Here is a 72,089-nt window from a genome sequence, read left to right on the forward strand (position 1 = left end):
TTCAGAAGATGGTCTAGGTGGACAGCTTTACCCCGGATGCCTGCATACTTAGATAAGCCTCTTTAATCATCAACCATGTGAGTTGCTAAATGTTGAACCTTCATTAAATGTCCCCATACTGCTACACTTAGAGGCGCCTCTCTTCTCTTTTATACTCTGTAGCTCCTGCTGGATTTTGCTTCTCATCCCCTTGTGGAGGCACCATTTGTGGATGGACATTTTATGATGACACAACCTATCACATTGCTATAATCTTTGTATATAGACTATAAACTGAAAGACTTATGAATAAATGCTTGAGGAACGAATCATCTGAGTTTCCATTATTTCTTATGGGAAAATGCGCTTTGATATAAGAGTGCTTTGGATTACAAGCATGTTTCCGGAACGAATTATGCTCGCAATCCAAGGCTTTACTGTATATGTATCTATTCTCAGAGGGCTCCGGTCACAGGATGCCTCCAGTGGCTGGCGTCAGAGGAGAGGAAAGAGTGCTGACAACGGCTGGAATGCCTGGGTGGTGACGTCACCCATATGCTTTTTATGGGGCATTCGTTGTTGCCCCTCCTCTCCCTTGAAAAAGATCGCTGGGTAACAATCACATGACCACACCTGAGCGCCCTGAAGGTAAGGTAAGTATATGCAATGTAGCACCCTCCTAGAGTAGTACAGGCTGTTAGGTACATTTAGTTAGTTCCTCTGTAATCAGGTGGTTGTTTAGGGCTGCTCAGTGTCTCACAGATTGCTGCTCTGAATACTTCCCTCTTTATGCTATAAGAGGATTCTAGAAGTACAGTGGGGATCGAAAGTTTGGGCACCCCAGGTAAAAATTTGTATTAATGTGCATAAAGAAGCCAAGGAAAGATGGAAAAATCTCCAAAAGGCATCAAATTACAGATCAGACATTCTTATAATATGTCAACAAAAGTTAGAATTTATTTCCATCATTGACACTTTCAAAATTACAGAAAACAAAAAAATGGCGTCTGCAAAAGTTTGGGCACCCTGCAGAATTTATAGCATGGACTGCCCCCTTTGCAAGGCTGAGACCTGCCAGTGTCATGGATTGTTCTCAATCAGCGTCTGGGAGACCAGTTGATGTCAATATCAAAGGTTTTAAATGCACAGACTCATCTGATCTTGCCCCAACAATCAGCACCATGGGATTTTCTAAGCAGTTGTCTAGAAAACTGAAACTGAAAATAGTTGACGCTCACAAAGCTGGAGAAGGCTATAAGAAGATAGCAAAGCGTTTTTAGATGTCAATATCCTCTGTTCGGAATGTAATTAAGAAATGGCAGTTATCAGGAACAGTGGAAGTTAAAGCAAGATCTGGAAGACCAAGAAAAATATCAGACAGAACAGCTTGCAGGATTGTGAGAAAAACAATTCAAAACCCACGTTTGACTGCACGATCCCTCCAGAAAGATCTGGCAGACACTGGAGTTGTGGTACACTATTCCACTATAAAGAGATACTTGTACAAATATGGTCTTCATGGAAGAGTCATCAGAAGAAAACCTCTTCTACGTCCTCACCACAAAAATCAGCGTTTGAACTTTGCAAATGAACATATAGACAAGCCTGATGCATTTTGGAAACAAGTTCTGTGGACCGATGAGGTTAAAATTTAACTTTTTGGCCGGAATGAGCAAAGGTAAGTTTGGAGAAGAAGGGACACAGAATTTATTGAAAAGAACCCCTGTCCAACTGTTAAGCATGGGGGTGGATCAATAATGCTTTGGGGTTGTATTGCAGCCAGTGGCACAGGGAACATCTCACGAGTAGAAGGAAAAATGGATTCAATAAAATTTCAGCAAATTTTGGATGGTAACTTGATGCCATCTGTGAAAAATCTGAAGTTAAAAAGAGGATGGCTTCTACAAATGGATAATGATCTTAAACACACCTCGAAATCCACGGGGGATTACATCAAGAGGCGTAAACTGAAGGCCTTCACAATCTCCTGACCTCAACATAATTGAAAATCTATGGCTAGACCTTAAAAGAGCAGCGCGTGACAGACAGCCCAGAAGTCTCAAAGAACTGGAAGACTTTTTTAAGGAAGAATGGGCAAAGATACCTTGGACTCTTGGCTGGCTACAAAAAGCATTTACAAGCTGTGATACTTGCAAAGGGGGCAGTACAAGATATTAACTCTGCAGGGTGCCCAAACTTTGGCAGACGCCATTTTTTTGGTTTTCTGTCATTTTGAAAGTGTAAATGATGGAAATAAAATTAAACTTTTGTTGACATATTATAAGAATGTCAAATCTGTAATTTGATGCCTTTTGGAGATTTTTCCATCTTTCCTTGGCTTCTTTATGCACATTAATACAAATGTTTACCTGGGGTGCCCAAACTTTCGATCCCCGCTGTATATTGGGAGGGAGAACTCCAGCCTATACCTGGAGAGGTTTGCCCGGAAGGTGGTGAAATAATTTAAAAATAGTCTGGGTCCTGAGGCCAGGAGGTGCAGTGTTTCTAAGTCCAGTCCTGCTGGAGAAGACCCCTGTGTAGGGGCTCTGCCCCCGGGGGCAGGATTTCTTAAGGTGCCATCTAGAAGACATTGAGGTCCCAGCTGACTCTTTAGTTTAGTTGTTTCGGTCTGGAGAAACTCACTGGAGAATAACTGGAGAAAGTTGGGGGAAAGTGTCCAGCTGTCCTATGGTGGTGTGAGTTTGTGTCTCCCTCACTGGAGAGTTCCTGGTGGAGATCAGAAGTAGGCAGCCAATGATCATGTGGCAGTGTGAGTAAATGACCCGATGCTGGAAGTTAGTGACTGTGTGCAGTTTCTGGTCTATTGGGAAAAGTTATAGTCAAATGTCAGCATTAAAGTGGAAGTAAACCTTTTCTGTAAACTTGTACCTACAGGTAAGTACTTTGAATATCTCCTAAAATTTCATTGTTTAGGAGATATTCATACTGCATTCAGCCGGTGATGTCACCAGCGCATGCACTCTGAAGGGACGGTATACACGTGCAGTCCCTTCAGTGCCACAGTCTGTGACTCCCCCACACATACACGGGAGTGACATCATTACGACACAGCCAATCAGGTGATCAGAGGGTGCAAACCTGGAAGAAAGACCACGTGAAGATGGAAGCGCCTTCAGCAGTGACAGCGTGCCCCTGGAAGGCTTTGTTCTAAGGTAAGTATTTCATAACATGCTAGTATGCGATGCATTTTAGCACATTATGGAATTGTCTTACAGGGTTTGAAAAAAAATGGTTTACTACCACTTTAAGGACATTTTTGCATAGCTTAGCCTCAAAATGTGTTCAGTTCTACAGTCCATGCTCCCTCACCCCATCTAAGTTCCCAATGTCCCAATAAAACCCTAAAAATATACCCATGGACTGTGTCTTTGAGCCAATGAAAGAGCAGAGAAAATGCTATGTACCTGGTTGTATGTGTCCAAACTGGGAGAATAAAGGCAATTTCACCAGTGGGTTTTCGTGGGTTTGCTAAAGCATCTACCTTCTACAGGGCAGTTGTAATAGGAGTTAGTGAGGGTTGGGAACAGGTTTAAACGTTATTAGTAATAGCCTGCACTTCTTCTTTACCATCTCCCTAAGGGCTCATGCACACTGCAATTAAAAAAAATCAGTTTTTACAGGTATTTGAGCTTTTATTTCTCAGCTTAATGAAGCTTGTGTTTTTTTGTGCTCTTTTGCGCATTTTTATTGAGCCTCTTTTTTGAGTATAAGCGTCTTTTTTCACAAACCCTCCCCTCAGCTCATTTTATCTTTTTTTTTGTGCATTTTTGAGCTTCTTTGAACTTTGTTTCATGCTTTTTCACACTTTCTCCGCTTTTTGGGCATGTAGCGTCTTTTCTGCTCGAAAGCTCTTCTCAAAAACACAAGTTTGGTGGGGTTTTTTTTCTGCCTGTAAGAGCATATGCCTGTAAAATCGTGAAAAAGCGTGTGCATAGCCACATTGGCTAATATGGAGGGCATCCAGGGAATCCAGGCAAAAAAAAAAAAATGAGAGCTCAAAAGCCTGTAGGCTTCTTTGAGCTGCAGTGTACATGAGCCCTAACCCCCTTTAACTGTAAAGCGAACCTCTAAAGGTTTACCTCACAGAATTCAATTACAACTCCTATTCCACTTAATTATTCCATGGTAGTAACTCTGAAAGTTATCATGGGTTAGTATGACAGCAGGGAATAGTATTCTTAGGAACAGAAGAGGGGAAGAAACAGGGAGGGCAAAATTTGTACTGGAGGCCTTCCGGCTATAGCTACTCTACAATCGGTCTCGGACCCTGCTGACAAGATTTCCCTATACTCTGTCACAATGACCACACAAGAAGGGGAATCTCTACAATGAGAACATAGACAGCAGTACAACTCTATCAGAATTTCTAACTCTTTCCTACTTTCCATAACGCCCACATCTAGGTTGGGTACAAGACTCTCCAATTAGTGAGGTGAACTTTACCTACACTGTACAGCACTGGGCCTTATGGTGCTTTTCCACTGCATGGAACCGAACGGTTCGGCTCGCTTTTGTGCTTTTCCACTGCTGGTACCGCATGGTATGGTGTAGAAATGGTTCGGTACGGTATGGTACGGCAGCGCTTTTCCACTACATGGAACCAAACGGTACGGCTCTCTAAACAGTACCATAAACAGTACCACCTCAGTTGTGATTCCAAGAGGGCCGTACCGGTACCATATCCCACAATCCTTTGCATGCAGCCTTGACTGTTTGTCACTACTTGCTCCTGATTGGTCAGAGAATCATTGTTATCCCACCCACTTACTTTAGTACTACTTTAGTGGAAAAGCAAACTGTACCAAACCGTACCGAACTGTTCCAACACCGTACCATGCGGTACCATGCAGTGGAAAACCAAACCGGGCCAAGCAGGGCCAAGCAGGGCCAAGTGGAGCCGAGCCGGTACTTGCAGTGGAAAAGCTTTTCCACTGCATGGAACCAAACGGTTTGGCTCGCTTTTGTGCTTTTCCACTGCTGGTACTGCATGGTATGGTGTAGGAACGGTTCGGTACGGTACGGCGGCGCTTTTCCACTGCATGGAACCGAACGGTACGGCTCTCAAAGTACCTACTTGATTGTGGTTCCAAGAGGTACCATATCCGGTACCATATCCCACAATCCTTTGCATGCAGTCACTACTAGCCACTGATTGGTCAGAGAATCCCACCCACCCCGTTGTTATCCCACCCACTTAACTTTAGTACTACTTTAGTGGAAAAGCAAAACATACCGTACCGTACCGTTCAACACCGTACCATGCGGTACCAGCAGTGGAAAAGCAAACCGGGCCAAGCAGGGCCGAGTAGAGCCGAGCCAGTACTTGCAGTGGAAAAGTGCCATTAGAGTCCTAACAAGGAGATTTTATTTGAGGAGTTTATGGCAGAATGATGAAGTGGTAGTTCTCTTAATCCCTGAGATGCATTGGATGTTTTGTTCCATATCATTTTGTTTATGAAATTAGGGACTTTATTTTGGGCTCTAAAGACTAGTTGTTTGGCTTTATCAATACTTTCTTTAACTTAGCAATAAAGTTTTGGCAGAGGTTCTAACCTTTCTTTAGTAAAAAAAAGTTTTGACTGGGGTTTAGAATTTACTGTATTTACATCAACAAAAAACAAAGTATGATCTCTTGTTATATCCAATTGAACTTTACTGTTTTAACAAGCCTCTTTAGAAAAAATAAAAATGTGTATTTTCTACCTAGCATAACCAGCCAGCCTTCAATTATTTTGCTAGGTAGCAAATGAAAACCAACATTTCCCTGGGTGCTAAGGTCAGCAGTATTTTTCCCTGTTGCATTTTTTATAAATGGATTCCAAGCTGACACATTTATAGAATGAAGAGTATCAGACATTTCTGACAATTACTCTGTAAAATTACTCTCTAAATTGTAGCTATATTATGGGTCATAATGAGATTTTATTTTCTCCTTCCAGGCAGCCAGTTCTTTCTCATTAAGCAGAAACCTGTTAAAAGCCAAGCTGCCTGGGTACAGATCACCAGCGACCCGTGACAAAAGATTCCCATATAAACTTTTTCCTTGTTTTAATAAACAATAATAGAAGAATTTCTCATTGGCCCCAATCTGCACTCATCCTCTTCATCTTTCTGTCTTCAGAGATTCATAAAACTCAAGAAAAGAAAATTTGAATAAAAACTTCTTGATATTTGCAGACTATAAAAATCCTTATACAATTGTTTGGAAAATGAGAGGGGAAATGTGATTAGTTGCCATGGCCTGTAACCCCATGTTTACATTTTGTTTCTCAAAAATTCCCTTTCCTTTTCCTTTCCCTTTTCTTTCTCCTTTTATTTTCCCTTTCAGTACTTCATATTCAACTGTGGTGGTGTGGCTTTAAAGCCTCAAGGTTTTTTACCTTATTGCATTCTATGCATTAACCACTTGACGCCCGCCCTTCAAATGCCAGGAGGGTGTACATGGACGTCCTCCAGTTCTTGCGCCACAAGCGCACCCCCTGGCGCACCCTGTGATCGCCAAGTCCATGGGACTCAGCTGATCACAGAGCTGGGTAAAGGGCAAATCACAAGGGTCCTTTACCATGCTGTTAGCTGTCAGCCAATGACAGCTGATCACGAAAATAAACAGAAGCTGGGTACCAGCTTTTTTTTTACGCTTTTAGCGTGAAGAATAGAGGAAAGCCGTTAACTGGCTTCTGTTAAAGGGACATCGGTCCCTTAAGTCCCCTCCAGTGCTGCTAATCAGTGCCCACCAGTGCCATCTATTAGTGCCAATCAGTACTGCTAATCAGTGCCCACCAGTGCCACCTATAAGTGCCACTTATAAGTGCCCATCAGTGTCACCTACAAGTGTCCATCAGTTCAGTCTTATCAGGGCTTCCTGTTCCCACCAGTACCGCCTCATCAGTGCCCATTAGTACCACCTATCAGTGCCCATCAGTGCTGTCTATCAGTGCCCATCAGTACCATCCCATCAGTGTAGCCTATCAGTGCCGCCTCATCAGTGCCCATTGGTGAAGTAGAAAACTTACCTGTTTGCAAAATTTTATAACAAAATATGAAAAACTATTTTTTTGTTTGTTTAGCAAAAAATAGAAAACCCAGTGGTGATTAAATACCACCAAAAGAAATCTCTATTTGTGTGAAAAAAAAATTATATAAATTTCATATGGGTACAACGTTTTTGACCACACAATTGTCATTCAAAGTGTGAGAGTGATGAAAGCTGAAAATTGGCCTAGGCAGAAAGGGGGTAAAAGTGCCCAGTAAGCAAGTGGTTAAGGTAAAAACCTTCTCTGCCGCAGAATCCCCCCCCAGGCTCTCCATGGGGACACTTGCCGAAAAGGAGGAGCTTAGAGCGCCTGTGGGGGACCCCCAAAAAGGAGAATCGGGGCTGCTCTGTGCAAAATGATTACACAAAGCAGGTGTATACAACATGTTTGTTATTTTTAATTTAACAACTTAGCGACTGCCCCACGTACATTTATTGTGGCAGGGCAGCCGCTCTGTGCCAGATCACATACCTAGTATGTGATCTGACACTTCCGGGTCTGGGGTGTGCCCACGCCGCCGGTGACCCGTTACCACTTTGATTATACACAGCCGAAGCCAAGCAGTGGGTACCGTGGACTTGATGTCCTCCAGTGCCTGCTGATTAGACAGTACATAGGCAGAATGACAATCTGCCTATGTAAATGTAGCACCCTCCTAGGTAGGTGCTAGTGAGAGAGTATTTTAGTTTTTGGCTCTGTCTGCCTATCAGAGGAGCAGCAGGCAAATCTATATTGCTTTCTGCCTACCAGAGAGCAGGATCTGTGAGTTAGGTCTGCTCATAATGCTCAGTGTGTGATTCATTGGGTCTAGATAGTGTTTCACACTGGTCCAATAGGGAGGCATGTTGGACAGTGAGAAGAAACCTGACCAATGGGTACACAGGCTTTGATACAGTCCCAGTGATTTGTGGAGACCGGCTGTCTCAGTGCATTATGGGATACTGTATAAAAGCCAGGAGCACATGTGCTGCGGGGGCTTTGGCTGGTGAGCAGAGTCCCGGAGGGAGGCTGACGGCTGCCTCCTCCTCTGTAGTGATGGCACATGGTCGCAGCCGGTTAGCCTGGAGACGGAAAGGAATGGAACTGAACCCAGAGGTCCAGGAGAACTGACTGGACGGGGAGAGACACTGGAGACCCTCGAAAAACAGTATCGTGAGTACAGGGGATCGTGTCAAGGGGCCTGAGGGGGGTCACGCCGGAGTAGGATAGACAGAGGACGGTTTTCAGTGTGTCAAGTGAAAGGAGATACTCTCCTAGTATCCTGAAGAAAATTAGTTAATCAAGTTTTCTGGATAAAGACTTAATCCAAATTCACCTAATGGCAGGGTGAATCAGCAGCCTGGCTGCATAGTCAGAAGTTGGAGTCCTCCGCATTGTGAATAAGTAATTTGGAGTATCCCATATTCCCTTCTCCCATCCCTAATTTATAATAAAACACCAAAAACAACTACATACCCCTGGACTGATCTTTGACTGAGCCAAGAAGTAAAGTGTTAATCTGTGCATGCTGAAATTGCTAATGGTAACCCGGGGGGACCCGAAAGGTGTGGAATCCAGCAGTCCTCAAGGGGGGCAGTGCTACATAAACAAGGCAGATTATCGTTCTGTCAGAGGGTAAGGTACTGATCCTGTGTTTCTCCTAAGCAGGAACACGGAGCTTTGCCTTCCCCCAGTCAAAGCACCTCCCCCACAGTTAGTAAGCACAACTTAGGCATACATTTAACCCTTTTAGTACAGTGACAGTGCATATTTTTAGCACTGATTACTGTATTAGTGTCACTGGTCCCCAAAAAGTGTCAAAAGTGTCAGTTAGGTGTCCGATTTGTCTGCTGCAACATCGCAGTCCCGCCATTACTAGTAAAAAAAATAAATAAAAATAAATAAATAAAAATATCACATAGTTTGTAGGTGCTGTAACTTTTGCGCAAACCAATCAACATTCTTATTGAGATTTTTTTCCCAAAAATCTGTAGCAGAATACATATTGGCCTAAATTGATGAAGAAATTTGATTGTTTACATTTTCTTTATTGGATATGTTTTATAGCAGAAAGTAAAAGAAAAATTATATTGTATTTTTTATTTTTTTTATCTTTTTTAAAGTTTTTTTGTTTATAGCGCAGAAAAAAAAAAAAAAACGGCAGAGGTGATCAAATGCCATCAAAAGAAAGCTCTATTTGCAGAGAAAAAAGGATAAAAATGTTATTTGGTTACAGTGTCACACGACCGCGCAGTTCTTAGTTAAAATACCACAGTGCCATATTGCAAAAAATGGCCTGGTCGTGACTAACTACTACTAGTAAGGTAGGGGAGAGCAAGGGAACCAGGGAGAACTTGAAATGTTAACTATATAGCCTTATGTGATGCTTTTTTTACAATAATAAAAAATTAAATAATTAGTAGATAAAGAAACAGAAATATCCACAAAACACCTATGAACATACATAATCTGCATATAATGTACACACACATAATACACATATACACACATCGCACTTAAGGCCCTTTCACATTTGTCCATTTTCCTGAGATAAAATGCTTACATTTTACTACATAAAAATGCATTTTAACTAGAATTACCATTCATTCTTAAGTGACCAGTCGATATCACTTCAGTTAAGTATTTGTGTGCATTGACGTGTGTTAAGTAGGCCCATTGAAATGAATGACAATAACAAAAACGTATATGCTGTAGTGTTGAGCATTTTGAATACATAATCACCAAGGAATGTTTTTCCCTCACTTAAACATGATGTAAAAAATGCAAATAAAATGCATAGAAATAAAAATAAGCCAATGTACTTTAAAAAAATAACACACGTTACTGCATCAACATAAATTTAAAAGAGCTCCCATGTACTGTACTCAGAGCTCTAAATAATCTGCTCATTTTGTCCGCTTGTACCATGTAAAAGTTATAGAATAAATTTGGACACTTAATTTATTTTAAAGAGACCCTGCCACTTTGACCACTTAAGTCAAAGTGAACAATTGTCTTGAAAGAACCCCTTACCTTCACATTGTTCCTGTCATGCCGTGGGTAAAAGGAGGAGAGGCTCAAACTGAGCAAACTGGAAACAGCAGAGGAAGACTCTAGAGAAAATGTAATGGCTGTCTAATCTCAACTGGAAAAAGATAAGGTTTATTGGCCTGGTGGCTGGACCTTTTGAGTTATTTTTGATGTTCCTAGAAAATGTAAGTTTCTTTATTAAGAAATGTATTTTTTTTTTTATGTTGGGGGGAGAGTAAGTATCTTTTTTTGCTAGTCTCAGCCTCCACTTCCTTGATCCTTGCCTAGGCGAGGACAATATCCCTTTGGCCTGCACTGGAAACCCCTCTGTCCACAGTCTCCTAGAGTAACATCTCACATCCTAGTAGGCTGCAGGACCAGTCTCACAGCAAGCCATATGCCGCACATGCACAGTAGGGTGCGGAATATGAATAACCAGGACGCTGTCTCCCGAAACCAAGAAACAGGAACCCTGAGAAGCATTGTTTTTGTAAAAGACAATGCTGGACTGCACATGTTGGTAAGTCTTTGTTTCTTAAAAGTCAGCAGCTATAGTACTTATATCTGCTAACATTTAATTTTCCCATTCCCTGGCTAAGTTTCGCTTTTAAATGAAATTCCAGGTATGGCTATTTTTGCATAGTTACATTGGTCCAAGAACGTACCCTATCTGGCTGATCCCCATGGAAACTGGAAACACTATAGTAGGCACTTCTGTTACAACAATTGACTTTGGGTCCCGTAAAATGCTTCTGCCCATTCAGAAAACATTTTGCATTCTCTCAAGAGATTTTGATAATACCACTTACCTCTCCTTCTCGTCCAATAAGAGAATGCAACAGTTGCGACAGTTGCTTGGCATGGAACTCAGAAGCCAGTGGCAACCACTGTGTTAGTGATGCCCACTATAGTGGTTCTCATTGGCCAAATTTTGCACATGCATACCAAGCTGGAATTTTTATGTAATTATAAAAAAAAAAAAAAGCCATACAAAGAATACTTCTTTAATGGTAATATTTTTAAGTGTAACACTGGGCAATGTTACTGAATTGCAGAACTTTATTTGTCCACAACATTACGTTGCCAATTAGTCTGCTTAACTGTCACTGGATTACAATTGCCAGGGAGATGTAGCCTTGAAGATGGATCCTATCTACAGCTGTTCGTGGGCTGCAACTACAAGGCCTAAACCCACCTTGGAGGAGGAGGAACCATAAAAGAGTAAAAGCCTGGGAAGGAGTCGGCAGTTTGGGGAAGACTGTCAACTGGGAAGAAGCGAGAGAGCTGTGCTGTGTCGAGCCAAGCTGAGCTGTACCAGGATGAACTGTGTTAAGCTTCAGTGCCAGAAGGAGAAATCAGATTGCTGTGCTGGATGCTGGGACCAAGAGGCTGATCTAAAGGTGGGTACCTGCCATCCTGAATCACTATCTAAGTCATTATCACATCTACTGCCGTCTGCTGTTCTGCTACTTATGGGGGCCCCCCAACATACAGACCACTTGCTGCCATTAGAGGACTAAAGGTAAGTAGGGGTTTGCGCTATGGACAAATGTGTGATAAGGTGCTAAATGTGCGTAGAGCTGCTGCCTCCCTAATGACTACTACCTGGGTAGTGTCTGCTATAATGCCTGTAAAGAAAATGGGTGTTGGCGCTGCTCTTTGTGCAATATGCTAATGCGATGTATCCAGGGCTGCTGTTAGAAATCGCGGGGCCCCGTACAGACTACCTGGCAGGGCCCCCCCAAGAAAATATTAAAGATAAATTTAGCTAAAATTACAACAAAATCACTATTAGCAGACACAAATATAACATAACTCACATAATTCCTGCTAAATCTAAAAAAAAAAGAAGATGAGAAGAGAAAAATATACAGGCTGGACAGTTGGAGCTCAGTGATCAGAGAGACAGAGAGAGAGAGAAACAAAGTTACAATTTACAAATAAACTCCTGAGCAGAGATAAGTGCTGGGAGAGGGGTGCACACGGGGGGGGGGGGGAATTAGTGAGGGACAACTGTCTCTTTCTCAACAGATAAAAGCTGATAGCAGGGAGAGGGACAGATCAGATTCAGGTGCTGGAGGAAGATTTCTGTATTTGTTGTCCATCACTAATCCCCCTCTCTGTGTGGGCCCCCCCCCCGTGTGTTCGGGGCCCCCTACAAGAGGGCTAGTGGTCCCCCCTATCAGCGGCCCTGGATGTATCATATTCCAAAAATGTGAAAACGATTGTACAATATATTTGCAAAAAGGTGCATGTGCTGAAAAATATATATAAAATGCAAGACAATATATATAAAACATATACAATAATTAGAGGACTGCAACAGAGTAATCCAGTGAGAGGGTCTCTGACCTGCATCATAGCTATAAATATCTGCTAACCCCCTAATTTAGTCTAGACTTGATAAAGAGCTTTTTCTCTCTATTGACACTTTGCTACTAGAGATCTGTCACACTTACTGCTGCATCCATCAGTAGACAGCAGCCATCAAAGCCAATTGCAGAGCCTAAGGCCATCAGTATCCTAGAACGCTGACTTTGGTTTGCTTTCCATCTCCCCCTTGCTACATAATATCTTAGTCCTTATACCTCCAACTACCCTTTGAGCTTGCCTCACCTTCTACGTTGTTGAACTAAGGGGTCTACATACCTCTAGAGCCTAACTTTACAATAGGCTGTTGTTGAGTGCCACCCCTTGAGTCATCTTCACCTTTCTGCATACCTATGTTAAAGGGCCCCACCAAAAGCTCATCATAAGACTGTCCAAATCACTACATTCCTGAGGGCAGAACTGGGTTACTGTTATTAAGGTCAAATTTAAAGGCATATGCCTAGCCCCTTTGTCTGAGAGCCCTCAAGTGACTTAATCTGTTGCACCCCTTTATAATCCCCCTTGGTTACTTGAGGTATAACCTCTCATTTATTGAGCTACTATTTTTGCTTCTAGTATTTCTGCAGAAGGCAGAAGCTGTGTTTGCTTATGCAAAACCCAATATATATGCAATACCCAATAGAGGTACCTCTCTTGGGTGTATTGTATTTGTTTTTGTTGTGCATTGATCTTGATGTACCAATCTGCTCCATTATATTTGTGATTTTACTCTGTCAATAGAGTTTGCTTATCTTTTTAAAGGACAGTGTGATGGTGTTCACTGTCACTGGAAGTGAAAAACAGATACTTAATGGTTTGAATTGCTTCAGATGGGACAGTGATATTTGTCAGCAATATCTTCATATACAGATATGAAGATTTATTCCCACTTTACACTGGGAGATTAAGACTGTTATAGACAATTGCCATGAAGTCTGCCTCCTAGATAATGTGTATTCCGTCTTGTCTGTGAGAGAGACACACAGACTGTCATTGACAGGCTTCCCTATTGTTTGTGTATTGAAATGGAATGTCTATTGTGTTAAAGTTTACCTGTCCCATTGTTAAATGTTAATGACCTCACATTGCTCTGTCTGCCTTAAGGTAAACTTATTATGGGATGTATATGTGAATGTGGATTAACTGCTAAGGGGGAGTTGTCACACAGTGTATATGTTTGTGTACACTGTATGGGAGTGTAAAATTCTGTTTTCATTGGATTGTGAACCTCAGGGCTTGTTCTCAACAAGGTCTACCTGGGCGGTAACCTTGTGGGGGAAAACTGTATAAAAGAGCAGCTGTACCATTACAGTTTTGAGCAATATTTCACCCTCAATTTAGAGTCCTGCCTCTCATTAGAGGGAATCGGCTACAAGGGGTTGCTATGTCCTCCATACTCCCTTGGATAATCACTAAGATCTTGTGTATGAGCTTGTGTAAGAGCTTGCTCTGCTGCACTCTGTGGGGAAAGAGAGGTTTTAGGTCCAGGGTGGGTAGGAGACAGCAAGACCCTAACCAAGCTGTGGCGGTTCGTGGGGTCTGAAGTGGTTACGGTGTCTGGTGGAGAGCTTGGAGCCCTTGGGAAGCACTAGGAGCATCCGTCAACGGAGGTACCCGGTCAGGGTGACGGTTGATCCGTTACAGACAGTGTGTGCAATCTTTGTATATCTGCTGGGGGTGTCCAGACAAGGTATTCTGGTGGTGTCAGCAGCACCCATGGGGGTGGCACTACATAAGTAGCTTAGCTAAAAAAAACAACTACTATATGTTGACCTACCTGTGTGTGTTACTGTCCTTAAAAGTGTGTTGAAAAGGTGTGTTTGGACAATTAGGCTGAGATTGCTGCCTTTTGTTTTTGCTTGCCATTAGATACTAAACTCTGACATAGTCAAAACACTAATATTTGTATTTTCAGTGTGTATTTAATGGTTGGCCTGGAATGTCACCTTAAGAAAAAAAAAAAAAAAGCACACACTTATTCACATTTCCCTTGAAGACACTTTGGAAGATGTGCGAGACCTTTAGGAATGCCAAATAGCTGGCACAGCTACATAGCCGGAGAGGTCACTGAAAAAGATCCGGTACTGCTGAGTTATGCAGTCTGTTTTAAAATAGTTGTGTGCTTAGTGATAAAAAATATGCTTTCCCCTTTACAAAAAAAAAAAATACATTATTTAACATACACTGCGTCCCTGATGGACATTTCTTACAGTACAGTGTAGATCCGTCTCTGACTCACAAAACTAGACATCTCAGCTTGATCTATAACTACTGCACTGCTGTCATTACTGAGTTGCATGTTATCCGGCCTGTTAATGGACCATTCAGTTAGCGTATCCCCAGCTCTCTCTTGGGTAATCATTGCTAGACCTTTGGTGTCTTGTCATCATTATGTAGTTGGTGCCTAAACTGACTTTCGACAAAGTTAGCGCTCAATCACTAATCCCTAAAGTCTAATTCTCTCCTTCTGAAAATTGCTGAAGAAATATTCTGCTGGACTGGAAAACGGGGGGAAAAAAAACAAACTGTTTTGTTGAACAGAAAATAACTGCAAAACGGAGCTGAGCAAAGCACATCTTTCCTGAAAACAGCAAATGACCAGGGAACCAACAGGACAAGTACTGCTAAAAATAAGATTAGAGGGATAATGACGGAACACAAGCACAAGTGTTTCAGGTGAAATGGTTACGTCCTTAGCAAAAATTAACATGCAGTTATGGAAATCCAACTTCCCCTTTGTGAATTAATTTATTCTAATTAAGTAAGCGAATTAGGAGGTAGAAATTATTACTTAGCCCAGGCCCCTTCCTTCAAGCATGCTGTTGAAGTATTATGGTTGAAGATGAGTGATTTATGTAAAATTTACTTACTGTGAAAATACAGATTTTTGTCATTGGAGAAATTTTAAATTTAAATTTGCAAATTAAAATCTTATTTTTTATTTTATTTTTAGAGGGTTTTTTTTTGAGAGAGGAGCAAGTTTGAGGATGGTGTATTTAATGTATTTTTTTTAGTTTATATGTGTGCTTTGTGTTTTTGTAATTGATCGTGTGTTTCTATACTGCTGCTTTCAATTTTTTATTTTACTTTCTTTCTTACTGTCATCATTGTCTTTCTGTAAAAGAAAAGGAAAATATATAAACTAATGAGAGGCACATTTTGTGGTACAAAAAACAAGTCCAGCATAGTTAAAAGCAACTTCTGGAGCCCTCAGGAGCCATTTAAAGACCATTGTTTCCTGGCTGATGGCACGTAAAGGAATTATTTGCATGACTCTGCACAATGTCCTTCCTATTATGTATGGGCATCACCACAGAGTGGCACTGTGGACACTAATGTGTAGATCTGTGCCTCATCCTAAATTGAATATTGTAGGGTTGCATGAGAAAATGGACTTTAGTGGCACAACAAAACCTTACTTTTTAGATAAATTTGTTGTAAGGTTATGTTGTGCCATTAAAGTCCATTTTCACATGCAACCCTACAATATTCAACGTCCTTCCTATTTTTAGGATATATGATGGAATGACACATGTAAATACATTCTGTTCAAAGAAGACTTTACTTCAATGCATGTGTAGCACCCTCCTAAGTAGGTAAGTTTTTGTATATACATTTTTGTAGGGGTGGCTGCCCAAAGCCACTGAGGACATGGCTTATTTTTGGTGGAGAGTGGATGTAACACCCTCCCAGGTGGGTGCTGCTCATGTTGTCTGCCTGTTTCACACTGGTCCAATAGGAAGTAGCATATTGAACAGTGGAGGAAAACCTGACAAATGGGAGCATAGGTGTATATACAGCCCTGGCCATTGGCCGAGGAAGGTTCCTCAAGGCATGCTGGGTGACTGTATATATACTAAGAGAGCACGTGTGCACAGAGTCTTCAGCTGGAGAGCAGGGTCCCGGAGGAAAGGGGGTCGCTGCCCCTCCTCTGTACAGGCTGCCATGCAGCCTTAGGTAGTCGACCTTAGGACCAGAGTCGCAGAAGCTGCAACCCAGATGTCCTGCAGAACTGACTGAGAGGGAGATACACCTAGAAGGATCTCTTCCTGGTTACTGTGAGTGAAGATCTACTTCTAGAGGCCTGTTCTGTGAAGGCCATCCATTCAAGCTAGTAAAGTCAGTGGACGGGTGCCAGCTAAAGGGGATACTAGTTAGTGTCCCGAAGAATCAGAGCTCAGTGAGTCTGCTGCCAGAGCAAGCAAAGGACTTATTCTTTCATACAAATGCTGTATGGTTTAGCAGAGGGTCTCCTATTTAGTTCAACCAAGTGAGGCCAAGTGAGAGTTGTCCCAATCTGTATAGTTAAAGTTGGAGTATCCCATTACACCCTTCTCCTATCCAAGTTCTACCAATAAATACAAAAAACAAATCCCCTAGACTGGTCATTGGATAACGAGTGGATGAGTGTGTACCTGGTCGAGTTAAAATACCCAGGCAACTGGCTGCAGGATAATCAGAGGAAGACCCAGGGAAATCTATACTCAGTGACCCCTACGGGGGGCAGTGCTACACATGGAATTGGTGAGAGGGCTTTGTGATTCTTTTAGTCCCTTCTTCCTGTCTCCTGTATGGTTAAACTCTCTTTTTGAATCCCAAGTCTTACTTCATAGAAGCCATGGTTCCCATACACTGCATTGATGATGACCAAAAATCCTGAAACAGCTGTACGTAGTCTAGAATAATTGGCTCTATGAAATTAGGCTACATTTTCACTGTACACCAGAAAATCTGTATGTGTATTTGGCTGATGGAATGTAAAAGAATGATTTACATGGCTCCATCCACTATCCTAAAACAAGTAATTATCCTTTGTTTTTTGGGATATGTGATGGAAAGACACATATCAATACTTTATGGTCTAAAATAGCTTTACTGTGCTACAAACTGATTAATTTGGTGTAAAGGGTCTGGTATGGATTTTAGGTGGGACCCCACGCCATTTTTAAAAAAAAAATTCTTAAATTTTGTTTCTTTGTTCTTCCAATAGCTGGGTGCCTGCAATTGTAACCGCAAGTAATTTTAAATTGGGTTTGACTCATTTTTTTTTTGTTCAGAAATGTAATTATTGCTGTAGCATGCTTTATGCATGCTACAGATGCGCCACTTTACAGGCGCTATATTAAAAGGAACGTTTCATTTTTATTGTTGCACTTTAAAGTGGAGTTCCACCCTAAATTTATACTTACCTCCATCTTCTCGCTCCGGGTCACCTGAAAACAAATGGATAATCGCATTTTTCTTTACCTCGTATAGAAGAAAATATACTTACCTTACAGTGGGTACGGAAAGTATTCAGACCCCCTTAAATGTTTCACTCTTTGTTATATTGCAGCCATTTGCTAAAATCATTTAAGTTCATTCTTCTTCCTCATGAATGTACACATAGCACCCCATACTGACAGAAAAACACAGAATTGTTGACAGTGTTGCAGATTTATTAAAAAAGAAAAACTGAAATATTACATGGTCCTAAGTATTCAGACCCTTTGCTGTGACTCTCATATATTTAACTCAGGTGCTTTCCATTTCTTCTGATCATCCTTGAGATGGTTCTACACCTTCATTTGAGTCCAGCTGTGTTTGATTATACTGATTGGACTTGATTAGGAAAGCCACACACCTGTCTATATAAGACCTTCCAGATCACAATGCATGTCAGAGCAAATGAAAATCATGAGGTCAAAGGAACTGCCTGAAGAGCTCAGAGACAGAATTGTGGCAAGGCACAGATCTGGCCAAGGTTACAAAAAGATTTCTGCTGCACTTAAGGTTCCTAAGAGCACAGTGGCCTCCATAATCCTCAAATGGAAGACGTTTGGGACGACCAGAACCCTTCCTAGAGCTGGCCGTCCGGCCAAACTGAGCTATCGGGGGAGAAGAGCCTTGGTGAGAGAGGTAAAGAAGAACCCAAAGATCACTGTGGCTGAGCTCCAGAGATGCAGTCAGGAGATGGGAGAAAGTTGTAGAAAGTCAACCATCACTGCAGCCCTCCACCAGTCGGGGCTTTATGGCAGAGTGGCCCGACGGAAGCCTCTCCTCAGTGTAAGACACATGAAAGCCCGCATGGAGCTTGCTAAAAAACACCTGAAGGACTCCAAGATGGTGAGAAATAAGATTCTCTGGTCTCATGAGACCAAAATAGAACTTTTTGGCCTTAATTCTAAGCGGTATGTGTGGAGAAAACCAGGCATTGCTCATCACCTGTCCAATACAGTCCCAACAGTGAAGCATGGTGGTGGCAGCATCATGCTGTGTTTTTCAGCTGCAGGGACAGGACGACTGGTTGCAATCGAGGGAAAGATGAATGCGGCCAAGTACAGGGATATCCTGGACAAAAACCTTCTCCAGAGTGCTCTGGACCTCAGACTGGGCCGAAGGTTTACCTTCCAACAAGACAATGACCCTAAGCACACAGCTAAAATAATGAAGGAGTGGCTTCACAACAACTCCGTGACTGTTCTTGAATGGCCCAGCCAGAGCCATGACTTAAACCCAATTGAGCATCTCTGGAGAGACCTAAAAATGGCTGTCCACCAACGTTTACCATCCAACCTGACAGAACTGGAGAGGATCTGCAAGGAGGAATGGCAGAGGATCCCCAAATCCAGGTGTGAAAGACTTGTTGCATCTTTACCAAAAAGACTCCTGGCTGTATTAGATCAAAAGGGGGCTTCTACTAAATACTGAGCAAAGGGTCTGAATACTTTGGACCATGTGATATTTCAGTTTTTCTTTTTTAATAAATCTGCAACAATGTCAACAATTCTGTGTTTTTCTGTCAGTATGGGGTGCTATGTGTACATTCATGAGGAAGAAGAATGAACTTAAATGATTTTAGCAAATGGCTGCAATATAACAAAGAGTGAAAAATTTAAGGGGGTCTGAATACTTTCTGTACCCACTGTACTTCCTTCTTCCTCCCCTAGGCGGCCACGGCCCGTCGTCACTTCCTGGCTTTGCAATGATTCCTGGGAGCTGAACGTCATCGCTCCCAGGAATCATTGCGCCTGCACCGGCCCCGACGTCAGTTCAGGGGCGCGCGCGTCATTCCCTTCTAAACGGCTTCACCGGAAGTGACGGCGGGGCCGGTGCAGTGCATCGTGGGACCGAAGAAGACGGAAGAGGACGCAGAAGAGGATCGCGCTGGCTTCAAGCTGCCCACACCTGAGATGGCAGCGCTGGACAATACTTTTTCAAGGTAAGTATTTCTCCTAAAAGGTAAGTGCAACCCGGGACAGATCAGAGGCTAGCCATTGTGGAATGTACTAGCCCTGACTGTCCCGGGGTATTTTTATTAAAAAAGTATTCCCAGGGTGGAACTGCGCTTTAAGCATAGTTAAAATCACTGCTCCTGAAAGGACCCAATTTTTTTTTTTTTTTTATTTAAAAAAATGACAGTTTTTTTAATTTTTTATTGCTTTTAAGTGTAGATGTGAGATTTGAGGTCTTTTTGACCCCAGATCTCACATTAAAGAGGACCTGTCCTGCTTATTTCTGTTATAAGGGATGTTTACGATCCTTGTAATAGGAATAAAAGTGATCAAAAAGTTTTTTTTTTTAAAGGGACAGTGTAAAAAAATAAAATAAAAGTAAAATAAATAAGAAAAAAATAAACAAATTTAAAGCGCCCCATCCCTCCGAGCTTGAGCAGAAGCGAACTCATACGCAAGTCGCGCCCACATATGTAAACAGTGTTCAAACCACGTATGTGAGGTATCACTGCAATCGATAGAGTGAGAGCAATAATTCTAGTACTAGATCTCCTCTGTAACTCTAAACAGGTAACCTGTAGAAATTTTTAAAGCATTCACTATGGAGATTTTTAAGTACCAAACTTTGTCGCCATTCCATGAGCACGCACAATTTTGAAACATGACATGTTAGATATTCATTTACTCAGCGACACATTATATTTCAAATTCTAGAAAAAATTTGGGCTAACTTTACTATTTTCTTATTTTTTAATTCAAAAAAGTGTATTTTTTCTAATAAAATTGCGTTTGTAAGACCGCTGTGCAAATACGGTGTGACATAAAGTATTGCAACAATCTCCATTTTATTCTCTAGGGCAGTGGTTCTCAAATACGGTCCTCGGGACCCACCAACAGGCCAGGTTTGCAAGATAACTAAATTACATCACAGGTGATCTCATTTGCTTCTCAGTGATTGCAGTATTCTAGTCTGCATCCCCCAAGGTAATACTTAAAATCTGGCCTGTTAGTGGGTCCCGAGGACCGGATTTGAGAACCACTGCTCTAGGGTCTCTGCTAAAAAAAAAAAAAATTCATAATGTTTGGGGGTTCTAAGTAATTTTCTAGCAAAGAATATTGATTTTAACTTGAAAAGAACACGTGTCAGAAATAGGCCTGGTCCTTATAGAAGTTGTAAAGTCAGGAAGGTTTTTTATCTTAATGCATTCTATGCATTAAGATAAAAAGCCTTCTGTGTGTAGCAGCCCCCAGCACCCCCTTTTACTTACCTGTGCCCCCTCTCTTTCCAGCAATGTCTACAAGTCCCTCAGCCGTCCTGGGACTCTCACTCCTGATTGGCTGAGATACAGCCGCGGCACTATGGGCTCCCGCGGCTGTCAATCAAAGTCAGGGAGCCAATCAGGAGAGAGAGAGAGAGAGAGAGGGGGCAGGGTTGAATAGCAGCTCTGTGTCTGAATGGACACACGGAGCTGCAGCTTGGCTTGGGTGCCCCTATAGCAAGCTGCTTGCTGTGGGGGCACTCAATAGGAGCCAGGAGCAGGAATGGGGGACCCGAGAAGAGGAGGATCTGGGCTGCTTTGTGTAAAACCACTGCACAGAGGAGGTAAGTATAACATGTTTGTTATTTTATTTTATTTTTTTAAACGAGACTTTACAATCACTTTGAGTGGTTAAGGGGGCATGACAGAGGATGTGTCCTATGCGTACATACTTTTACTAATAAGTGTTTCTCATTCCCATCTCAAAAAGTTGGTATGCATATACTAAACGTAGACAGCCCAGGGAAGGGGTGCTACATGTACATGGGAGCAACCACAATTGCAGTTTAGATCTGCAGGCTCTGCTTCCCCCTTTGCCGCACAAAGGTTATGCTTTACTGCTCCTTCTTACAATGCAAGTCAAGTCAATTCACTTGCTTTCTCAAAAGTGCTGTGTTTTGACTCAAAATACATCTGCACAGTAAGCTGTGATTGAATAAAGAAAAGATTCCATTTCCAAGCTAACAGCCTAGGTGGTGAGTGTTCTGTAGTGTGCTGCCAAACTCTTGCATACAGCAGTTTGAGTGTGCTTTTTATAGAGAGCAGTGATAGGTGTCTTACATGGCATTAAAACCACACAATGAAAACCAGTGGCCTTTTAATTAGTGATCTTCAGAGCACAAATCTGAGTAAAGCTGTAAAGTACAGAAAAGAATACTTGGAAATGGAGTGAATCTGTCTGATTTATATTTAAGTCCATATATCACACTGAGTGAATATTTCTTTTTTTAATCTGCTGTGGGAAAATGGCATTTTAGTTATGAAAAAGGCAGAACTATGCCTAATACAGTGGGTACAGAAAGTATTCAGACCCCCTTAAATTTTTCACTCTTTGTTATATTGCAGCCATTTGCTAAAATCATTTAAGTTCATTCTTCTTCCTCATGAATGTACACATAGCACCCCATACTGACAGAAAAACACAGAATTGTTGACATTGTTGCAGATTTATTAAAAAAGAAAAACTGAAATATCACATGGTCCAAAGTATTCAGACCCTTTGCTCAGTATTTAGTAGAAGCCCCCTTTTGATCTAATACAGCCAGGAGTCTTTTTGGGAAAGATGCAACAAGTCTTTCACACCTGGATTTGGGGATCCTCTGCCATTCCTCCTTGCAGATCCTCTCCAGTTCTGTCAGGTTGGATGGTAAACGTTGGTGGACAGCCATTTTTAGGTCTCTCCAGAGATGCTCAATTGGGTTTAAGTCATGGCTCTGGCTGGGCCATTCAAGAACAGTCACGGAGTTGTTGTGAAGCCACTCCTTCATTATTTTAGCTGTGTGCTTAGGGTCATTGTCTTGTTGGAAGGTAAACCTTCGGCCCAGTCTGAGGTCCAGAGCACTCTGGAGAAGGTTTTTGTCCAGGATATCCCTGTACTTGGCCGCATTCATCTTTCCCTCGATTGCAACCAGTCGTCCTGTCCCTGCAGCTGAAAAACACAGCATGATGCTGCCACCACCATGCTTCACTGTTGGGACTGTATTGGACAGGTGATGAGCAATGCCTGGTTTTCTCCACACATACCGCTTAGAATTAAGGCCAAAAAGTTCTATTTTGGTCTCATGAGACCAGAGAATCTTATTTCTCACCATCTTGGAGTCCTTCAGGTGTTTTTTAGCAAGCTCCATGCGGGCTTTCATGTGTCTTACACTGAGGAGAGGCTTCCGTCGGGCCACTCTGCCATAAAGCCCCGACTGGTGGAGGGCTGCAGTGATGGTTGACTTTCTACAACTTTCTCCCATCTCCTGACTGCATCTCTGGAGCTCAGCCACAGTGATCTTTGGGTTCTTCTTTACCTCTCTCACCAAGGCTCTTCTCCCCCGATAGCTCAGTTTGGCCGGACGGCCAGCTCTAGGAAGGGTTCTGGTCGTCCCAAACGTCTTCCATTTGAGGATTATGGAGGCCACTGTGCTCTTAGGAACCTTAAGTGCAGCAGAAATCTTTTTGTAACCTTGGCCAGATCTGTGCCTTGCCACAATTCTGTCTCTGAGCTCTTCAGGCAGTTCCTTTGACCTCATGATTTTCATTTGCTCTGACATGCATTGTGATCTGGAAGGTCTTATATAGACAGGTGTGTGGCTTTCCTAATCAAGTCCAATCAGTATAATCAAACACAGCTGGACTCAAATGAAGGTGTAGAACCATCTCAAGGATGATCAGAAGAAATGGAAAGCACCTGAGTTAAATATATGAGAGTCACAGCAAAGGGTCTGAATACTTAGGACCATGTAATATTTCAGTTTTTCTTTTTTAATAAATCTGCAACACTGTCAACAATTCTGTGTTTTTCTGTCAGTATGGGGTGCTATGTGTACATTCATGAGGAAGAAGAATGAACTTAAATGATTTTAGCAAATGGCTGCAATATAACAAAGAGTGAAACATTTAAGGGGGTCTGAATACTTTCCGTACCCACTGTATATTAAATATGAATGTTGGCCTTCAATAGGACTACACTTGGCACTTTTTCTTTTCAGCATAATCAATATAATGCTTGCATTGTTATATCTTGAGAGGGACAATTTTCTGTTCTACAATGGATCTATTGGACAATAGATCAGGTCAAAGCAATGAAGACCGAGTCTTGCATGCCCTCTTCCAATACAACCACTTTTCGGCAGTTCAGAACTTTTGAGTAGTTCTTTCCCTGTATCACAATTACTTTAATAATAGCAGTATGTGTTGTGTACAGATTGGAAATAGTTACAGTATCTCACAAAAGTGAGTACACCCCTCACATTTTTGTAAATATTTTATTATATCTTTTCATGTGACAACACTGAAAAAATGACACTTTGCTACAATGTAAAGTAGTGAGTGTACAGCTTGTATAACAGTGTAAATTTGCTGTCCCCTCAAAATAACTCAACACACAGCCATTAACATCCAAACCGCTGGCAACAAAAGTGAGTACACCCCTAAGTAAAAATGTCCAAATAGGGCCCAAAGTGTTAATATTTTGTGTGGCCACCATTACTTTCCAGCACTGCCTTAACCCTCTTTGGCATGGAGTTCAGCAGAGCTTCACAGGTTGCCATTGGAGTCCTCTTCCACTCCTCCATGAGGACATCATGGAGCTGGTGGATATTGGAAATCTTGCGCTCCTCCACCTTCCATTTGAAGATGCCCCATAGAGGCTCAATAGGGTTTAGGTCTGTAGACATGCTTGGCCAGTCCATCACCTTTACCCTCAGCTACTTTAGCAAGGCAATGGTCATCTTGGAGGTGTGTTTGTTATCATGTTGGAATACTGCCCTGCGGTCCAGTCTCCGAAGGGAGGGGATCCTGCTCTGCTTCAGTATGTCACAGTACATGTTGGCATTCATGGTTCCCTCAATGAACTGTAGCTCCCCAGTGCTGGAAGCACACATGCAGCTGCAGACCATGACACTTCCATCATTATGCTTGACTGTAGGCAAGACACACTTGTCTTTATACTCCTCACCTGGTTGCCACCACACACGCTTGACACCATCTGAGCCAAATAAGTTTATCTTGGTTTCATCAGACCACAGAACATGGTCCTTAGTCTGCTTGTCTTCAGCAAACTGTTGGCTTTCTTGTGCATCATCTTTGGAAGAGGCTTCCTTCTGGCCTTCCTTCAGCCATGCAGACCAATTTTATGCAGTGTGCGGTGTATGGTCTGAGCACTGACAGGCTGACCTCCCCCCCCACCCCTTCAACCTCTGCAGCAATGCTGGCAGCACTGATGTGTCTATTTCCCAAAGACAACCTCTGAATATGACGCTGAGCACATGCACTCAACTTCTTTGGTCGACCATGGCATGGCCTGTTCTGAGTGGAACCTGTCCTGTTAAACCACTGTATGGTCTAGGCCACCATGCTGCAGCTCAGTTTCAGGGCCTAGGCAATCTTCTTATAGCCTAGGCCATCTTTATGTAGAGCAACAATTCTTTTGTCAGATCCTCAGAGAGTTCTTTGACATGAGGTGCCATGTTGAACTTCCAGTGACCAGTATGAGAAAGTAAAAGCGATAACACCAAATTTACCACGCCTGCTCCCCGTTCACACCTTAGACCTTGTAACACTAACGAGTCACTTGACACCGGGGAGGGAAAATGGCTAATTGGGCCCAGTTTGGACATTTTCCCTTGGGGGTGTACTAACTTTTGTTGCCAGTGGTTTAGACATTAATGGCTGTGTGTTGAGTTATTTTGGGGGGACAGCAAATTTACACTGTTATACAAGCTGTACACTCACTACGTTACATTGTTGCAAAGTGTCATTTCTTTAATATTGTAACATGAAAAGATATAATAAAATATTTACAAAAATATGAGGGATGTACTCACTTTTTGAGATACTGTATAAAGCAAGCTGGGGAGAGATCCCGCTATTAAAAAAAAAAAATGATATATATAGGGCTGTCCGAGAGTTCAAGAATTGTAGATTAGAGTTTATGAGTAAGCAGGTGCTTCCAAGAGAGTTCTAAAGGGTTTATTTTTTTTTTTCAACAGTGTTCATGCCCTCAAGTTATTTAAGGAAATGGTAAAGTCATGTTTTTTTTTTCTTTTTTTTAAAATAACAAACATGTTATACTTCCCCGCTCTGTGTAGTTGAATTTTCACAGAGCAGCCTGGATCCTCCTCTTCTCAGGTCCCTCTACAGTGCTCCTGGCCCCTTCCTCCCATTTGAGTGCTTTGGCTATGGGGGCTATGGCTATGGGGACACCCGTGCCAAGCCACAGCTCCCTGTGTCCATTCAGACAAGGAGCCATGACCCAGCCCTGCCCGCTCTCTCTCCTGATTGGCTGACTGCCTTTGATTGACAGCAGCGGGAGCCAATCGCACCACGCTGCTCTCTCGGCCAATGAGGAGGGGAGTCCCAGGCAGCTGATAAACCCCTGCAACATCGCTGGATAAAGATGGGCTCAGGTAAGTATTAGGGGGGGTGCTACACACAGAAGGATTTGCAAAGAATGCTATAAGATAAAAAAAACCTTCAGCCTTTACAATCTCTTTAAGTCAACTAGGTGCAAATTGTTACAATGTCTTAGGTTCCGATCACACTGGGCGATTTCAAAATCGTGGCAAATCGTGGGTTGCATGTGCAATGCCATTACTTTTTAATGGCACCCCAATCGAGCCATGATTTTGCCTTGACTGTTGCATGATAAATCGAGCTGCAATCGTGGAAAATCGCACAGCATGATGTTGATACTTAATTGAAGCTCCTGCTCCTTTTTAAGCTACAAATGTCTCCTGTTGCAGTACAAAATCGCGACGTAATTGGGGTGGCATTAGGAAGTAATGGCATTACGCACACATCCCTCTATTTGCTGATATTTGGAATCACAGGCAGAATTGTGGTGATTCTGTCTGCAATTCAAATCGCCCAGGTGGGAACAGAGCTTTAATGTTGTACTGTATCCTTAGGTTGACCTGCTGAGCTGGTGGTGTCTTAGAAAGATGGGTTAAAACTGCTGGCCAGGTTCTTCTGCTGTTTTTCAGAAGGTTACCACCCCTTGCTGGTCATGTCATATAAATAGAGCTCACTAGGAGTCCTGAGGGAGTTGTTTGGGAAAGACTGCAAAAATTTAGCTGTCAGAGTGGATCACCCTCCCCATGGAAGGAAAGGGGGGGGGGGACTTATAGACTTTCTGCCTTTTATGAATTATTACTAAATCATGGACTTTAAGGACTTACTTGCTACCTCTCATGAATTTACTGCCTAAATTGACTTTTGCCTTCAAAGGGATTGCTTTTATGGAGTTTGCCATCTGCCTAAGGTGCAGTCACTTTATGGGCCACTAGAGAACTTTATGGGTCACTAGAGAACAAGGGTGCGCCTCCGTCTAGGTGTAGCAATTTAAAAGTATAAAAGGCAATAGAAATGATCTCACTAGTTAAAAGAGGATCAAGTCTTGTTATAAACCCATAGAGACCTCCATAGGATCTCTGTGAGGCTGCAGAGCTCTGCAGACATGGGGCTATTTGAAGCAGAGTTCTTGATGGAAATTTATTGTAGTCTGAGTATAGTGTGTATATAGAGTGAGTATAGTGTAGTGTGTCAGTGTAGTGTGAATATAGTGTAGTGTCAGTGTAGTGTTAGTGTAGCGCAGTGTTTAAAACAGCACTACATAACATTTAGTACTGTATACTCCCTTTTTTTAAATTGTCAACCACAGTTTTTCTGACTGCGACACTGTTGTTTCCCCTTTTTTATTTTTAATTTTTTTTTTATATATCTGTCAGTGGCAATCCTCAATTTAATGTGCGCCAACCACCACTTTTCATTGAATAAAGTGCAATTAATTACACATTTCCCAGTTTCTATTACATTTAGGTAATAACCCACCGCCCCATAATGTCTGAGAGGCCAAGGAGAGGCAGACATTGCCATGCCACTATGAGGGGGCCAGTAGCGTCTATGTCCACAGACAAAGGTGGACGTGGTCCATCCTCAGGCAGGGCACATTTTTCTCTGATTAGTGATATTGCCCATGCTATTCAGCCACAGCATGCAAAGGAGGTGATGGATTGGCTTACTAGTCCACCCAATCCAGCGTCTGCATCATATGGTGGAAGATTATCTAGGGGTGAAAACAGACATGGAGGGAGTTCTAGCAGATGATCCACAAAGTTACTGGGTCTGAGAAAAGACCACTGGTCAGAACTTGCCCAGTATGCAATTGAGCTGCTGGGCTGCCCTGCATCCAGCGTGCTTTCCGAACAGGCATTCAGTGCTGCTGGAGGTTTTGTGACAGATAAAAGAGTGTGTCTGTCCACAGACTCCATTGACCGGCTGACATTTGTCAAAATGAATCAGTCCTGAAATAGCAGCAGCTATCAAGTCCCTGATTTCCCAATGTTGCTGATTAAATGTTTTTGGTATCTGCAATTTCTACAAGACTGTCTAGGCTGCCTATCTTTGTGGGTGTTGATTTTATCTAGAAGTAATTTTTTTAGTATAGATTTCATGGGCACAATTAACACCCAAGGACACATTTTTCCATACCTGTTTGACAGGTGCATACAAAGCAATTCTTTCTTTTATCAAGAGAACCTTTATAGGGTTACAGTGTGAAGGCACCACCAACACCCAATGCTAAATTTTTCCACACCTGTTTGACAGGTGCATATACTTTAAATTAATTACAGAAAGGCCAATTCTTGCTTTCATCAAATGTACCTCTCTAGGGTTACAGTGTGAAGGCACCACCAACACCTAAAGCCCTATGTTTCAGCACCTGTTTGACAGGTGCATATACTTTCAATATTTTACGGAAAGGTCAATTCTTGCATTCATCAAGAGTACCTCTAGCCATTTCCTGCTCTCTTTGGTGGTGTGTTCTCGGAACATTCCGTAAGGAAATGTTTTCTTCCTTTCACTGGTCTGTAGATCAGCAGCGGCTTCAGCTGCAGAATGAGTTTGCCACTAAACCCAATCCATTCCTTAAAGTGGTTGTAAAGTCAGAAGGTTTTTTACTTTAATTCATTCTATGCAATAAGATTTAAAAAAAATCTTCTGTGTGCAGCAGCCCCCCTCAGCCCCCCGCCAAAACTTACCTAAGCCCCATCTAGATCCATCGATGTTGCAGGAGAGACTCGACTGCCCAGGTCCTCTCCCTCCTCATTGGCTGAGACAGCAAAGCGGCGCCATTGGCTCCCGCTGCTGTCAAAGTCAGAAAGCCAATGAGGAGAGAGGGGGCAGGGCCTAACTACAGCTCTGTGTCTAAATGGACACACAGAGCAACGGCTCGGGGGCCCCCATAAAAAGCTGCTTGCTGTGGGGGCACTCGGGTGGAGGGAGGGGCCAGGAGCGCTGATGAGGGACCCGAAAGGGGAGGATCTGGGCTACTCTGTGCAAAACCACTGCACAGAGCAGGTCAGTATAAAATGTTTGTTATTAATAAATGAAAAAAATGGAGACTTTAATATCACTTTAATGGCCTTACTGGTAAGTCAGTAATGGTGAAACTGAAATAGGGTATTGGATACAAGAAATGAACATGCAGCTCGCCAATACAGAAGAGTATATTGCTGTGGCATTGTCTGGACATCTTGGAGAAGTTCTAATAAGGTGTAATAATGTATTGTATACAGACTTGTATAAAGTACTCGAAATTTCTACTTGAGTAAAAGTACAAGTGCTCGATCAAAAAGTGACTTGAGTAGAAGTGGAAGTGCTCGCAGAAAAAGTTACTTAAGTAGAAGTACTAAAGTATTCAACATTTTTTTTACTTAAGTATTGCAAGTAGTTTTTTCAAAAAAATTGCTACTTAAGTACTAAAAGTAAAAAGTACCAGTAGTTTTGAAAAAAAATTTCTACTCAAGTACTGAAAGTAGAAGTACAAGTACTGTGTTATGTAGTTATTAAAGAAAGAAGTCAAAAGTTTAAACATCATATTGTTTTTTATTATTTCAAATGATTTATTCAAATGATTAACCTGTGTTTGTTAGTAGTTTCTTGATGCACTTTAAGCGCTGTAGCACCATTTATTTGTTTGTTTCATATTTTCTTTTTATTGGAAAGATTTGGTATAGCAGCTTTTATTATACACAGCCTTTATTTTCGTATGCGCTGATTTACAAATGACATTATACACATTTTTTTGAGCTTTATGCAACCTGCCATCTACTGTTCTGGCAGTGGTAATTTTTTTAAAAGTAACGAGTAACTATGCAGCACAAAAAAAAATATCGGAGTAGAAGTATTGAAATCATCGAAAAAATGTAGTGAAGTAAAAGTAGAAGTAGGAGAAAAAAATTCTACTCTAGGAAAGTACAGATACTGCATTTCGGTACTTAAGTACAGTACTTAAGTAGTTCTACTTTGTTACTATACATCTCTGATTGTATATACCAGGAGTAGCAGAGGAGGAAGAAGATGGCGAGATGAGATAATAAATCAATTTTCAAATTAGTTTTATAAACTTATTTTGAAACTTCTCTTTTGAGGTTATTGTTGAACATTATTTTTCTTAACAAAACATACAAGAACAAATAGGTTTTTTTCAACAGTACCTCTAAAGGTTTACAATGTGAAGGCATCACCGACACCCAAATTTTTCCTGCACGTTATTTCTATCCAAAGTGTGCAAAAGAGACAACAAATTTTCTCTCTAAAAAAAAAGTGTACTATTAGTGTACTATAATTTGGCTTCTTTACATAAGGCTTGCTTACTGTGCTGCAAAACTTTATTTTCATCCAAAGTCTGACAGACAGACACCAGAATGTATCCAAAAAATCATTAATCTTGTTCTAAGAGCACTAAATTGTGGCTTCGTCATACAGATTGGCTCCCCAAACCCTTGTTTACAAAATAAAGAAAGCTTGCAGGCAAAATAAATGTAAATGTTATTTTTTTTTTCTTTTTATACAGTATGTGAGTTTTTGTTGCAGCAGGTTCTATACACGTTACAGATGTGCCACTTTACAGGCAGGACACCCCGGGCACTATATTCAAATGAATTTTTCATTTTTTTCACTTAAGCATCATTAAAATGACTGCTCCTTAAAAACAATCTTTTTAAAAAAAAAATGTTTGCATTGATATATGTTCCGCCAGGGCAGTAACCAGGCCCCCATACCTTTTTTATTGCCAATAATTTTCATATAAGCCTTCAAAATGGGCACTTTTGATTTCCTTAAATAGGGTTTGTGGTTTGGGTCTTTTACGATGTTCGAGAGTTCTGTCGTGAACCAATCCGGGGGGGGGGGGGGCTTGGTGTTCGGCCCAAGTTTATTACACAGTCCCAGAAGAAGAGGGCTACAAGCATCTATCTAGCATCTATCTAGCAAGTTAAGAGGCATATTGCAAGTCAATACAAAATCATTTATGGAAAGGAAACCACTGTGAGTAAGCATTAAAATACTGTCCTTTACCTGAATGCTTTTGGTGACCAGATTTCTTTTCAAAGACCTCCTAAACCCCTTGTTTGGGTTTTATAGTAAAGGGTTAAAGCAAACTCATGGCAGCTGCTGCTGCAGCAGTCATGAACTTGGTATTGATTTTTTTTCTAAAGCTGACAAAGGGCTTTTAGGTAAAAGTCATCTGGGCAGCTCTGGATAGGTTTCCTCCACTGTCCAACAAGCTCCCTTATTGGATACAGTGGGGAGACCCCCTTAGACCCAATAAATCACACCTGGAAACATGTGACAGGCTAAACTAACGGATCTGGCTCTCCTGATAAGCAGAACAGAGCCACCAAATGTGTTTTCCTAGCACCTACCTAGGAGGGTGCTACATGAAGGAAAAAAAAAATAATAATAATTTCTAATAAAATAAATAAATATGTATTTTTTTTAAATCACCCCCCCCACCCCACCACACCACACACCCTACTGCGATTGTGAAGCACAGCAGGTGTACGTAAACATAAACTGTGCCACACATGTGAGGCATCACCATGATTAACAGAGTGAGAGCAATTGTTCCAGGACCATCATTCAGATTTAAATCAAAACTGATAACCTGTAGAGGCTTTTAAAGTGGCATCAAAATAGAATTTTGGATGCCATCGTTTTTTTTTTCATCTTCACGAGTGTATGTAATTTTAAGGCTTGACATGTTTGGTATTTACATAGTCGCTGCACAGAGCAAATATTGTGTACCATAAAAAATTGCAGTTGCCACTGTTTTATTTTCCAAGGTCTCTGCTTTCATAAAATATGTAATTGTTTTGGGGTGGGTTTCTAGTAATTTCTACACAAGTAATTAAAGCTTAATCCCAGACTAACAACTAAATAAGATGTGGCTGGCTTGGTGGATTCACATGCATCACTGCATCACATGGCCACGATCGAAAGGTATTGACCTGGTTGCAATCCCCTATATAAAGTCCCAGAACCTTAAGCTTTCATGTTGGAATTAGGGATGATCGAACTTTTCAAAAGTTCGGTTTGGCCAGAACATCCGAACTTCCCGAAAGTTCGGCCCGGATTTCAGAACCCCATTGAAATCAATGGGACCCCAACTTCGGTAATCAAAAAACACAATTTTGAAGCCCTAAAACCCAATAAATGCCCCTAAAAAGTGCCTAGTGTTCTGAGTCATGCCCCAGGGACTATTAATCACACGAAAAAAGTTCTTAAAAATTGTCAATTTTGATAGAGAGCCAATTATTGAAAAAAAAAATGAGATTTTTTGATTATGGATTTAGTGTCTGGGGGGTCTAAAAAGTTAACCTGTGAAGCTTCAGCTCTGTAGCATGTCCAGAACCAGAAAAAAAAATCGTTTGTATTATGTCACTTATAGAACAGGGATATGGCTTCGCTATTTTCAAACCTATATATATATGTAAGTGTAAAAATACATACAAGTATGTGTGTATATATACACCACTATACACAAGTTCAGATGTTTTGCCTGCCTCCAAAAACCCCCAAAAAATGCCTGCAACAACACACCTGGGCGTTTTTTTTTTTGGTGCTAGCGTTTTTTTGGGCATTTTTTTGGGTTCTTTGGAGGCAGGCAAAACATCTGAACTTCTGTATAGGGGTATATATGTACACACACCCTTATATGTATTTTACACTTACACATATATAGGTGTTATAGGAGCGGGCCATATGCCTGTTAATTATTTAATTAGCACAAGTATAGTGTTCTGCTCCTTTCACACCTATATATGTGCAGGTGTATATATGCATACATGGGTGTGTATATATACCCCCTATACACATGTTCAGATGTCATGCCTGACTTCAAACATGTCCTCAAAAAATCCCTATAAACGCCTGCAGCCAAAAAGCAAGCTGACCGGTGAGAAGCCATATTAGTGCTCTGAATGTGACTTAAGAGAAACAATCTTTTCTCTATAGCGGTCACCCTGATATATATTCATCCCTAGTTGGAATACCTCAGAGATTGACACAACGTTCATTTTTTGCTGGGAATCTTTTGCTCTTCATTTTCCAAGCACTACCTGATTTTTTTAAGCAAAGTTCAATTTACTCACTGGTGAAATAAAGTGCAGATCATGGAAGACATAGCAGGCAATCAGTGGAATGTACCTTTTCAGTTATCGCCTGTTGTTGAGTGATTGGTTTCATGTCTTGAAGTGCGAGTCATAATTGAAAAAATAATTCTGAGTGGTGTATTGTTCTGGAGGAAAATGTTTACAAGAAATTCTGCCAAATGCAGAATATATGTATGTATGCATTGTTGATGCCGATAGTAGTGTTTTCCCTACGCGGGTACGTCTTAAAACACTGACTTTACTGTTGCATTGTTTAGTATAACTGGTACTAAAAAAACGAATTACTTAAAGTGAATGGCTATATCGATACATATGGAGAAATACAATGGTCACAATCATTTTGGGCACTTTGGTTTTAGAGCCACATATTTACACATAAAAAGCTAAATTTGGCCTAAACTGGTCATTTATGTGCTACATTAAGCTAAAAAGAGAGCACACTGATCTCTTTCTTTATCTTTTGCACCACTTTAAAATTCAAAAACTACTCACAAGTATATTGACAATGCAGGTATAAAGTCTGAGCTCTCAGAAAGAGGGTTTGTCCCTTGAAATGCATCAGAGAACATATACCTACCATATTTCCACTGATGGAGGATTATATGCCTTTATTTTCAATATTCTTGTGAGCATTTTTATTGGATTTACAAAGTGGTGTGAAAGGTGATGCATATGGTCATTGGGCTCTCTCTTCTTGCTCATTCTAGTATAGTTTAACCACTTGCCTACAGTGCACTTTCACCCCCTTCCTGCCCAGACCAATTTTCAGCTTTCAGCGCTCTCACACTTTGACTGAGAATTACTCAGTCATGCAACACTGTACCCATACAAAAATTGTGTCCTTTTTTCACACAAATAGAGCTTTTTTTGATGGTATTTGATCAATACTGGGTTTTTTATTTTTTGTGCTATAAATAAAAAAAGACTGAAAATATCGTGAAAAAACACATTTTTCTTTGTTTCTGTCATAAAATTTTGCAAATTAGTCATTTTTCTTCACAAATTTTGGCCAAAATTTATACTGCTACTTATCTTTGGTAAAAATAACCCAAGTAAGTGTATATTATTTGGTCTTTGTGAAAGTTATAGAGTCCACAAGCTATGGTGCGAATCATTGAAAATTGATCACACTTGATCACACCTGATGTACTGAAGGCCTATCTCATTTCTTGAGACACTAAAAAGTCAGGAAAGTACAAATACCCCCCAAATGACCCCTTTTTGGAAAGTAGACATTCCAAGGTATTTAATAAGGGGCATGGTGAGTTTTTTAAAGTTGTAATTTTTTCCCACAATGCTTTGCAAAATGAAGATTTTTTTTTCTTTTTTTACAAATTGCCGTATTAACAGGTTATTTCTCTCACACAGCACATGTATACTTGCAACTACACCCCAAAACACATTCTACTACTTCTCCTGAGTATGGCGATACCACATGTGTGAGACTTTTTCACAGCCTGGCCACATACAGAGGTCTAACATCCAAGTAGCAGCGTCCGGCATTCTAGGAGCATAAATTACACATATAATTTCCTGACGACCTATCGCACTTTTGAAGGCCCTGGAGCACCAGGACAATGGAAACCCCCATAAAATGACCCCATTTTGGAAAGCAAACAGCCCAATGTATAATTTTTGAGGCATAATGAGTCTTTTGAATATGTCATTTTTTTCCACAAGTTTTTGGAAAATGTGGAAAGAAAATGAAAACACATTTTTTTTACACAAAGCTGTCCATTTATGCAATATTTCTAACACATAGCATGTACATAGCAAAAATGTAACCCCAAAATACATTCTGCTATTCCTCCTGAGTATGGCGATACCACATGTGTAACACTTTTTCACAGCCTGGCCACATACATAGGCCTAACATCCAAGTAGCACTTTTCACAAAGTTGTCCATTTATCCACTTTAAGACTGGGCCTATTTTTGACACTTGGTGTTTACAAGCTAAAATCATTTTTTTTGCTAGAAAATTACTTGGAACCCCCAAACATTATATATTTTTTTTTAGCAGAGAACCTAGAGAATAAAATGGAGATCGTTGCAATATTTTTTATCACACCATATTTGCGCAGCAGTCTTCCAAATGCGATTTTTTTGAAAAAAAATTCACTTTTTTTAACTAAAAAATAAAAAAACAGTAAATTTAGCCCAATTTTTTTCCATAATGTGAAAGATAATGTTACGCCGAGTAATTAGATACCCAACATGTCATGCTTCAAAATTGCGCATGCTCACAGAATGGCGCCAAACATTGGTACTTAAAAATCCCCATAGGCAACATTTTAAAAATTTCTGCAGGTTGCTAGCTTAGAGTCACAGAGGAGGTCTAGGGCTCAAATTATTGCTCTCGCTCTAATGATCGCGGCGATACCTCACATGTATGGTTTGAACACCGTTTACATATGTGGGCGGGACTTGCGTATGCGTTTGCTTCTGCGTGCTAGCTAACGGGGACAGGGCGCTTTAATTTTTTTTTTTCCTATTTATTTTATTTATTATTTTTTTTATTTTTACACAGTTTAAAAAAAAAAAATGTTTTGATCATTTTTATTCCTATTACAAGGAATGTAAACATCCCTTGTAATAGAAATAGGCATGACAGGTCCTCTTTATTGTGAGATCTGGGGTCAAAAAGACCTCACACCTCACAACTACACTAAAAAAGAAAAAAAAAAAATTGTTGAAAGAGGAAAAAAAAAGAAAAAAAAAAAGCGGCCCTTTAAACCGGTTGCCAGGCAACGTCTTTTGACGTAGCTCTGGTCCTCCAAGACCATAGAGTCGAATGAGGGCCATCTTGCCCTCACTCGACTTCCTGTCTCTGAGGATCCGGGACCGGATAGTTTTCCCCGCTGCCGGCGGGTCCGGTAAGCTGGGAAAACGTCTGGGACGCGGCAGGAGGGGGGGGGGCACCTCTTCCCCTGCACTGTAAGGGTAATTCCGCGGCGAATCCGCCACTGGGACCACCCTTATCTGAAAGCCGACCGCCCGCCGTTTCAAAAAATACCGGGGTTATGGGGGCTATCTGCTCCCATAACCCCAGTATTTAGCTTTTAATGGCTGACGCATATAGTCGTTAGGCGGTCAGTAAGTGATTGCATGTATATGGCAAACAGGTGACGATGACTGATGGGGTGACAGGTGACGATGACTGATGGGGTGACAGGTGACGATGACTGATGGGGTGACAGGTGACGATGACTGATGGGGTGACAGGTGACGATGATTGATGAGGTGACAGGTGATGATGATTGATGAGGTCACAGGTGACGATGATTGATGGGGTGACAGATGACAATCACTGACGGGGTGACATGTGACGATGATTGATGGGGTGACAAGTGACGATCACTGATGGGGTGTCAAGTGACGATGATTCATAGGGTGACAGATGACGATGACTGATGGGGTGACAGGTGACGGGCGATGGTGCATGGCGGTACTGATGGCAGTCTCTGGTGACCGGTGAACTTTAGGCTACGTTCACATGTGAGTGTAGCGATCATGGGCAGAATCACTGCGATTCTGCCCGCGATCCAGAAATCATTGCAAATCGCGGGGCGCCTGTGCGTTGCCCGTGATTTGCAATAGCTCCCCAAACGCTGTGCGATGTTGCTGCGATTTCCGCCTGCCGAATCGCGGTAACATCGTGCAAACAACGCATGACGCCCCAAAGAAACTCCCTTTTTTGGGCGTCATGCGTTGTTTGCGCGATGTTACCGCGATTCGGCAGGCGGAAATGGCGGCAACATCGCACAGCGTTTGGGGTGCTATTGCAAATCACAGGCAATGCACAGGCATCCCGCGATTTGCAATGATTTCCGGATCGCGGGCAGAATCGCGGTGATTCTGCCCGCGATCGCTGCGCTCACATGTGAACGTTATGGGTGTCAATTTCTGGGCACTGATGAGGTGACTGTTGGGTGACAGGTGACATTGGGGGGGGCTAAGGACTGTGTGGGGACCTTTATTTCTGTGCTTTTACTTTGTGACATGTGTACAGAGCAGTAACTCACTATTTCTAGCTCTGCTCTCCTCATACTGGAAACTGTATGAGGGGAGCAGAGCTAGTAACAGTCAGTTACTGCTCTTTGTTTACATTTTCTGATCGGCTGTGAATGGATTCACAGCCGATCACATAGTAAACAGTCACTGTCAGTGACTGTTTACTACCGCCGGTGACAGCTGTGTTCCTACGGAACACAGTGCCACCGACATGACCGCGCTGCGCGCTCCCGATCGCGCATGCGCGGTCATCTTGTGGGCGCCTTCATTGTGATCGGCTGTGTCATTGGAACACAGCCGATCACGTGGGAAACAGCCACGCCCATTGGCTGTTTCCCCCCTGCCGGTGACGGGAGTGTCCCGGGGACACCCCGACACCGGCAGTGCAGGGCGGCGCGCACGCGATCGCGTGCCTGCCCTGCTTAAAGTGCCGCCGTCATATGACGGCTGCCCAGGATAATGGTCGCTCCGCTCCGCCGTCATATGACAGCGGGCGGGCGGCAAGCGGTTAAGGAATAAGTTCACCTTTTCACCAAAAAAAAAAAAAAATCATTAAGCCTTTTTTTACAGGTAAAAAAATGTGCATTTTTTTTTCTCTGGGGCCTGTAGAGCATTGCACCTGTGATCAACAGAGTGCAGGTGCAATCTCAGTCTCCTGCAGACTGGCAGCATAGCTGAGCTGTCTGCCCATACTGTACCTCGTAAGGGCAGGCAGAAGAATCAATGGACTACCAGAGCACTCATCAGCACCCTGGCAGCTCATTGAGAACTACAAGCCATCAGCTGCAACAGCTGATAGAACTTGTAGGCATTCATTCACAAGAAACTCTAAATGAGTAACGCGGCCATGTGGGCGAGGCCCTGCACAGCCCCACTTCTTTTAAATTGTTACAGAAAGTGCAGCGAGAAGAACCTTCTCCTGCTGTCACAGGTAGAGGGAGTGGGGGAGGAGAGCTGCAGGAGCTGGAATATGTTACACTTTCTACCCTAAAAACAGGACATGTAACATGTTGTGAAAGCAAACGTATTCTTTAAAGATTTGTGAGACCTGAAGGGAGCCTCAAGGCTGTAAACAAGTAGCAGGTGCAGGTTATCCTTCCCACTGCAGGTGACTCTGTTAAGATGGGCTTTGTTCCTCCTGTTGACCTCTGCAGCCATCTTTAGTGGGGCCAAGGCTAATAAATAGCACTGCCCCGCTGCAGTTACTTTTGCTTTGACAAATAATAATTGTGCCAACTTCCTTGGTCTCTGTACCTTTACTCCATCTCTGGTTCCAATCAACTGGCCCCATCTGCAAGATTATGAAATCATAAGAACTGGATAGGTGAATGAGAAGAGTTTTTCATTCTATATGTGTCCTATATACTTTTGCATTCAAGCACTTGCAGTGTGCTTGATTTTTGTTATATTGAATCCAAACTGAAAAGAGACCACTCCAGGTGAGATGGTATCAGGTGCTGGTCGGATCCGTAATCCAAGAACTCTTTGATCGAGAAGAAAGTGACCGCACTCCGAGATGAAAATCAAACAGGAGTATATTTATTCCACATCAAAAATTGGCTTCAAACTGTGAGACATAGGACAATAGGTAGACGTTTTTCACAACTAAGAATGTCACTTACTCATTACCAAGGTAATGCCAATTTTTGATGTGGAATAAATATACTTCTGTTTGATTTTCATGCTTGATTTTTGTTACCATGTTAGAAGCTTTGAAGAAGGAGCGCAGCTGCAGCAATACTCTCTGAAGCCATCCACGTCTCAAGCCTCAATTTGATTTACATCCACTGCTCAGCCAGCTCTCAGACGGTGACCACCGAGGCCTCACTTGCACTGGATCTTATTGCAGGATGCCGCCAGCGCAAAGGATAAACGCCCACTGGGGATCCCAGGATCTAATACTATGATGATGTGCCTGTTTTATCCACTTTGATGTAAGTTGCCAATTGTTTTTACCTGGAATAAACTGTTTTAAGTCTGCACTTAGAGGCGCCTCTTTCTCTTATCTTTGTTTTTTGTTACTATGGCCATTTATATTCTAAAAGCATATCTAAACCCTAAGGTCCTGTTCACAAGTTCGAGATGTAAAGTGTACGCTTTTCAGCAAAACAATCAATGTGATATAAGAAGCACCCCTTACATCAGAGTCTGCAGAGCCCCCCCTTACATCAGAGTCCACAGAGCAATAGATAGACCAAATCTATTAGACCAAAGTCCACAGAGCCCCCCTATGTCAGAGTCTGCAGAGCCCTCCCCTTACATCAGAGTTTGTAGAGCCCCCCTTACATCAGAGCCCACAGAGCCCCTCTTGCATCAGACTCTGAGCTGTGAACACTAGCAGTCTAACAGCTCTCTGCTTGCCGAGAGACATGTGAATGAGCAGCAGCTAGGAGCAGGGGCTTCAGGGGGACACACAGCAGCTCTGTAGAAAGGAAAAAGCCTGGAAGCCTAATATAGCGGGGGGCACACATGGGGCAAGGAATAACCTGGGGGGAAATCCCCCCTACATCCTATAGTGATGCCACTTATTTAGAGTACTTATTGAGGGTAAAGTAACACATTGACTTTATAGCCCCCATTTTTCTGTTAGGATTGAGAGTCCATAAATGAACATTTAGTTTGTTCCTGTAGGCAGACAAGGGAATGAACATATGGTGTGTATAAGTAAGGAAAATTGTATTACATACAGTATATCCTAATCCTAGCTGGCAGGTTAAAGAGTTCTACCCATATGCCCATTGCTGCCAAGACTATAATGGGCTGCCCACAGAATAGGAAATTGATAGACCAAAGGCAGCTCACTTTAGTCTGTAGAGCGGCAAGCACATGATTCAAAGCTGAAAATGAGTGTAGTCCAGGCACTGAGATCCATTGTTGTGCATTTCTAAGTGTGAAGAAAGGCAATAAAGGCATTTAAACCCAAGTGAATTGTAATTCAAGTTCCACGTTTACCCCTGACTTGATCTGTGCCCCCAGCAAAATGAACAAGCTGTCAAAGATAGCTCTCAGTCCATACTAATGGTCGAGGGTTGGCAGGACCAGCTCCCGATCATGTGACCACTGTTACAGCCAATCACAGTTGTCACGTCCCCCCCTGCGTACAGACCCTATTAAAGAGATGTCGGGGCTGGGCAGGAAGTGGTTAAATATATAAAATAAAAAAAGACATCCCCTCTCTCCATTAAACCCTATATCCCAGAGGATACTTTGGATGACATTTGCTTTTATTTTGAGCACAGTTTCTCTCAGACTTCAAGCGCAAACCTATGAAAATTACGTTTTTCTGCACAATTCTGTCTGCTTAAACTGAATCTTGTCATATTGTTATATTAACAGTCTATGCAAACTGATTATTCTGTGTACGTTGTGATGTAACATCAAAGGAAAAGAGAGGGAAGCAAAATACGAAGAGAAATTGGAAACTGCTTTCCTAAATTATTTGTATTTCTTTATCCTATAGTCAATCAGGGCTGAAGCTGTGAGTGGAAACTTTTTAAAAAGCAGCATTCTAGAACAGCACTGGCTTATCCAAAAGAAAGGCAGAATTTCTTATTAAAACCAACTTAAAAATTCGTCACTGACAAATAACTATTTCAAATTTTAGCCAAACTAACAAAAGTTTTGGTTGGAGTTGCTGTCTTAGAAAGTAATAAATTCAGTGGCGGCTGGTGCTAAACTTTTTTTTTGGGGGGGTGCGTCAAACCTCCCCCCAGGTCTGCACTCAGCCCTCCACAGTCCCCCATGCACTTACCCCTCCGTGGCCCCCCCGCACTCACCCCTTCACAGCTCCCCCCCCCGCACTCTGCCTCTCCATGGCTTCCTCGGCCTCTACTGCTGGTCAACCCGATCTCCTTCCTGTCCTGATTGGCCAGGAGGAGAAGTCGGAAGACAATAGCACATATTGATTCATTAGTGTGATAAGTGGATGGGTTCTGGGCGCAGTGCTCTGCGCCATGAACCCAACATTTTTAAAGCCAATTAGAGATTCTGATTCTAATCATGTGGCTTAAAAAAAAAACTCATATATACATATGAGTCCCACATCCTGCATGAAAACTAGGGGGCGGTGCCCCTGCGCCCCTTATGGACCAGCTACTCCTGAATAAATCATATAGACCATAAATATGAGTTAAGTACTTGAAATATTCAGTGATTATTTGTAAAACAATAGTAGAGAATTAGGAAGCACTGGATTTGTTTATACACATATAAAAACTGAAATCAGCTGATCTACTAGGAGGGTGTACACTGGCTAAGAGGAGCTGTGTGGAAGCTTTGTCACAAAGAGCAAGCAGAAGACCAATGTCTAGTCATAAGTATTGCCTGTGGCCTGTTGCAGCTGATCTTTCCCCCATTACTGATTTACCATGCCTTGTTCTGCAGTGTATATTTGTGGCAATTATCTTGGTAAAGGAGCCAGCCTTTGCTTCCTCATAACACATCTGTCTCCTGATGACTGCTTGGGTAATATTCAAGAAGCAGGGAGACCCTAGCACTGCAGTCTTTCTATGTACAGCTTCCTCTCCAGCAGGCCTTTAGGAGAACAAATTTCACTTAAAATTTTATGAGACTAATAGTCATAGGCACAATGCCTTACATGATCTCACATTGCAAATCTACAGCTATTGCATGCCAATGGCTCCTCAAATCATCACGTTTTACTTGAGTACGGATATGCACTACTCTCTGTAAAGGTTAACTGGCTCTGCTCAACATTATCCCTTATTGTTGTCTTTATTTATCATATTATTATTTATTATTGGCATTATTTCAGTTTATACAACTGTTTGCAGTATTATGCTTTAAAACTAAAACTCTTTGTAAAACAAATCCAGAGCTATTGGGTTATAGTTATAGAACAAGAGTCACATATCTATATAAGGATCCCAAGATGACATAGAAGGCCTCTCTTACTGCTCCAGTCTAAACACCCTCGGTAGGAAGTGTAGAAACAAATGAGTGGCATGAATGCTGGTATTGAAATGGCTTCTAAAACTGGAATGATGTCTACAAACAAATTGGGGCATCAGGATAATGTGGAAGAGATAGCATACCTCGCCCAGTCCGAGTGGTTAGCAGGTAAATGTAGCCTCAGCTCAATACATCCAGGCCACTTCCCCAACATGTTTCGCCCTTCATGTCTCCATGAATAAGCCACAGGGGTCGAGCAAAACATGTTGGGGACGTGGCCTTGATAAATCAAGCTGAGGCTGCTTTTATTTGCTAGCTACTCTGGCCAGGTGAGGTGTGCAGTGGCGGGGCTATCTCTTCCTTTTTTTGCAGCATGCTTTGAGGCTTGGATGGACCTCTCACCAGCCTGCACCCTCACCAGTGAGCGCCATTCAACTTATCAGACCTTGACAGCATTAAATATTTAACATGGGTCACTAGGATAATGAGGTTCACCAAAGACAAGGTCAGAAAATAAGCTAGGTTAGCAACTTGCAGGTGACAAAGTATCAAGTGTCATAGTCTGTGAAAAAGCAGAAGTTAATATAATAGCAGATGAACAGATGGGTCAAGGATAAGGAGGTAAAAGAAACAGAATCAGGATGCAGAATCACAGGTCAGGCATTAAACTGCTGAAAGCTTTACTGCACTGAGGCTTAGCAGGGCTCACCTTTGAATCGCCTGCAAGTAAATGCAGGTACTCATGCTGGTAATCAGCTGTGCCTAGGCACAGTCACCATCAGGAGGCAATACACTGCTATTCCTAAGAAGGAATTTATAATAAAATAACATTTTTCAGGGTACTGCTTGGGTGCAATTGACATTTATAGATGTTCACCAAAAGTTACCATTCTTTTCCTTGAATTTAGGTTCACTTTAGGGGTTAAATAATGTATTCAGATTAAGTAACAATGATGTAGAGATTAATAATTGGCTGGCTGGATAGATGGAGCGGTCACTATACTAGTAAAAGTTGTGTGGTGTATGGCAAAGCATAGCCTCTTTTTTTGCTCCATTGTAGTGACATAGGTTTCCAGTTAATAGTAGGGTAGTACAAGCAAACTAATACATGTTATGTCCATCCGGCTGAGCAGATTTAGTTATTGAAGATGATAACGCTATAAAATAATATTAAAATGTATAATGCCGTAAAGTTAACCTTTGGATCTATTTATGAAAGATACATAAAATCCATAAAAGGCTGACATGTCACTTTCAGAGAAAGCTTTTCCTTGTCTGTTCTGAGTTAGCATTTGATGTGAGGGAGCTCAGTGTCAACATGGGGAAATCAAAGAAATGCATTTATTTTATGACGAATATAGCACAGAAAGCTTATCTTTCTTTTGGGTAGTGAAAAGGATCAAAACATGGAAAAGTTTCAGATGACCCTGTATGACATCCTTCAGTAAGGATCAGGCCATGATAGCGATAAGTGTTGCAGAACACAACATCAGACACAGGGATTAACAAGAAGAGAGACAATCCAATTTTACTGTCCACTGCGAGACATCAACTTCCTAAGACAGTCCTTGAGGGATGCGTTTCAACGAGAAAACCCCGATTAAGAAAAACTAAAGAGGCAGAAAATAATCTGGTGGCCTGTAAACAGAAAGATAGGATCATTGATCAATGGTATACTGTTATGGGAAATTGAATAGAGATTGTAACTCTTTAAGGTATAGGCACACAAATGTAGGAAGTGTGTATGATATAAAGAATTATACCTGGTTAATAAACATTTACCAAGGTTTACTTTCCTAAATTAACCTCCCTGGCGGTATGATTCTTTCGGATTTTAGGTGCTGAAAGCAGTACCATTATTTTGCATGTGATTCTTAAGAATGAGCAGCCCAAAACAACTATTTACATATGATTTCATAAATAAGTTAAAGTATGTATGTATGTATGTATATATATATATATATATATACACACATACATACATAAAAAGTACAGTAAAACTGCAGGAAAGGGCACTGGGGGGCAAACTAATGTGATTTTTTTTATTATTTTGCATTGTATCAGTGTGTTTGGTGTGTTTTACATTTGAATTTGCCGCCGGTTCCACCCCCCTGCGAACGTCACGTCGCAGGAGATGGAAGCCGGGGCACGGAGAGGATCGGGAGGAAGATCCACCGCCAGACACCGCCTAGACACATCGCTGGATCCTGGTGACAAGGTAAGTAACCCCGCTTTCAGGATCCAGCGATCTTCCTAGCGGTACCCCCGAGTGTGGCTTGGGGTTACCGCTTTTGGCTCTGAAATGTAACCCCAAGCCAGGCTCAGGAATACCGCTAGAAAGGTTAAAGAAACCTTGCCAGCACACCATCCATTTCAACAAAAATCTTCCCATAAGATTACAGTATGTGCATTTACAATAGATTATGCACTACTGTGATGAGTAGAAGGTCGCACACCAATGACTTCACATGATAAAACTTTTTTCAGCCACAACCAGGCAGTAGCGAGTTTCCACCAAGGAACTACCATCTCTGACGTGTTTCACCGTGATGGGCTTAACTGTAGAGATTGGGGTGGTCGAGGGACCCTCCTTATATACATCAGTCAAAAAAAACATGTTGACCAACCTTAAGTTTTTCTAAAGGGACAGACATGTTTGGCTATCTCCTCTACCCACCGCCCATCTAAAGCCCTCTTGCATAAATTAAACTGCAAATGATATTTAATTAGTCATACCTTGACATTACCAAAAAATGTTTACATTCACAAACCTAGTAAGGTATATATACATATGTATATATGTACACATTTTTCATTTTTTTCCCCTTTTTCTAAAGTTGCTCTCCCTTAAAAAATCCCAGACGTTTTTGCCTATCTCCTCTATCCACCGCCCATCTAAAGCCCTCTTACATAAATTAAACTGCATTAAACTTGACATTACCAAAAATGTTTACATTCACAAACCAAGTAAGGTATATAAGTAGGAGGTGTAACAGATATAAACATGTACCCCAATGTCTATGTGTTTTTACCTGTGTCTATAGCTCCATGATCTAAATGTGTGGCTATCTGTTTCAATATGCATGTTCCTTCAAAGCACAATATATGCAAATGTTTCACACTTTTTTTTCTATTTTTCTAAGGTTGCTTAGAATCCGTCCCTCTAAAATGCTTCCAAAAACCAATACTTTATTGTTGATACTAATAAATTATTAAATTCAATATTACAAGATAAAATTGTAAGTAGAGCATGCGGACATATGGGAAATAAATTAGTTTAGATGACCCTAATTTGTTTAATTCTGTTCACCTATGGAACTACACTGTGTGCACAATTATTAGGCAAGTTGTATTTTTGAGGATTCATTTCATTATTGAACAATTACAGTGCTCTCTATTAATCCAAAATGTTAATAAATCTCAGACCTAAATATTTAAGAAAGTTAACCTAAATATTTAAGAAAGTTAAAGCGAGTGTAGCCAAGCTGGGACTACTATATATGTATATATGTCATAAGTATATATAATCAAGTTATTGTTATAATGCAACTAGAGTGCTCCTTTAAGAGTTTTACAAGAAGGATCAGCTTTCCCCGGAAATGGACGAATTGGATTGTGGGAGATATAGTTTGGTGTGGACGGCAGATTGTTACATGGATTGGAGAAGAGACTATACTCCCAGGGAGCAACTGGAGAGTGAAGGATCATGGAAGAGCCGATATAACTCTCTGCAGGGCTGATCACACGCTCTCTTGCTTCTGGGACTCGTGGAGGATGGATCGGTCTGAGAGGTGTCAGAGGACACAGTAGGTGACGGAGGCCTGAGTGTGCGGCCTAGAGAGAGCGGAGCCCATCCTCAGCGGTGCAGATGCTGGTAGTCACAGGGAGGTGACAGATTAAGTTGAGTTCAGTGCACACACTTAAAACGGTAAGTGAGACCCCTCCGCAGCCCCTGCATCTCCTGTACCATGCCCACAGCACTGCATCTCCTTACCTATGCTTGCAGCACTGCCTATTTTTACTTTAATATTTGTTTTACCTTCAGAGATAAGGAGTTAAAGTATGAGTTTGCTTGCAGTCCTATAGCTATTCTTCATATAACATATAGCGCCTTGATCTCCTCTGCACTTGTTACACTGACGGGGACTACAGTATGTGTGAAAGTTGTTATAGTTTTGTCTGCATAGAACAGGTCACTTGGTGAGGAATACTAAGGTTAACAAGGCAGACAGAAATGTCCATAAGTTGGCCTTAGCTTGCTGGTTTAGAGAGAACTGCATAATAACTTTATGCAAATACTGTTTGGGGTGATGCAGAAAATATATCTTAATTTCCAACATGTGGATAAATCACTGTCAATAATAATAATAATAATATCACAGGCCTTGCATGCCTCTATGACAAAAACATCCTATTTTTTGTTCATCACAGCTGTACACCCGTGATTGATGCTGGACCAGAGTAGGTCTGCCTTGTCGTACTACCTTAATCTATGTCAGCATCACTTTGTCTCTGTCAGTGTCAATGTCAACCGCTCTATGCTACCAAAACAGCAAAACCCCAGGCACAAGACAGAAGCTTTCTAACTGTTGAGAATTTAACATATTAGCTGTAACAAGGAGAGCATTAAACAATTTTGTACATGTTTTATGTATTTATTATGCTCAGAACTAGTTAGGTAAATATGAAATATTGCAGTATTTTCCCTGCCCAGCAGATGGTGCTTTAGTCCGCTTTTCCCCATTTTCAGCTGTTTTAGCTTTCAGTTATGTTGATAAAAGGCCCATTGTTTACAGACCTTTCCTAAACTTTTTACCATGAATGAACCCTTGCAATAACTTTCCTGGCTCCAGGAACCCCTGTTAATAATGACTATATCAAAAGATCACAATACAGTGCAATGTTTTTCAAACTTTTTTTAGTCAAAGCACCCTTTAGAACTGTGCACAGTCCCGGGGCACACCAGTCTGAGGGCTCGTTCATACCAGAAGGTGCATCTGAGCAGCTTTTTAAATGAGTTCTAACATACACGCATTTGCTAGATGCGTGGGGGTGTCATTAAGAAATAAAGGAACCCACATGCAATTGCAAAAAGCAGCACAAATTTGTGCAGTACGGGGAAACATGCGATTTTGCGCTCGTTACCTCACTGCACCTGGTGTGAAGAAGCTCTAAAATGTAGTCTGAGTTCAGTGATCTTAGATTGTTACTCTTCTTCCTCCAAATTACCCCTTATAGTACAAATATACACCCTTTTATCACAAATCCCCCACCAAATCCCCCCTCCTAGCACAACTTCCCCTCACAAATTCCTTTTCCTAGCACAAACTCCCTCAACCAACAAGAAACCCCACTCCAATGCCCTAATCCCCTGTCATAGCACAACCCTCTCAAATCCCCCCTCCTAGCACGAACCCTTGCAAATCCACCCCCCCCCCCCCCAGCACAACCCCTCCTGGCCATTGAGGCAACAGCACATCCCTGGTAATGTCATATGCTGACGAAACTCGTAGAGTAGCCCTTTGGCTCGTGATGCTATTGCACATCGAAGCAGGGGGCCACCATCTTGTTGGTTTGAAATATATACCACTACTGATATGCTGGTTTTATGCTGATCAATGTGAGTGCAATATTTTGTTGAATCAATGGGACTTTCTGATTTTAATACACTATGCAATGACTGTTTCTTTTATTTGTATTTCTGGGAGAGATACTGCTGCTTAGTGGTGAATGAAAGTGGTGCAAGTGGTGTGAAGGAAAGTGGCAGAAGGAGCCACGCTTGTCAGCTAACAACTGGAAACTGAAGCTACAATTCACACAGGCTCGCCAAAATTAGACAACAGAAGATTGGAAATGTTGCCTGGTCCGACGAGTCTCGATTTCAGCTGCGACATTCAGATGGTAAGTGGTAAATGAGGTGACCTGGTACCCCTACACTTGCGCACAAGATTATTACCAACGGACTAGTATATACCAAAAGCAGCACGTCATAAAGCAAAAAAGCTTAAAGCAAAAAAGCTTGACAAGTCACCAAAAAGTAGTAAATTGACTGCGCTTCCAGTGAATGTTAAACAAAAGAATATATGTACACAGTGAAACACAGTGCTCAAAAGTCCCAATGTTTGTTACAAAGACAAATCCAATCTAATAAACCAATCTAATAATTGTGGGTCCCTTCGTCACCGACATTCACATGCACAGAACAATCACCAGATAGGTTTGATCCCCATTACAGGTAGTCAAAATCAGCATAAATGGTATTCCATAAGAATACCAATATGGGTACAAATTTCCCGGGATATGATGTAGATGAAAAAAGTGATAGGCTTTGAGCATCGTTTAAACGCCACGGCCTACCTGCGTATTGTTGATGACAATGTCCATCCCTTTATGACTACAGTGTGCCCATCTTCTGATGGCTCCTTCCAGCAGGATAATGCACCATATCACAAAGCTCAAATCATCTCACCACTGTTTTTTTTGAAAAAGAGAATGAGGTCACTGTACTCCAATGGCCTCCACAGTCACCACATCTCATTGAGCAATTTAGAGCTTTAAACTTCACTGTGCAAAACATTCAAGTTTGAATCAGGGCTTTTTACTTGGCAACCATTTTTTTTAAGCAGAACCCTAGACTTCTCCCTGGGCTTCTTTTGGGCACCCAGTTTTTGGCCTCTTGATTGGCTGGCAGGAATGACGTGAGTACCGCACATGCACATGGCAGTCACTCATCCTAGCACACTGGCACCATGCTGAAAATGTTTGATGAGCTGTGCATGTGCAGCTCAGTGTACATTTAAAGCAGTATTAAACCCCAAAAAAAAAACATTTATTACATTGTAGCTAGTGATGAGCCGAACATCCCCCTGCGGTTCGCACCGGAACATCTCGAATAGGGTAAATGTTCTAGCGAACATGTGAACTTCATTAAAGTCTACGGGACATGAAAACATGAACATGAAAAATCAAAAGTCCTCATTTTAAAGGCTTAAATGCAAGTTATTGGCTCAAAAAAAGTGTATGGGGACCCAGGTACTGCCCTGGGGGATATGAATCAATGCAAATATTTTTTTTTTTTAAAACAATCATTTTTACAGGAGCAGTGATTTTAATAATGCTTAAAGTGAAACAATAAAAATAAAAAATTTCTTTAAATATCGTGCCTGGGGGGTCCCCTTAATGTGCCTTTAAAGTGGCGCATTTGTGCGATGTATGCAACCTGCTGCAGCAATTCTGACATTTCTAAAGGAAAAAATGTCATTTAAACTTGCTTGCGGCTGTAATGTATTGTCGGCTCCCGGCAATACAGATAAAAAACATGAAAAAAAAAACAGCGTGGGGTCTCCCCCCCCCCAGTCCATACCAGGCCCCTCAGGTCTGGTATGGGTTTTAAGGAGAAATTAAAAAAAAAAAATGGCGTGGGGTTTCCCCTAAAATCCATACCAGACCCTTATCCGAGCACACAGCCTGGCTGGACAGGATGGGGGTGGGGACGAGTGAGCGCCTGAACTATACCAGGCCACATGCCCTCAACATGGGGGGGTGGGCGCTTTGGGGCAGGGGGGGTTCTAAGCATCTTACCCCCATGTTGATGGGGACGGAGGTCTCTTGCCAACAACCGAGGGCTGTGGTTGTGGGGGTCTGCAGGGGGGGCTTATCAGAATCTGGAAGCCCCCTTTTAACAAGGGAGCCTCCAGATCCTGGCCCCCCCCATGTGAATGGATATCGGGTACATCGTACCCCTACCCATTCACCAAAAAAGTGTAAAAAAAAAAATTAAGACAAACGCCAGTTTTGAACTCCTTTATTAAAAAAAAAAAAAAAAATAGTGTCCCCCGATGAAAATCCATCGTCAATCACGCTGCCGCCACACCGAAAAATAGAAAAAAAAAACGCTCCTGCCACTTCACAAGCCTCTTGGCGAATGAGCTGCTAGAGCTGTGACAGCCCCCGTCCCTTCTGACGTGACGTCAGTAATTTATTCACTGCACCAGTGCAGTGCATTATGGTGCTGGTGCAGTAAATAAATTAACTAACGTCACATCAGAAGGGGTGTGTGTCCTTGCTGGGTGTCCCCTCCCTTTTCTTATGAAAGAGCTGTCACAGCTCTCCCTGCTCATTATGCTGGGTGCGTGTGAAGCTGCGGGAGCTCTTTTTTTTTTGGGTGCGGCGGGTGAACTTCCCTCAGAACACCCTATTTGTTCGTGTGTTCAGTGAACACACGAACAGCTGATGTTTGAGTTCGACTCAAACATCAAGTCCATCCTTAATTGTAGCTTACCAATGCTTCGATGTGATGCCTGCTTTCGTTTCCTTTTTTTTAGGCTTTCTTTCTTCTATTTTCATCTGGTGAACAAGCCAGCAAGTCTTATGTTTCTCAAAAGCACAAGCTCTCAAGCAGAATTTATCAGTTTACATGGATGAGATAAACCACTTACTTAACATGGGCAGGGGTGATAAAAGGATCACATGTTATTTATTCATGCAAACCTTTATCCGAAAAGGGAAAAAAAAACGGTTTGCTGTAACTGATTATAAAGTGTGAGCTGGAGTTGTGCCTCACTAATACCGGAAGTGTGTTACTGGCCAGATTACCAGATGAAAACAGAGGGAAAAAAGTCAAAGAAAAGAAACGTGATGCAGCCACCACATCTAATGATTAGTAAACTGAAATATAATACATGATTTATCTTGAGTAGGGTTGAGCGGACACCTAGATGTCCGTGTTCGACGGGTTCGGCCGAACTTTAAAAAAAAGTCCGGGTCCGTGTCACGGACTTTTACGGAACTTTTCCCGGACACCGAACCCCATTGAAGTCAATGGGGACCCGAACTTTAAGGCACTAAAATGGCTCTAAAACACCAAAGGAAAGGGCTAGAGTGCTGCAAATGGCAGCAAAACGTAATTAAGAGCATGGCAAGTGCTCTGCAAACAAATGTGGATAGGGAAATAACTTAAAACAACAAAAAAAAACAGAAAAATAAAACAATGTTCTTCTTCATCTCTGAAGGACGAGGCCCATATGGAGTAGGAGGGAGGTTGAGGTGGTGGTGGATGTGGCGGTGACATAGGCGTGCGCACAGGGTGTGCTGGGTGTGCCTGGGCACACCCTAATCACCTAGGGCACATAGCATTGCCAGTGAGGAGATGGGAAAGATCTCCCTGGGACCTGCTCTGCTCTATTTCTCCTTGCCTACAGGTACATGGCCCCGATACATTACTCTCCCTGCTGGCAAACACATGCATGTGTATTTCAACTTTGGGGTGCACACCTTAATGCAATAGGCTGCGCACACCTATGGGCGGTGTAGGTGGAAGCGGCGGTGGAGGAGGACCAGGGCCGGATTAACAGCATCATGGGCTTGGTGCTGAGGATTTTGAAGGGCCTTAAGGGCCGTGCCTTGCCATGCACCCAGAGGAGGAAGGGTGCAGCCATGCATGCCTAATTCAACATGGGATGCTGTCTCTGAAGCCCATAAACACATCCATGCATCGCCAACTGTCCCTCCTTGTCCGGCCTTCACGCTGTGTGGGGAGGTTCTGAGGGTGCTGCCTGGGGAAGCGAGCATAGAAGCCAGACTTCTGTGTTTACAAGTGACAGAAGAGCGGTAACAGTGAATATGGCCAACCCGGGGCCTATATAAAAGGTAGGGGCCTGGAGCTGCAGCTCCAATAGCCCCTACATTAATCTGGCCCTGAGGAGGAGGACGAGGTAGCCAACACTGCTTCTTTTCAAAAATTTTAAATGAGGGTACACCCCAAAAGAGTGAGAAAGAGCAAAAATGGAACAATGGGTGGGTAAGGTCGGTATCCATTGCTATTCTGCATAAGGTACGGAAAAGTCCCGTGGGATCCATGCCTGGTTCATTTTAATGAACGTGAGCTTGTCCACATTGTCTCTGGACAGGCGGCTGCGCTTGTCTGTTATAACGCCCCCAGCCGTGCTAAATACCCGTTCAGATAATACACTGGCTGCAGGGCACGCCAGCACCTCCAAGGCGTAAAGGGCAAGCTCAGGCCATGTGCCCAATTTGGAGACCCAGAAGTTGAAGGGGGCAGACCCGTCATTCACTACATGTAGGCGTGTGCACACATACTGCTCCACCATGTTGGTAAAATGCTGCCTCCTGCTAAGACGTTCCATCTGAGCTGCTGGTGCTGCTGTTTGTTGTGGCGTGCTGACAAAGCTTTTCCACATTTCGGCCATGCTAACCCTGCCTTCTGAGGTGCTGGCGGTGCCCTGGTTGCGTTGGCGACCTCCTCCTCCTCCTCCTCTGCCTTGTGCTTCCACTGTGGCCCCGCTGTCAGATGGGAATGCCAGCAGCATGGCGTCTACCAGCGTGCGCTTGTACTCGCGCATCTTGCGATCGCGCTCCAGTGAGTGAATTAAGGACGGTACGTTGTCCTTGTAACGGGGATCCAGCAGCGTGGCCACCCAGTAATCAGCACAAGTTAGAATGTGGGCAACTCGGCGGTCGTTGTGGAGACACTGCAGCATGTAATCGCTCATGTGTGCCAGGCTGCCCAGAGGCAACGAAAGGCTGTCCTCTGTGGGAGGTGTATCGTCCGTGTCCTCTGTATCCCCCCAGCCACGCACCAGTGATGGCCATGAGCTGGCCTGGGTGCCACCCTGCTGTGAACATGGTTCCATCTCCTCCTCCAGCTCCTCCTCCTCCTCATCCTCCTCATCCTCCAGAACTGTGCCCCTGCTGGACAATTGCGTCCCTGGCGTTTGCGTGTGCAGGAACCCACCCTCGGAGCCCCTTGCGAATGACTGCCCTGAAAGCCTTGGAAATGTTACCTCTTCATCCTCCTCCTCCTCCTCATCCTGTGCCACATCCTCTTCCATCATCGCCCGAATTGTTTTTTCAAGGAGGCATAGAAGTGGGATAGTTAAGCTGAGAACGGCGTCATTGCCACTGGCCATGTTGGTGGAGTACTCAAAACAGCGCAACAAGGCACACAGGTCTCGCATGGAGGCCCAGTTATTGGTGGTGAAGTGGTGCTGTTCCGCAGAGCGACTCACGCGTGCGTGCTGCAGCTGAAACTCCACTATGGCCTGCTGCTGCTCGCACAGTCTTTCCAGCATGTGCAAGGTGGAGTTCCACCTTGTGGGCACGTCACATATGAGGCGGTGAGCGGGAAGGCCGAAGTTACGCTGCAGCGCTGCCAGGCGAGCAGCAGCAGGGTGAGAACGCCGAAAGTGCGCACAAACGGCCCGCACTTTCTGCAGCAGCTCTGACATATCGGGGTAGTTTTTAAGGAACCTCTGCACCACCAAATTCAGCACATGCGCCAGGCAAGGGATGTGCGTCAAACCGGCTAGGCCCAGAGCTGCTATGAGATTTCGCCCGTTATCGCACACCACCAGGCCGGGCTTGAGGCTCGCTGGCAGCAACCACTCATTTGTCTGCTGTTCCATGCTCCTCCACAACTCCTGCGCGGTGTGTGGTTTGTCCCCCAAACAGGCAAGTTGTAAAACTGCCTGCTGTCGTTTACCCCTGGCCGTGCTGAAGTTGGTGGTGAAGGTGTTACGCTGTCCGGATGAGGAGGCGGTAGAGGATGAGGAAGCGGAGTAGGAGGAGTTAGGAACAGGAGGCAAACTGAAGCGCCCTGCAATCCTCGGTGGTGGAAGGACATGCGCCAAATTGCTATCCGCCTCAGGCCCATCCGCCACTGCATTTACCCAGTGTGCCGTTAGGGAGATATAACGCCCCTGACCGTGCTTACTGGTCCACGTATCCGTAGTTAGGTGGACCTTGGCACAGATGGCGTTGCGCAGTGCACACCTGATATTTTCCCCCACTTGGTTGTGCAGGGAAGGGATGGCTTGCCTGGAAAAGTAGTGGCGGCTGGGCACGACGTACTGTGGGACAGCCACCGACATAAGGTTTTTAAAACTGTGCGTCTCCACCAGACGGAATGACAGCATTTCAAAGGCCAATAATTTTGAAATGCTGGCATTCAGGGCCAGGGATCGCGGGTGGGTAGGGGGGTACTTCCTCTTCCTCTCAAGTGTTTGGGAGATGGAAAGCTGAACGCTTCCACGGGACATTGTGGAGATGGTTGTTGGTGACCCAGGTGGTGGTGTTGCTGACAGATCGTCTGTTTGCGGGGTGGCAGGTGCCGGTATCACTACAGATGTGGCTGGAGCGGCCGAGACTGCAGCAGAAGAGGAAGCAGGATGAGCCAGAGACGTTTCTTGGTTTTGAAGGTGTGTACTCCACTGCAGCTCGTGCTTTGCACTTAGATGCCTGATCATGCAGGTTGTGCTCAGGTTGAGAAGGTTTATGCCTCGCTTCAAGCTCTGATTGCACAGGGTGCAAACCACTCGTGTCCTGTCATCAGCACATTTTCTAAAGAACTTCCACGCTAGAGAACTCCTTTGAGCTGACTTTGGTGCGCTCGTTCCCTTGCTGCGTTGGGCAGTAGCGGGCGTAGTGTCTAGGGCACGGCCGCTCCGCTTCTGCACCCTGCTCCCTCTTCTGCTGTGCTGGTGGCTCTGTGCGACCACCGCCTCTTCCTCCAAACTACTCAGGTCACCTGCATGACGTTCATTCCATGTGGGGTCGAGGACCTCATCGTCCTCCACATCATCTTCCACCCAGTCTTCACCCCTGCCCTCCTTGTCGGTCTCCACAATGCTGAACGCCGCAGCAGTTGGCACCTGCGTTTCGTCATCATCGGAGACGTGCTGCGATGATCCTTGCATGTACTCATCTTGAGAAATAAGTGGTTGGGCATCGCTGCACTCAATCTCTTCCACTTCTGGGGCAGGGCTAGGTGGATGGCCCTGGGAAACCCTGCTGACAGAGTCCTCAAAAAGAATAAGAGACTGCTGTATGGCTTGGGGCTCAGACTGCTGGCCTGATTTGCAAGGGGGTGAGGTGAAAGACGGTTGGACATTGGCTGCAGGTGCCAACTCTGACCTTTCTGCAGTAGACTGGGTGGGAGACAATGTGAAGGAACTGGAGGCACTGTCAGCAGCAAACCAATCTACTATCGCCTCAACTTGTTCTGGCCTCATCACTTCTAGGGGCGTTTGATGCCCTACCAAATACTGATGCAGGTTCTGTCGCCTACTCACACTTGAGGAAGGTGTTTCACTTGTGCGTGTAGCTGGCACAGATCGACCACGTCCTCTCCTTGCAACAGGAGCTCTACCAGCAGCACCACGACCCAGGCCACGGCCCTTATTTGACGGTCTCCTCATATTTCTGTAATTTAAGATCTTGCCCTAGAAAGGTTTTTATTGAATAGCGGAATAGGAAATATGATCCAAAAAAGTGTATGTATCTCGCACGTACAAAACCACACTAGGCCCCAATTACTATTGTTTCTACCCCTAAAAGGATGGATGAGGAGTAGGAGGAGTATGGAACAGACAGCACCCTCAAATCTTCAGAAGTATGAGATGAACCCCAAAAACTTGGAAAGGTGGATCTCACACGTACCGACACAGACTATCCCGCAATTCAATTGATCCTCAAAGGTTTTTATTGAATAGCGGAATAGGAAATATGATCAAAAAAAGTGTATGTATCTCGCACGTACACAACCACACTAGGCCCCAATTACTATTGTTTGTACCCCTAAAAGGATGGATGAGGAGTAGGAGGAGGAGTATGGAACAGGCAGCACCCTCAAATCTTCAGAAGTATGAGATGAACCCCAAAAACTTGGAAAGGTGGATCTCACACGTACCGACACAGACTATCCCGCAATTCAATTGATCCTCAAAGGTTTTTATTGAATAGCGGAATAGGAAATATGATCAAAAAAAGTGTATGTATCTCGCACGTACACAACCACACTAGGCCCCAATTACTATTGTTTGTACCCCTAAAAGGATGGTTGAGCAGTAGGAGCAGGAGTATGGAACAGGCAGCACCCTCAAATCTTCAGAAGTATGAGATGAACCCCAACAACTTGGAAAGGTGGATCTCACACGTACCGACACAGACTATCTCGCAATTGAATTGATCCCCAAAGGTTTTAATTGAATAGCGGAATAGAAAATATGATCAAAAAGAAAGTGTATGTATCTCGCACGTACACCACCACACTAGGCCCCAACTACTATTGTTTGTACCCCTAAAAGGATGGTTGAGCAGTAGGAGGAGGAGTATGGAACAGGCAGCACCCTCAAATCTTCAGAAGTATGAGATGAACCCCAAAAACTTGGAAAGGTGGATCTCTCTCACACGTACCAACACAGACTATCCCCCAATTTAACTGATCCCCAAAGGTTTTTGATTAAATAGCGGAATAGAAAATATGATCCAAAAAAAGTGTATGTATATCACACGTACACAACCACACTAGGCCCCAATTACTATTGTTTGTACCCCTAAAAGGCTAGATGAGGAGTAGGGGGGGTATGGAACAGGCAGCACCCTCAAACCTTCAGAAGTATGAGATGAACCCCAACAACTTGGAAAGGTGGATCTCTCTCACACGTACCAACACAGACTATCCCCCAATTTAACTGATCCCCAAAGGTTTTTGATTAAATAGCGGAATAGAAAATATGATCCAAAAAAAGTGTATGTATATCACACGTACACAACCACACTAGGCCCCAATTACTATTGTTTGTACCCCTAAAAGGCTAGATGAGGAGTAGGGGGAGTATGGAACAGGCAGCACCCTCAAACCTTCAGAAGTATGAGATGAACCCCAACAACTTGGAAAGGTGGATCTCTCTCACACGTACCAACACAGACTATCCCCCAATTTAACTGATCCCCAAAGGTTTTTGATTAAATAGCGGAATAGAAAATATGATCCAAAAAAAGTGTATGTATATCACACGTACACAACCACACTAGGCCCCAATTACTATTGTTTGTACCCCTAAAAGGCTAGATGAGGAGTAGGGGGAGTATGGAACAGGCAGCACCCTCAAACCTTCAGAAGTATGAGATGAACCCCAACAACTTGGAAAGGTGGATCTCTCTCACACGTACCAACACAGACTATCCCCCAATTTAACTGATCCCCAAAGGTTTTTGATTAAATAGCGGAATAGAAAATATGATCCAAAAAAAGTGTATGTATATCACACGTACACAACCACACTAGGCCCCAATTACTATTGTTTGTACCCCTAAAAGGCTAGATGAGGAGTAGGGGGGGTATGGAACAGGCAGCACCCTCAAACCTTCAGAAGTATGAGATGAACCCCAACAACTTGGAAAGGTGGATCTCTCTCACACGTACCAACACAGACTATCCCCCAATTTAACTGATCCCCAAAGGTTTTTGATTAAATAGCGGAATAGAAAATATGATCCAAAAAAAGTGTATGTATATCACACGTACACAACCACACTAGGCCCCAATTACTATTGTTTGTACCCCTAAAAGGCTAGATGAGGAGTAGGGGGGGTATGGAACAGGCAGCACCCTCAAACCTTCAGAAGTATGAGATGAACCCCAACAACTTGGAAAGGTGGATCTCTCTCACACGTACCAACACAGACTATCCCCCAATTTAACTGATCCCCAAAGGTTTTTGATTAAATAGCGGAATAGAAAATATGATCCAAAAAAAGTGTATGTATATCACACGTACACAACCACACTAGGCCCCAATTACTATTGTTTGTACCCCTAAAAGGCTAGATGAGGAGTAGGGGGAGTATGGAACAGGCAGCACCCTCAAACCTTCAGAAGTATGAGATGAACCCCAACAACTTGGAAAGGTGGATCTCTCTCACACGTACCAACACAGACTATCCCCCAATTTAACTGATCCCCAAAGGTTTTTGATTAAATAGCGGAATAGAAAATATGATCCAAAAAAAGTGTATGTATATCACACGTACACAACCACACTGGGCCCCAATTACTATTGTTTGTACCCCTAAAAGGCTAGATGAGGAGTAGGGGGAGTATGGAACAGGCAGCACCCTCAAACCTTCAGAAGTATGAGATGAACCCCAACAACTTGGAAAGGTGGATCTCTCTCACACGTACCAACACAGACTATCCCCCAATTTAACTGATCCCCAAAGGTTTTTGATTAAATAGCGGAATAGAAAATATGATCCAAAAAAAGTGTATGTATATCACACGTACACAACCACACTAGGCCCCAATTACTATTGTTTGTACCCCTAAAAGGCTAGATGAGGAGTAGGGGGAGTATGGAACAGGCAGCACCCTCAAACCTTCAGAAGTATGAGATGAACCCCAACAACTTGGAAAGGTGGATCTCTCTCACACGTACCAACACAGACTATCCCCCAATTTAACTGATCCCCAAAGGTTTTTGATTAAATAGCGGAATAGAAAATATGATCCAAAAAAAGTGTATGTATATCACACGTACACAACCACACTAGGCCCCAATTACTATTGTTTGTACCCCTAAAAGGCTAGATGAGGAGTAGGGGGGGTATGGAACAGGCAGCACCCTCAAACCTTCAGAAGTATGAGATGAACCCCAACAACTTGGAAAGGTGGATCTCTCTCACACGTACCAACACAGACTATCCCCCAATTTAACTGATCCCCAAAGGTTTTTGATTAAATAGCGGAATAGAAAATATGATCCAAAAAAAGTGTATGTATATCACTCGTACACAACCACACTAGGCCCCAATTACTATTGTTTGTACCCCTAAAAGGCTAGATGAGGAGTAGGGGGGGTATGGAACAGGCAGCACCCTCAAACCTTCAGAAGTATGAGATGAACCCCAACAACTTGGAAAGGTGGATCTCTCTCACACGTACCAACACAGACTATCCCCCAATTTAACTGATCCCCAAAGGTTTTTGATTAAATAGCGGAATAGAAAATATGATCCAAAAAAAGTGTATGTATATCACACGTACACAACCACACTGGGCCCCAATTACTATTGTTTGTACCCCTAAAAGGCTAGATGAGGAGTAGGGGGAGTATGGAACAGGCAGCACCCTCAAACCTTCAGAAGTATGAGATGAACCCCAACAACTTGGAAAGGTGGATCTCTCTCACACGTACCAACACAGACTATCCCCCAATTTAACTGATCCCCAAAGGTTTTTGATTAAATAGCGGAATAGAAAATATGATCCAAAAAAAGTGTATGTATATAACACGTACACAACCACACTGGGCCCCAATTACTATTGTTTGTACCCCTAAAAGGCTAGATGAGGAGTAGGGGGAGTATGGAACAGGCAGCACCCTCAAACCTTCAGAAGTATGAGATGAACCCCAACAACTTGGAAAGGTGGATCTCTCTCACACGTACCAACACAGACTATCCCCCAATTTAACTGATCCCCAAAGGTTTTTGATTAAATAGCGGAATAGAAAATATGATCCAAAAAAAGTGTATGTATATCACACGTACACAACCACACTAGGCCCCAATTACTATTGTTTGTACCCCTAAAAGGCTAGATGAGGAGTAGGGGGGGTATGGAACAGGCAGCACCCTCAAACCTTCAGAAGTATGAGATGAACCCCAACAACTTGGAAAGGTGGATCTCTCTCACACGTACCAACACAGACTATCCCCCAATTTAACTGATCCCCAAAGGTTTTTGATTAAATAGCGGAATAGAAAATATGATCCAAAAAAAGTGTATGTATATCACACGTACACAACCACACTAGGCCCCAATTACTATTGTTTGTACCCCTAAAAGGCTAGATGAGGAGTAGGGGGAGTATGGAACAGGCAGCACCCTCAAACCTTCAGAAGTATGAGATGAACCCCAACAACTTGGAAAGGTGGATCTCTCTCACACGTACCAACACAGACTATCCCCCAATTTAACTGATTACCAAAGGTTTTTGATTAAATAGCGGAATAGAAAATATGATCCAAAAAAAGTGTATGTATATCACACGTACACAACCACACTGGGCCCCAATTACTATTGTTTGTACCCCTAAAAGGCTAGATGAGGAGTAGGGGGAGTATGGAACAGGCAGCACCCTCAAACCTTCAGAAGTATGAGATGAACCCCAACAACTTGGAAAGGTGGATCTCTCTCACACGTACCAACACAGACTATCCCCCAATTTAACTGATCCCCAAAGGTTTTTGATTAAATAGCGGAATAGAAAATATGATCCAAAAAAAGTGTATGTATATCACACGTACACAACCACACTAGGCCCCAATTACTATTGTTTGTACCCCTAAAAGGCTAGATGAGGAGTAGGGGGAGTATGGAACAGGCAGCACCCTCAAACCTTCAGAAGTATGAGATGAACCCCAACAACTTGGAAAGGTGGATCTCTCTCACACGTACCAACACAGACTATCCCCCAATTTAACTGATCCCCAAAGGTTTTTGATTAAATAGCGGAATAGAAAATATGATCCAAAAAAAGTGTATGTATATCACACGTACACAACCACACTAGGCCCCAATTACTATTGTTTGTACCCCTAAAAGGCTAGATGAGGAGTAGGGGGGGTATGGAACAGGCAGCACCCTCAAACCTTCAGAAGTATGAGATGAACCCCAACAACTTGGAAAGGTGGATCTCTCTCACACGTACCAACACAGACTATCCCCCAATTTAACTGATCCCCAAAGGTTTTTGATCAAATAGCGGAATAGAAAATATGATCCAAAAAAAGTGTATGTATATCACACGTACACAACCACACTAGGCCCCAATTACTATTGTTTGTACCCCTAAAAGGCTAGATGAGGAGTAGGGGGGGTATGGAACAGGCAGCACCCTCAAACCTTCAGAAGTATGAGATGAACCCCAACAACTTGGAAAGGTGGATCTCTCTCACACGTACCAACACAGACTATCCCCCAATTTAACTGATCCCCAAAGGTTTTTGATTAAATAGCGGAATAGAAAATATGATCCAAAAAAAGTGTATGTATATCACACGTACACAACCACACTAGGCCCCAATTACTATTGTTTGTACCCCTAAAAGGCTAGATGAGGAGTAGGGGGAGTATGGAACAGGCAGCACCCTCAAACCTTCAGAAGTATGAGATGAACCCCAACAACTTGGAAAGGTGGATCTCTCTCACACGTACCAACACAGACTATCCCCCAATTTAACTGATCCCCAAAGGTTTTTGATTAAATAGCGGAATAGAAAATATGATCCAAAAAAAGTGTATGTATATCACACGTACACAACCACACTAGGCCCCAATTACTATTGTTTGTACCCCTAAAAGGCTAGATGAGGAGTAGGGGGAGTATGGAACAGGCAGCACCCTCAAACCTTCAGAAGTATGAGATGAACCCCAACAACTTGGAAAGGTGGATCTCTCTCACACGTACCAACACAGACTATCCCCCAATTTAACTGATCCCCAAAGGTTTTTGATTAAATAGCGGAATAGAAAATATGATCCAAAAAAAGTGTATGTATATCACACGTACACAACCACACTAGGCCCCAATTACTATTGTTTGTACCCCTAAAAGGCTAGATGAGGAGTAGGGGGGGTATGGAACAGGCAGCACCCTCAAACCTTCAGAAGTATGAGATGAACCCCAACAACTTGGAAAGGTGGATCTCTCTCACACGTACCAACACAGACTATCCCCCAATTTAACTGATCCCCAAAGGTTTTTGATTAAATAGCGGAATAGAAAATATGATCCAAAAAAAGTGTATGTATATCACACGTACACAACCACACTAGGCCCCAATTACTATTGTTTGTACCCCTAAAAGGCTAGATGAGGAGTAGGGGGGGTATGGAACAGGCAGCACCCTCAAACCTTCAGAAGTATGAGATGAACCCCAACAACTTGGAAAGGTGGATCTCTCTCACACGTACCAACACAGACTATCCCCCAATTTAACTGATCCCCAAAGGTTTTTGATTAAATAGCGGAATAGAAAATATGATCCAAAAAAAGTGTATGTATATCACACGTACACAACCACACTAGGCCCCAATTACTATTGTTTGTACCCCTAAAAGGCTAGATGAGGAGTAGGGGGAGTATGGAACAGGCAGCACCCTCAAACCTTCAGAAGTATGAGATGAACCCCAACAACTTGGAAAGGTGGATCTCTCTCACACGTACCAACACAGACTATCCCCCAATTTAACTGATCCCCAAAGGTTTTTGATTAAATAGCGGAATAGAAAATATGATCCAAAAAAAGTGTATGTATATCACACGTACACAACCACACTGGGCCCCAATTACTATTGTTTGTACCCCTAAAAGGCTAGATGAGGAGTAGGGGGAGTATGGAACAGGCAGCACCCTCAAACCTTCAGAAGTATGAGATGAACCCCAACAACTTGGAAAGGTGGATCTCTCTCACACGTACCAACACAGACTATCCCCCAATTTAACTGATCCCCAAAGGTTTTTGATTAAATAGCGGAATAGAAAATATGATCCAAAAAAAGTGTATGTATATCACACGTACACAACCACACTAGGCCCCAATTACTATTGTTTGTACCCCTAAAAGGCTAGATGAGGAGTAGGGGGAGTATGGAACAGGCAGCACCCTCAAACCTTCAGAAGTATGAGATGAACCCCAACAACTTGGAAAGGTGGATCTCTCTCACACGTACCAACACAGACTATCCCCCAATTTAACTGATCCCCAAAGGTTTTTGATTAAATAGCGGAATAGAAAATATGATCCAAAAAAAGTGTATGTATATCACACGTACACAACCACACTAGGCCCCAATTACTATTGTTTGTACCCCTAAAAGGCTAGATGAGGAGTAGGGGGGGTATGGAACAGGCAGCACCCTCAAACCTTCAGAAGTATGAGATGAACCCCAACAACTTGGAAAGGTGGATCTCTCTCACACGTACCAACACAGACTATCCCCCAATTTAACTGATCCCCAAAGGTTTTTGATTAAATAGCGGAATAGAAAATATGATCCAAAAAAAGTGTATGTATATCACTCGTACACAACCACACTAGGCCCCAATTACTATTGTTTGTACCCCTAAAAGGCTAGATGAGGAGTAGGGGGGGTATGGAACAGGCAGCACCCTCAAACCTTCAGAAGTATGAGATGAACCCCAACAACTTGGAAAGGTGGATCTCTCTCACACGTACCAACACAGACTATCCCCCAATTTAACTGATCCCCAAAGGTTTTTGATTAAATAGCGGAATAGAAAATATGATCCAAAAAAAGTGTATGTATATCACACGTACACAACCACACTGGGCCCCAATTACTATTGTTTGTACCCCTAAAAGGCTAGATGAGGAGTAGGGGGAGTATGGAACAGGCAGCACCCTCAAACCTTCAGAAGTATGAGATGAACCCCAACAACTTGGAAAGGTGGATCTCTCTCACACGTACCAACACAGACTATCCCCCAATTTAACTGATCCCCAAAGGTTTTTGATTAAATAGCGGAATAGAAAATATGATCCAAAAAAAGTGTATGTATATAACACGTACACAACCACACTAGGCCCCAATTACTATTGTTTGTACCCCTAAAAGGCTAGATGAGGAGTAGGGGGGGTATGGAACAGGCAGCACCCTCAAACCTTCAGAAGTATGAGATGAACCCCAACAACTTGGAAAGGTGGATCTCTCTCACACGTACCAACACAGACTATCCCCCAATTTAACTGATCCCCAAAGGTTTTTGATTAAATAGCGGAATAGAAAATATGATCCAAAAAAAGTGTATGTATATCACACGTACACAACCACACTAGGCCCCAATTACTATTGTTTGTACCCCTAAAAGGCTAGATGAGGAGTAGGGGGGGTATGGAACAGGCAGCACCCTCAAATCTTCAGAAGTATGAGATGAACCCCAAAAACTTGGAAAGGTGGATCTCTCTCACACGTACCAACACAGACTATCCCCCAATTTAACTGATCCCCAAAGGTTTTTGATTAAATAGCGGAATAGAAAATATGATCCAAAAAAAGTGTATGTATATCACACGTACACAACCACACTAGGCCCCAATTACTATTGTTTGTACCCCTAAAAGGCTAGATGAGGAGTAGGGGGGGTATGGAACAGGCAGCACCCTCAAACCTTCAGAAGTATGAGATGAACCCCAACAACTTGGAAAGGTGGATCTCTCTCACACGTACCAACACAGACTATCCCCCAATTTAACTGATCCCCAAAGGTTTTTGATTAAATAGCGGAATAGAAAATATGATCCAAAAAAAGTGTATGTATATCACACGTACACAACCACACTAGGCCCCAATTACTATTGTTTGTACCCCTAAAAGGCTAGATGAGGAGTAGGGGGGGTATGGAACAGGCAGCACCCTCAAACCTTCAGAAGTATGAGATGAACCCCAACAACTTGGAAAGGTGGATCTCTCTCACACGTACCAACACAGACTATCCCCCAATTTAACTGATCCCCAAAGGTTTTTGATTAAATAGCGGAATAGAAAATATGATCCAAAAAAAGTGTATGTATATCACACGTACACAACCACACTGGGCCCCAATTACTATTGTTTGTACCCCTAAAAGGCTAGATGAGGAGTAGGGGGAGTATGGAACAGGCAGCACCCTCAAACCTTCAGAAGTATGAGATGAACCCCAACAACTTGGAAAGGTGGATCTCTCTCACACGTACCAACACAGACTATCCCCCAATTTAACTGATCCCCAAAGGTTTTTGATTAAATAGCGGAATAGAAAATATGATCCAAAAAAAGTGTATGTATATCACACGTACACAACCACACTGGGCCCCAATTACTATTGTTTGTACCCCTAAAAGGCTAGATGAGGAGTAGGGGGAGTATGGAACAGGCAGCACCCTCAAACCTTCAGAAGTATGAGATGAACCCCAACAACTTGGAAAGGTGGATCTCTCTCACACGTACCAACACAGACTATCCCCCAATTTAACTGATCCCCAAAGGTTTTTGATTAAATAGCGGAATAGAAAATATGATCCAAAAAAAGTGTATGTATATCACACGTACACAACCACACTAGGCCCCAATTACTATTGTTTGTACCCCTAAAAGGCTAGATGAGGAGTAGGGGGGGTATGGAACAGGCAGCACCCTCAAACCTTCAGAAGTATGAGATGAACCCCAACAACTTGGAAAGGTGGATCTCTCTCACACGTACCAACACAGACTATCCCCCAATTTAACTGATCCCCAAAGGTTTTTGATTAAATAGCGGAATAGAAAATATGATCCAAAAAAAGTGTATGTATATCACACGTACACAACCACACTAGGCCCCAATTACTATTGTTTGTACCCCTAAAAGGCTAGATGAGGAGTAGGGGGAGTATGGAACAGGCAGCACCCTCAAACCTTCAGAAGTATGAGATGAACCCCAACAACTTGGAAAGGTGGATCTCTCTCACACGTACCAACACAGACTATCCCCCAATTTAACTGATCCCCAAAGGTTTTTGATTAAATAGCGGAATAGAAAATATGATCCAAAAAAAGTGTATGTATATCACACGTACACAACCACACTAGGCCCCAATTACTATTGTTTGTACCCCTAAAAGGCTAGATGAGGAGTAGGGGGGGTATGGAACAGGCAGCACCCTCAAACCTTCAGAAGTATGAGATGAACCCCAACAACTTGGAAAGGTGGATCTCTCTCACACGTACCAACACAGACTATCCCCCAATTTAACTGATCCCCAAAGGTTTTTGATTAAATAGCGGAATAGAAAATATGATCCAAAAAAAGTGTATGTATATCACACGTACACAACCACACTAGGCCCCAATTACTATTGTTTGTACCCCTAAAAGGCTAGATGAGGAGTAGGGGGGGTATGGAACAGGCAGCACCCTCAAACCTTCAGAAGTATGAGATGAACCCCAACAACTTGGAAAGGTGGATCTCTCTCACACGTACCAACACAGACTATCCCCCAATTTAACTGATCCCCAAAGGTTTTTGATTAAATAGCGGAATAGAAAATATGATCCAAAAAAAGTGTATGTATATCACACGTACACAACCACACTGGGCCCCAATTACTATTGTTTGTACCCCTAAAAGGCTAGATGAGGAGTAGGGGGAGTATGGAACAGGCAGCACCCTCAAACCTTCAGAAGTATGAGATGAACCCCAACAACTTGGAAAGGTGGATCTCTCTCACACGTACCAACACAGACTATCCCCCAATTTAACTGATCCCCAAAGGTTTTTGATTAAATAGCGGAATAGAAAATATGATCCAAAAAAAGTGTATGTATATCACACGTACACAACCACACTGGGCCCCAATTACTATTGTTTGTACCCCTAAAAGGCTAGATGAGGAGTAGGGGGAGTATGGAACAGGCAGCACCCTCAAACCTTCAGAAGTATGAGATGAACCCCAACAACTTGGAAAGGTGGATCTCTCTCACACGTACCAACACAGACTATCCCCCAATTTAACTGATCCCCAAAGGTTTTTGATTAAATAGCGGAATAGAAAATATGATCCAAAAAAAGTGTATGTATATCACACGTACACAACCACACTAGGCCCCAATTACTATTGTTTGTACCCCTAAAAGGCTAGATGAGGAGTAGGGGGGGTATGGAACAGGCAGCACCCTCAAACCTTCAGAAGTATGAGATGAACCCCAACAACTTGGAAAGGTGGATCTCTCTCACACGTACCAACACAGACTATCCCCCAATTTAACTGATCCCCAAAGGTTTTTGATTAAATAGCGGAATAGAAAATATGATCCAAAAAAAGTGTATGTATATCACACGTACACAACCACACTAGGCCCCAATTACTATTGTTTGTACCCCTAAAAGGCTAGATGAGGAGTAGGGGGAGTATGGAACAGGCAGCACCCTCAAACCTTCAGAAGTATGAGATGAACCCCAACAACTTGGAAAGGTGGATCTCTCTCACACGTACCAACACAGACTATCCCCCAATTTAACTGATCCCCAAAGGTTTTTGATTAAATAGCGGAATAGAAAATATGATCCAAAAAAAGTGTATGTATATCACACGTACACAACCACACTAGGCCCCAATTACTATTGTTTGTACCCCTAAAAGGCTAGATGAGGAGTAGGGGGGGTATGGAACAGGCAGCACCCTCAAACCTTCAGAAGTATGAGATGAACCCCAACAACTTGGAAAGGTGGATCTCTCTCACACGTACCAACACAGACTATCCCCCAATTTAACTGATCCCCAAAGGTTTTTGATTAAATAGCGGAATAGAAAATATGATCCAAAAAAAGTGTATGTATATCACACGTACACAACCACACTAGGCCCCAATTACTATTGTTTGTACCCCTAAAAGGCTAGATGAGGAGTAGGGGGAGTATGGAACAGGCAGCACCCTCAAACCTTCAGAAGTATGAGATGAACCCCAACAACTTGGAAAGGTGGATCTCTCTCACACGTACCAACACAGACTATCCCCCAATTTAACTGATCCCCAAAGGTTTTTGATTAAATAGCGGAATAGAAAATATGATCCAAAAAAAGTGTATGTATATCACACGTACACAACCACACTGGGCCCCAATTACTATTGTTTGTACCCCTAAAAGGCTAGATGAGGAGTAGGGGGAGTATGGAACAGGCAGCACCCTCAAACCTTCAGAAGTATGAGATGAACCCCAACAACTTGGAAAGGTGGATCTCTCTCACACGTACCAACACAGACTATCCCCCAATTTAACTGATCCCCAAAGGTTTTTGATTAAATAGCGGAATAGAAAATATGATCCAAAAAAAGTGTATGTATATCACACGTACACAACCACACTAGGCCCCAATTACTATTGTTTGTACCCCTAAAAGGCTAGATGAGGAGTAGGGGGAGTATGGAACAGGCAGCACCCTCAAACCTTCAGAAGTATGAGATGAACCCCAACAACTTGGAAAGGTGGATCTCTCTCACACGTACCAACACAGACTATCCCCCAATTTAACTGATCCCCAAAGGTTTATGATTAAATAGCGGAATAGAAAATATGATCCAAAAAAAGTGTATGTATATCACACGTACACAACCACACTAGGCCCCAATTACTATTGTTTGTACCCCTAAAAGGCTAGATGAGGAGTAGGGGGGGTATGGAACAGGCAGCACCCTCAAACCTTCAGAAGTATGAGATGAACCCCAACAACTTGGAAAGGTGGATCTCTCTCACACGTACCAACACAGACTATCCCCCAATTTAACTGATCCCCAAAGGTTTTTGATTAAATAGCGGAATAGAAAATATGATCCAAAAAAAGTGTATGTATATCACTCGTACACAACCACACTAGGCCCCAATTACTATTGTTTGTACCCCTAAAAGGCTAGATGAGGAGTAGGGGGGGTATGGAACAGGCAGCACCCTCAAACCTTCAGAAGTATGAGATGAACCCCAACAACTTGGAAAGGTGGATCTCTCTCACACGTACCAACACAGACTATCCCCCAATTTAACTGATCCCCAAAGGTTTTTGATTAAATAGCGGAATAGAAAATATGATCCAAAAAAAGTGTATGTATATCACACGTACACAACCACACTGGGCCTCAATTACTATTGTTTGTACCCCTAAAAGACTAGATGAGGAGTAGGGGGAGTATGGAACAGGCAGCACCTTCAAACCTTCAGAAGTATGAGATGAACCCCAACAACTTGGAAAGGTGGATCTCTCTCACACGTACCAACACAGACTATCCCCCAATTTAACTGATCCCCAAAGGTTTTTGATTAAATAGCGGAATAGAAAATATGATCCAAAAAAAGTGTATGTATATAACACGTACACAACCACACTGGGCCCCAATTACTATTGTTTGTACCCCTAAAAGGCTAGATGAGGAGTAGGGGGAGTATGGAACAGGCAGCACCCTCAAACCTTCAGAAGTATGAGATGAACCCCAACAACTTGGAAAGGTGGATCTCTCTCACACGTACCAACACAGACTATCCCCCAATTTAACTGATCCCCAAAGGTTTTTGATTAAATAGCGGAATAGAAAATATGATCCAAAAAAAGTGTATGTATATCACACGTACACAACCACACTAGGCCCCAATTACTATTGTTTGTACCCCTAAAAGGCTAGATGAGGAGTAGGGGGGGTATGGAACAGGCAGCACCCTCAAACCTTCAGAAGTATGAGATGAACCCCAACAACTTGGAAAGGTGGATCTCTCTCACACGTACCAACACAGACTATCCCCCAATTTAACTGATCCCCAAAGGTTTTTGATTAAATAGCGGAATAGAAAATATGATCCAAAAAAAGTGTATGTATATCACACGTACACAACCACACTAGGCCCCAATTACTATTGTTTGTACCCCTAAAAGGCTAGATGAGGAGTAGGGGGGGTATGGAACAGGCAGCACCCTCAAATCTTCAGAAGTATGAGATGAACCCCAACAACTTGGAAAGGTGGATCTCTCTCACACGTACCAACACAGACTATCCCCCAATTTAACTGATCCCCAAAGGTTTTTGATTAAATAGCGGAATAGAAAATATGATCCAAAAAAAGTGTATGTATATCACACGTACACAACCACACTAGGCCCCAATTACTATTGTTTGTACCCCTAAAAGGCTAGATGAGGAGTAGGGGGGGTATGGAACAGGCAGCACCCTCAAACCTTCAGAAGTATGAGATGAACCCCAACAACTTGGAAAGGTGGATCTCTCTCACACGTACCAACACAGACTATCCCCCAATTTAACTGATCCCCAAAGGTTTTTGATTAAATAGCGGAATAGAAAATATGATCCAAAAAAAGTGTATGTATATCACACGTACACAACCACACTGGGCCCCAATTACTATTGTTTGTACCCCTAAAAGGCTAGATGAGGAGTAGGGGGAGTATGGAACAGGCAGCACCCTCAAACCTTCAGAAGTATGAGATGAACCCCAACAACTTGGAAAGGTGGATCTCTCTCACACGTACCAACACAGACTATCCCCCAATTTAACTGATCCCCAAAGGTTTTTGAGTAAATAGCGGAATAGAAAATATGATCCAAAAAAAGTGTATGTATATCACACGTACACAACCACACTGGGCCCCAATTACTATTGTTTGTACCCCTAAAAGGCTAGATGAGGAGTAGGGGGAGTATGGAACAGGCAGCACCCTCAAACCTTCAGAAGTATGAGATGAACCCCAACAACTTGGAAAGGTGGATCTCTCTCACACGTACCAACACAGACTATCCCCCAATTTAACTGATCCCCAAAGGTTTTTGATTAAATAGCGGAATAGAAAATATGATCCAAAAAAAGTGTATGTATATCACACGTACACAACCACACTAGGCCCCAATTACTATTGTTTGTACCCCTAAAAGGCTAGATGAGGAGTAGGGGGGGTATGGAACAGGCAGCACCCTCAAACCTTCAGAAGTATGAGATGAACCCCAACAACTTGGAAAGGTGGATCTCTCTCACACGTACCAACACAGACTATCCCCCAATTTAACTGATCCCCAAAGGTTTTTGATTAAATAGCGGAATAGAAAATATGATCCAAAAAAAGTGTATGTATATCACACGTACACAACCACACTAGGCCCCAATTACTATTGTTTGTACCCCTAAAAGGCTAGGAGTAGGGGGAGTATGGAACAGGCAGCACCCTCAAACCTTCAGAAGTATGAGATGAACCCCAACAACTTGGAAAGGTGGATCTCTCTCACACGTACCAACACAGACTATCCCCCAATTTAACTGATCCCCAAAGGTTTTTGATTAAATAGCGGAATAGAAAATATGATCCAAAAAAAGTGTATGTATATCACACGTACACAACCACACTAGGCCCCAATTACTATTGTTTGTACCCCTAAAAGGCTAGATGAGGAGTAGGGGGAGTATGGAACAGGCAGCACCCTCAAATCTTCAGAAGTATGAGATTGTGTTCACTGTACCCCACAAAGATTGAGTTCACTGCACCCCACAATGATTGTGTTCACTGCACCCCACAAAGATTGTGTTCACTGCACCTCACAAAGATTGTGTTCACTGTACCCCCCAAAGATTGTGTTCACTGCACCCCACAAAGATTCTGTTCACTGTACCCCACAAAGATTGTGTTCACTGCACCCTAAAAGGATGTTGTTCACTGCACCCCACAAAGATTGTGTTCACTGCACCCTAAAAGGATGTTGTTCACTGCACCCCAAAAAGATTGTGTTCACTGTACCCCCCCAAAGATTGTGTTCACTGCACCCCACAAAGATTGTGTTCACTGCACCCCAAAAAGATTGTGTTCACTGTACCCCCCAAAGATTGTGTTCACTGCACCCCAAAAAGATTGTGTTCACTGTACCCCCCAAAGATTGTGTTCACTGCACCCCACAAAGATTCTGTTCACTGTACCCCACAAAGATTGTGTTCACTGCACCCCAAAAAGATTGTGTTCACTGTACCCCCCCAAAGATTGTGTTCACTGCACCCCACAAAGATTCTTTTCACTGCACCCCACAAAGGATTTTGTTCACTGCACCCCAAAAAGATTGTGTTCACTGCACCCCAAAAAGGATTTTGATCACTGCACCCCAAAAAGGATGTTGTTCACTGCACCCCAAAAATGATTTTGTTCACTCCACCCCAAAAAGATTGTGTTCACTGCACCCCACAAAGATTGTGTTCACTGCACCCCAAAAAGATTGTGTTCACTGTACCCCCCAAAGATTGTGTTCACTGCACCCCACAAAGATTCTGTTCACTGTACCCCACAAAGATTGTGTTCACTGCACCCCAAAAAGATTGTGTTCACTGCACCCCAAAAAGGATGTTGTTCACTGCACCCCAAAAAGGATGTTGTTCACTCCACCCCAAAAAGATTGTGTTCACTGCACCCCACAAAGATTGTGTTCACTGCACCCCAAAAATGATTTTGTTCACTGCACCCCAAAAAGGATTTTGTTCACTGCACCCCAAAAAGGATGTTGTTCACTCCACCCCAAAAAGATTGTGTTCACTGCACCCCAAAAAGATTGTGTTCACTGCACCCCACAAAGGATTTTGTTCACTGCACCCCAAAAAGATTGTGTTCACTGCACCCCAAAAAGGATGTTGTTCACTGCACCCCAAAAAGGATTTTGTTCACTGCACCCCAAAAAGATTGTG

This window comes from Pelophylax lessonae, assembly GCF_965119305.1.
Source record: "Pelophylax lessonae genome assembly, chromosome: 11".
In the NCBI taxonomy this organism is placed as follows: Eukaryota; Metazoa; Chordata; class Amphibia; order Anura; family Ranidae; genus Pelophylax; species Pelophylax lessonae.